General features: G+C 34.8%; 3 protein-coding genes and 1 long non-coding RNA gene across 7 annotated transcripts; 3 read left to right on the top strand and 1 right to left on the bottom strand.

The window, feature by feature from the left end:
- The first annotated feature begins 9647 nt into the window (after window positions 1–9647).
- On the top strand, window positions 9648–15801 carry LOC110007275 (leucine-rich repeat protein 1-like). 2 transcript variants are annotated; one of them, XM_088870536.1, is made up of 7 exons: window positions 9648–9795; window positions 9918–10050; window positions 10175–10246; window positions 13712–13855; window positions 15292–15372; window positions 15479–15531; window positions 15638–15801. In XM_088870536.1, exons 1-7 carry the CDS (start codon window positions 9729–9731, stop codon window positions 15673–15675), a joined length of 588 nt encoding a protein of 195 aa, XP_088726662.1. In that variant the 5' UTR covers window positions 9648–9728; the 3' UTR covers window positions 15676–15801. The 2 variants fall into 2 exon arrangements, with proteins under 2 accessions (XP_088726662.1, XP_088726663.1); XM_088870537.1 differs by lacking the exon at window positions 13712–13855.
- Window positions 15802–26858: 11057 nt separating this feature from the next.
- On the top strand, window positions 26859–30375 carry LOC18434425 (leucine-rich repeat protein 1). Its single transcript, XM_006844495.4, has 7 exons — window positions 26859–26952; window positions 27119–27251; window positions 27514–27585; window positions 29104–29247; window positions 29534–29605; window positions 29695–29766; window positions 30122–30375. The coding sequence occupies exons 1-7, from the start codon at window positions 26886–26888 to the stop codon at window positions 30192–30194; spliced, it is 633 nt and encodes a 210-aa protein (XP_006844558.1). The 5' UTR covers window positions 26859–26885; the 3' UTR covers window positions 30195–30375.
- A 2757-nt stretch (window positions 30376–33132) lies between these two features.
- LOC18434426 (meiosis chromosome segregation family protein) lies at window positions 33133–48735 on the bottom strand. 3 transcript variants are annotated; one of them, XM_011625238.3, is made up of 6 exons: window positions 48535–48735; window positions 45894–47620; window positions 45316–45567; window positions 39752–39832; window positions 36520–37197; window positions 33133–33414 (listed from the first exon to the last, which is right to left on the bottom strand). In XM_011625238.3, exons 2-6 carry the CDS (start codon window positions 47103–47105, stop codon window positions 33358–33360), a joined length of 2280 nt encoding a protein of 759 aa, XP_011623540.1. In that variant the 5' UTR covers window positions 47106–47620; window positions 48535–48735; the 3' UTR covers window positions 33133–33357. The 3 variants fall into 3 exon arrangements, 2 of the variants coding, with proteins under 2 accessions (XP_011623540.1, XP_088726661.1); XM_088870535.1 differs by lacking the exon at window positions 48535–48735 and having other exon boundaries at window positions 45185–45567; window positions 45894–46252; XR_016058348.1 differs by lacking the exons at window positions 33133–33414; window positions 36520–37197 and having other exon boundaries at window positions 45185–45567.
- A 5918-nt stretch (window positions 48736–54653) lies between these two features.
- LOC148781498 (uncharacterized) lies at window positions 54654–63430 on the top strand. Its single transcript, XR_016058347.1, has 2 exons — window positions 54654–55132; window positions 63218–63430. It is a non-coding gene; the product is annotated as an uncharacterized LOC148781498 (long non-coding RNA).
- Window positions 63431–71307: the final 7877 nt, after the last annotated feature.

Below are 71307 nucleotides of genomic sequence, written 5' to 3'. Positions count from 1 at the left end.
TTATCTTCTCCTCGCATCAAATAAACCCTTATTTGCATCTCTATGCATCAAACAAGCCCTTTTTTCAGTTAGATCCACATCAAATAACCGCTTTTTGGGTCACATTCAAAAATATCAAAGGGAATTTCACTAGTTTAGCAATGGATAGCACTTATTATGTTATATGGTTCACAAAGTAAGGCTACAGTGGCATGGGCTATTTGTCCATTTAGTAATTTATTTAGGTTATATCACGACAGCATGTGTAGCCTGCATTGATTATGTAAGCGGTTTAAAAACCTGAAATTTGGAGGTACTATTTAGAGCCTTTGAATTCTTTCATATGTATATTGCTCCTTTTTTTACACAATCAAATAGAAGAGATGACTTTGACAAATATCTCTTTAGAAGGTTGCTACCTTGTTTGTAGAATTAAGAGTGATTTACGTAAGGATTTTAAAATTTAGTTAAAATATGAAATACTCTATTGATAGGTAGGAACTATAAAGACAGTCGGTTAATCTATTTTTTTTGTAATTTCAACTTATAAACGGAGTATTTTATATTTTATTTAATTTAAAATCCATACATAAATCATTATAGAATTAAAATTACGATGCTCTATACTCATTCATTTTATTTGGATGATATAGATTTGACACACTTTTAAAAAAATATAAAAGACTTATGTCTTTTACGATAGTGTTAAATCTATAACATCCAAATAAAATAAAAAGTATAGTGTTATAACCTTACTTCTGCAAAAAATGATAATAGTGTAGAGTGATATAATCTTACTTCTACAAAGAATGATGCAACCTTATATAAATATTTTCCAATTTTGATATTTCCATTTTATTGGCATGAGATTCTCTATTGAAAAAACGTTATCAGAATATCCTTCCATGAACTCTGCTACTTTCAAGGTTGATTGAGGATGACTTTCGGGACTGTTTTTTTTAGTCCATTTACAAAGGAGCCACCTCTTAAAAATCTACTTTTGAGATGGATTTTTGGACTTAATTTTCAAAAAATATCCTTCTATGTACTATGCTACTTTCAAGGTTGATTGAGGATGATTTTCAAGAGACTGTTTCTTTGTGTCTTTGTAGAAACGAGTCCCCTCTTCAAAATCCACTTCTGAGATGGATTTTTGGATTTAATTTTTGAGGACATGTAATGTCTAACATGGAGATCATGAATATAAAAAATACATCAATTTTGAAAATTAGAAATAGTAATTTTACTAAAAAAACATTTGGACCGCCCATTTCAATTGTTTTTAGATAGACCATCTATTTGCAACCATATTTAATATGGAAGTTATATACCTCCGGGACCGCAAAGGTAGAAATGAAGTCCCCGCGCATGAAACAATTTTCATTTTTTTCAAAAAAATCTTGTTTTATCTCACCTTACAGGAGGGGATAAAAAAGGGCCACAAAAGACAACCAAATGTCAATGTCATAACATGTCCGTAGAAGAGTACAAACGGGTCAAAGTTTTGACTCTGTCACATCCTGGCGTATTTTTCTTATGGTTTTAAAGGAGGGAAAGCTTTCCGTGTGAACCCTACCACGTATAAATTATTTACGTGACCCCACTTCTCATAAGTAGTCGTTCGATTTAAATCGACAGTTGAGATTGTGATTCATTATATCACAATTCACCCCAAAATATAGTTTGATTTTTAATACCTTTTTACAAAAACCTTTTTGGTTGAAATTTTGGGATCCTTTCTCCTTTTTTTTTTGGAAGCATCTAAAAAAAAAATACTTTCTATTAAAATAAATGACCAAAATGCTTTTAAAAGTTTTAAAGGTGCTCCAGTAATTTTTTATCATAAAATATAGTATTATTATTATTATCATATGTACCCTTATCAAATGTATGCTTAGCCCAAAAAAAAATTTCAAAATGATTTATAGAATAAAAATTAAAAATTAAATAATCTGAACTGTTGGATCAAGATTTAATGCTCAAGAGCTAGCTTGTGACATTCTGACTCAAGCAATCTCAGCCATCTACACATATCTGATGGCTGAGATCAACATACACCATATATGTTGATGGGTAATATGGAAAGTTTTCCCTTTAAAAAAAATGTTGGTTCTAATCAGAATTGCCCCGCTCAAACTTCAAACTAGGATTCTTGGGGTGTGCAGTCTAGGTATGTGGCCTCAAATTGCCTGAGTTTCAATAATTTTTCTATTATAATCTTTTTCATATTCAAAAAATCTAGATCCCCATGTTTTTTTTATCTGGATTGGTTCACCAAAAGGCCTGTTAGACTCTCAATTTTTTCTTAAAAAAACTCTTTGTGCCCATTAATGTATAAATATACGAACTTGTCTATATAGATAAATATAAAATGATAAGAACAAAAAGAAATCATAGACACATGTACTATACCTCCCGTTATCATAAAATTACATGATTATGCACTTATGCTTTCTATATGCACTTATTATATTATGGGTGCGATTTGCACATAGCCTAGGCTCTAATCAATCAAATTAGAGCCTACCTTCAAATAGTATTGAGAAATGCGGTTTTAATATTGGAAATCTTTGTGATAGCCTTAAGTTATATTTTTTTTATTTATTTATAAGATTTAAAGCTTCAAAAATAGTGTAGATTGACATATCTATGAAAACTTTAAAATCTTAAAAATTGATGATCCAAAATTGTGTTATAAAATACACTATTTCCAAAACTTGAAATCTATATTTTTCTCATGTCCATGCATCTTGATGTCGAGATGGTCAATTTGAAGATATTTGAGCATCAAAACAAACTCTTCTAATGAAATTTTTGAGGTAGTCTAAAATTTGATTGTTTAGAGCCTCAGCTCTATATAAACTTTTCCCTTATATTATACACCTATAATTAACCCCGTAGACATATACACTTTCCTGCCCGATCCAAAATCCGATTCCGAGTTTCAGGACACTGATTTTTCATTTCCATCATATGAAATTGGATAAATATTAGAGAAAAAGTGGAACTAAACTAATGACAAAATGGACGCGATGTGGACTTGATGCTAATTGTCATCGACAATTTCCTTAGATTTTGTGAAAGTGGGCGAAATTGACCGATTCTTTTCTTTTGTTTCCATTGAAAAGGAGGTGCTCAATAAATTTCCTTGGAACCTTAGTCTAAGTATGTTCAAAGTTTTTAACATGTTTTTAACTTTATTCTGGACCTTAGTCTAAGGATGTTCAAAGTGTTTAACATGTTTTTAACTTTATTCTGGACAAGCAAAAATACAAATGTATATTATCTTTAACTTTTTACTTTTTGGGTGCGGTTTCTATAAGGTTGCAACCTTAAACAATCCAATTAAGGCTCACTTCCAAATTTTATCATAACATGTAATTTTGCTGTTAAAAATTCTTAGGATTATATTAAAATCTATTTTCATATTTAATTAGAAAAAATTAAAATACAAAAATGCTTAAAATCAAGTAGATCTATAATTATATGAAAATCTTGAAAATGGATGATCTAGATAATGTGTTGCAAGATGCACTATTTTTTATATTCAAAAACTTTTTTTTTTTCATATTCATACATCGTGATGTCGAGATAATTAATTAGAGGGTTTTTCAAAATTAAAACAACATTTCTGATAGATTTTTAAGGTGCATCTGTGCTTCTACATATTAAGGTTGCAACCTTATATAAACTTTTCCCTGTTTTTTTTTTACTTCATCTTTAAATACATCAATACGCACAGATATATCCAGCTGCTAGAATGCATTTCATTGCAGGCCTCCTCTTGTCATTACTCTATTCAAATTTTAAGGTTTCTGTGTGGGAATTTACCGGTGGGATATGAACCTTGCACAACTTGTGCTGCAGTCCTCCGTACTCTTAAGGGTCTAGTTGGTTTGTAGCAGCTCCCATCACTTTAAAGGGCCAATACGGGGCTAGGCTTGGACTAGCCCGGATCGGCCCGTGACCCAAGAGACTTTGTCTAGGCCGGCTCTAGCCTGACCTTCTCCAACCCAGGCTCAAGGAAATCCGGCCCAAGAAATTGGCCAGGTGCCTAGGCTTTGTTTGGCTTGGGCCAAGATTGGCCGGGCCTTTTAAAAATTAAAAATTTTAAAAAAGATAGTAAACAACAGACCTGGTCATTGCCCCTACCTAAGGCCCGGGCCCACTGCAAGGCTGATTTTGGGCTCAAGCCCGATGTCGAGCAACATGTAGTAGCCTGGGTCCTAAATATTTAGTTCAATCCCACTCATAAAAATAGCTTCAATCCCACTCATAAAAATAGCCGCCTTTGTGGTCGGGTTTACCATAAATGCTTCACCACCGACATTAATTATAGACAGGCAAAAACATTGTTTGCACTGCCGCAAATTAGGCATGTTAACGAGCCTGGGATGGTCCACGGACCTTTAGGCCGGACCGTTTTCATGCTAGGTTCAGGCCGTATGATGAGGGCGGCGGGCTAGACCTAGTAGAATGGAAATATCTTTTATCCAGGCGTGAAATTTAACTACGTATATTTATTTATTTTTTTCACATTTATATAGTTCTTGGACTAGCCTGACTCATTTTTCCACTAAGATGGGGATCGGGACAAGTTTGAGCCCGGCCCTACTTTGGTTCGAGTCAGGCCAAAACAGGCTCGACTCGTTAACAGCCCTGCTGCATATGTATTGAAACGTGCAAACACTCCCCCCGACCGCATTAATTTATGTTGGTGACTCAAAGGCGCTTGCTCTTTTTTGTGGGTGTGTTTGCAGTTGCATAAAACGCACTCTCTTTTTATGTGAGTGGAAGTAAATTGTAAACTCGCGAGTGAAAATAAATTGTAAAATTGAACCGAAATAGTTAAATGGACATGGTTTAGGTTTAACATGCTCAATCGGTAAATCAGGTGATTTAACCGTTTTAATTGGGCAAATCATAGGTGGTCAAAAAAATGTCAAAAAAATAAAAAAATAGACAAAAAAAAAAAAACTAAAAATGTGAAAAGCATATAAAAAATGATTAAAACAAAACACATTCAAATGAAGTTGAAAATTAATAAAAAATATATATATTTGAATGCATCGATTTGTGCCTAGGGGTATTTTAAAAAAAATTAAAAAAAAATAGAAAAAATATAAAAGTGAGTATTAATGATTAAAACAATTTTAATCTTTACCATAATATAAAGATTAAAGAATATTAAAAAACGTATTACAAACCAAATTCCTTAGATTTAGAAATTCATATTTATTTTTTTGATTTTTTTTTTTTCAAATACTTACTTAACACCAAAAAAGCTCAAAATCGAAAGTGGCCAGTTCCGATCTAATCAGGCAATTGGCGGTTTGCTCGCACGGTTTTTCTGGAACTTAGGTCTTTAAAATTTTATATAATATTGATTACGTCCATCTTACTTGAGAGTTGAGAAGTTACCTTCAAAGTTAAACGCCTTAAAAAACCTGAGAAAGAATCCCTATTCTTCACCGGGCTCCTACTTAGGAGCGCCGTTTGAATCCTATTTTAAAACATTCATAATAAGAATTATATATTTTTTTAATATTAAATACTATTGTTACACGTTAGAAAAAGCTTATATAGAGTGGTGAGATTACTATAAAGAAAATTGTTTTATGCGAGCTTGACCGCATTTCTACATATGCAGTCTAGAGAGTGTAAAGCATCCATCTTAAAGATGAATGCAAGTAGGTGTTCCATTTAAAAAAAATGGAAACTAACGGTCCAAACATTTTCTTACTAAAATTATTATTTCTAATTTTTAAAATTTATTTATTTTTTCATATTCATGATCTCCATGTTAGAGATTACATGTCCTTAAAATTTAAGCCTTAAAATCCATTTCAAAAATACATTTATTAAAAGGCATGCATTTCTACATATGTGAGCTTGCCAGTATAGAAACCCAGTCTTTACTATAACCCTTTAAGACATTTCACAAATCTGAAATCTCCCACATCACTGGACCAATTAACAATCCGAATCAGCTTTTCTGAATATCCTAAGGTCTTATACTACAATCAGATTGAACTTGAGTGTCGCTTCGGGAACAAGTTGAGCACTTGAAAGATTGACCAAATAAAAAATTAGACTATGAAATGGAGGCCCTTGTTTTTTTAGGGGAACTTTGAGGCTCTAAACAATCAAATTAGAGCTTACCTCAAAATTTTCAGTAGAAGAGGTTGTTTTGATGCTCAAATATCCTCAAATTGATTATCTCGACATAAGGATGCATGGACATGAGAAAAAAATATAGCGTCGCCAGTATAAAGTTAGAACTTTGGAGGGATACTCTAAAATCTAAAGCATTTAAAATTAGCTGGACTAAGAGACTGCAATTTTACTAATAGTAGGAGTAGAAATGAGGAAGTAGTTAAGATTGATGGCCAATAAATACAAAAGAGCGCATTTTTTATATGTTAAGGCAATAGCCATAGAAAATGGAGAGATTGAGAAAGATGTTGTACACAGAATTAGAACTGGGTGAGCGAAATAGAGATGTGCAACCAGAGTTTTATGTGATCACCACATACCAATGAAGTTAAAGGGCAAGTTCTATAAGACATTTGTCCAGCTTTGCTTTATGAGGCAAAATGTTGGGCAGTAAAAAAACAACATACCTATAAGATAAGTGTAATTGAGATGAGAATGTGGAGATGGATAAGTGACAAGAAGGGATAGAATTTAGAACCCAGATGTGGTTTCAATAGGCGATAAAATGAAATAAAATAGACTTAGGTGGGCTGGCCACTTGCAGCACAGACCCCATACAGCACCAGGTAGAAGGTATGAGTTAAATCAAGTGGAAGACTCCAAAAAATCTAGGGGTGGGCCCAAAAGGACATAGTTGAAAAGTAGTGATAAAAAAATATAGGAAATTATGGCTACACTTAAGGTATGGCCCTTAATAGAGCAAAGTGGTGTACTAAAATTCACGCAGTTGACCTTAAATAGTTGGGAAAAAAACTCTAATGATGAGTCTATAAGATATAAAGATTCTATCCCTAATTTTTTAGATCTAAGAAGTATCCTTAACATGTGCTTCCGCTGAGGGAGTAAATGAATATATACTCCTACAAGAGTAGGAAATCTTTTCACTTGTAATTTTCTTATGGGTGCGGTTTGTATAGAGTCTAGGCTCTAAACGATCAAATTAGAGCCTACCTTCAAATAGTATCAAGAAATGTGTTTTCAATATTGAAAATCTTTTCGATAGACTTGAAGTATATTTTTATCTGTATTTATAAAGTTTTAAGCTTACAAAATAGTGTAAATCAAAAGATATATGAAAACTTCAAAATCTTGAAAATTGACGGTCCAAAAATGCATTACAAAATACGCTATTTCCAAAACTTGAAATCCATTTTTTTCTCATGTCCATGCATCTTGATGTTGAGATGATGAATTTGAGGATATTTGGACATCAAAACAACCTCTTTTAGTGAAATTTTTGATGTAGGCTGGAATTTGATTGTTTAAAGCCTCTGCTCTATGTAAACTTTTCCCTTTTCTTTGTCACGCCCCAAGAATTTACAATACTGATATTCTTAAGATCTGACAGTCAAAACATATGTACATTTCTTTTTAGGACAAATTTACAATGGCGAAATCTTACAAAGTAATAAAAGAAAGTTTAAGCACAACTACAATATCTTTCAGAGTTGATCCTGACGAGCACTCAAAATGAAACCATAGTTATCCTGAAAAAAAATGTTTACTATAATTTGATGAGTTTGGCTACTCAGTAAGTGATCATCATAATCCTAAAAATAATCATGGTTGAAAGATATCAATATTTTCAAAAAGGAGATCTATTAACAGAAATGCGTTAACATTTTCACTTTAAAAAATACATAATTAAGTATAATCCGAATAATTGAAATGCATATAATATTTTAACGACTATGCATAATTCAAAGGATTTCACAAATTACCCTACTGGCTTCCCAAATAGGTCACCTATATACCCCATCAGCGTCCTGATGGGCAACTTAATCCTTATCGGCATCCCAGATATGTCCACTTATACCCCACCGACGTACTGGATGAGTCCACTTAATCCCTACCGACATACAGGATAAGTCCACTCATACCTCACCGGTGAACCGGATGAGTCCACTTGCATACTTAAAGTATTTCTAAATCTCTTTAAACATTCGAAAGTAGCAATATCATGTACTCAACATATCACTGAAATTATTAATATGGATTTTACTGAAACCATTAATAACAGTCACTTTCAATAACATTTAAAAAATAACAAGTCAAATATTTTGGGGTCAAATTCAGAAAGGTAGCAGTTCGTAAAGACATTCTAGCATAATTGCCAATCTAGTATGTATAGAAAAACTCTTATAGAAATCCAAGAATAAGGAATTATCACAATATATGATATGTCAATTCGCAAATAAACGTTTCACAGACAAGGTTATAATGAAATGCAAAAATGTCAGTTTTCAAATAATAAGGCAGTCATTTGCACATGAATTTTACAATGTCTAAATATTCAAAAACAGTAGAAAGAAATCTCACAATTTTACTAAAAGCAGAAATATTACATTTATTTCTAATAATTTTACAGTATCTAAAATTCTCTAACAATAGACAAGAAAAATAAATTTATTTCTAAGAATTTACAGCATTTAAAATTTCTAACATAGATAAAATATCACAATTTTATTAAAAAGATTATTTTTCAAAATAATAAAGTCATGTGCACATAAAATTTATCACACCTAAAATTCATGATAATAAGCAGAAGTAATTATTTCATTTTATTTTTAAAAAGAACAGATTATTTTTTAAAATAATAAATTTACTTACTTAAAATATTTGAAAAGAAGCTTTCGATAAAAATTTCAACTAGAGAGAGGAGCTCACTTTATAAAAAAAAAAACGAAAAAAGAGTCGCTAGGCTACCTCTTACCTTATGTCTTATTTAATTTATTTAAAACACTTTTACGTCATACATGAGGTCTAGCATTAACAGTAAACCTCTAATGTTTAGCAGCCACGCCCAGTAAAGCACGTGGTCAAGAAAGCGCGTGGTCAAGATAAGAAAAAGTAAAGGGTACGTGGTAAAGATAAGAAAAGTAAAGGGTAGGAAGATGTACAAGTAGTGATGGACCTTAAGGACCAATATATCTTTATGGACCATCATACTATAAAGAGTTTTTTATTTTTTTTGAAAGTTTAAGATTGTGACATCCTTATTGAAGGAAAAAGGACTAGAGATTCCTGCGCTATCGAAATAATGGAGAGAATTCGTATCACGTACCAATTGGGCTTTGGGCATATCTCAGGAACTCACACTTAGTAAATTAGGAAAATTATAGCACACACATAACTGTCGTATAGCATCTGTGAATGATCGAACGGCAGAGATTGACTTTAATTCGTACTCATCAACACTTACGCTCTTTCACGATTAATCTCCACCAACCATCATCGGAAAAAGACGGTGCATGCGCTGTTTTGTATCATACCCCCTACACCACCGGTGTATGGTATGCCTTTAACCTAAGGTCTGTGCCTAGGGGTGGAGGTCAACAGTTGACTATTCAACTTTGAAAAATCAATTGAGAATTTCCGTCTCCTTTCCTGATGATTTCCAAATCCATGTTGAAATTTCCATATAAATTCTCACTCTTCAAGTTTGTAGTTCCACCCAACAAAAAATCCATATTACTATTTTCTTTCTCTAGACTTTCTCTCTCTAGACTTCTACTTTCCTCACTGGTTCAATAATGGGTTATTGGGCTCTAATTGTACTCCTCGTCTCCCTCTTCGCAACATCAAATGCCAATTCAGAAGGTGAAACACACATAACCTCGTGGTTTTCCTTTTCCCCATGCATTTGCAAGGGAGTTTGCAGGACAAGAATTTAATCTCTCTCTCTCTCTCTCTCTCTCTCTCTCTCTCTCTCTCTCTAACAGGTGACGCCCTTCATACTCTTAGATCAAATCTGGTAGACCCAAACAACGTACTACAAAGCTGGGATCCAACGCTTGTGAATCCATGTCCTTGGCTCCATGTCACTTGTAACAACGAGAATAGCGTCACAAGAGTGTAATGTCTCTCTCTATCTAGACTTTAGCCTTTGAAGGTTTTCTTAGTTTTTGGATGCATTTTATTTGAACTGTAATTTTTGGATGGGTTTCTCTTTCCAATGATGGGGATTGTGATTCTACAGAGACCTTGGATCCGCAGGGCTCTCAGGAGCTTTGGTGCCAGAACTAGGGGTACTTGCGTCTCTTCAGTATCTGTAAGAATACCTTTGGCTTATTTTATTCTCTCTCTAGGCCTCACTTATTCATGGCGTGTTTGACAGTGTTGCTGATAATTATCAGATCTTGTAATCTACAATTTTAGAGTCAAAACAATTGTCTTTGAGACCTATGAACAGTCATATATATATATATATATATATATATATATATATATATATAGATAGAGGATATGCTTTCCTTTTTCTTAACTTCCTTTTCATTGAGATGGATTTTGGACCATTATTCGAAAAATCGAACCGGCCCCGAAAGCCGCCCATAGGCAGTGTACGAGTAATAGGTAGACCGGCTGGTTCAACCGGTCTAATTGAGCAGGTCCCAGCAAATCTAAAAAATATTTGAAATATTAAAAAATAATAAAAAAATATAAAAAGTATATTTAAAGCATGATTAAACAAAGCAAATCAAAATGTTGTTGAAAAATAGGGAAAAAATGGATTTTAAAAAAAACAATTTGTGTCTATAGGTATTTTCGAAGTTTTCTAAAAAGAGGAAATAAAAATAAATATTCATGGCTAAAACTCTCACCAATCTTTGCCGAAATAATAAAAAAAACATTGAAAAACATATTACAAATAAATATCTTTTTTTTTGAGATTTTATATATGTTTTTTGAATTTTTTTTAAAATGCTTGGCCGGACCACCAAAACCAAATTGACTGGTGCCCAGTTCCAATTTGACCGGCCAGTTCCTAATTGGACAGATTTGCTAACACAATTTTGGACCCAATATTTTAAGTATAAATATGCAAAAAAATATAAATTTTATATAACTAAATGAATTTTTTAGAAGGAATTTTTTTAGGGCTGATTTTGCCTTTATGAGAGATAACAACTCCATATCCATCTTTAAGATGGATGTGTGGTGCCTCGAGGATCAAATGCAGTTAATGCTTCCCCCGATGCATAAGGCACTCTTCCTTGATCATTTATCCTACTTGAAATTACTCTGTTAGTGGTTTATTATGTACTTTGTATTATGTGCTCTATATCTAATCACTTTTCGCTAAAAGCACATGCTTTTCTGCAAATTATTTTGAATAAAATAAAAATAATTTTAATAAAATAAAATTACATGTAAAAATGTGTATTAGTTTATCTCTGATAATTATATGATGAATAATGTCAAACTACAGATAATTCATCATCAAGATTAATTTATTGAAAAATTAAATTATTAATAATAACTGAGGACATCCAAATAGGCTGTTGTAGTATCCAGTTATCAGACATCCGCCGTCCATTCCTTTATAAGTGGTGGACTCGCCAGAGTCACAAAAAAATCTTTTTTTTTTTTTTTTAAGAAGATAATGATATTCCAAAGAGTTAGAAAAAAGCTGGAATTTCATGGTCCTTGTCGGCCTTTTTTGATGGACAGAGAATCCGAGTAAACTGGTGCAAGAGCCTTGCACCTGCAAGAGTTAACTTCCAACTTTATATGCTGTAAGTTGGACGTTGAGGGAAAGGGGCTGAATCATGTGGCAGCACCCCGTACCCTAGTTATTTCATTTCTCACCGATAATATCTCATTAATTATTTCAAAAAATTCGTTCTTAAATTATTTGAAAAAAAATGAGTAGGGACATGTCTTCTCTATTGAATTACTCAAAAAAATGACTTTGTAAAAAACTTACAAGGTTTATACGATATAGAATTTTTTCAAAAATCATATTTTAAATACATAAATTTCATTTATTTGTTCATGTTCATGATCATCTTAAACTAGATCATGAATCCTTAAAATTTTAGACTAAAAATCCATTTCTAAGATGGTTTAAGAGGGGACCCACATATGTATATTTGTTGTTACAAACAACAAAGTAAAAGAAAATAAGTCTGTAGGGGATGAGGTTTTTATAAGGCCTAGGCTTTATGGAAACAAAATAAATCCTCAACTCAAATCTTTTTCCGAAATGCACTTTCAACAAAGGAAATATACATGATGGCTCTAAAATCAATTTCCAACACCAACAATAAAATTTGAAACTAAAAAAATGGTGCACATCTTGTGGTTATGTGAACAACTATTTTCAGGGCGAAATGGACGGTCTAGATAATTTGTAACAATATACACTATCTTTAGAACTTGAAATCCCTTTGCTCAAGTGGAAATGATCGATGTAAAGGTTTTCCAATGCTTAAATTGTAATTTTGGATGAGTTATAACGTGAGGCTTTACTTACTTTGATAGGGCCTAACCCTATCAAACCATTTCCATTTGTAGGCAACAAGCCCAACAATACACTTTTAAAGAAAGCTTTATGTGTGGGGGTATGTATAACTACATTTGCGTGCCCCAAGGCATCTCATATTCATCTTAAAGATTGAGGTAGAGTGATGGTCCCTCCAAAAAAAAGATAGAATCAACGACCAGAAGTGTTTTTCAAAATTTGCTATGTTTAATTTTTAAAATTTATTTATTTTTACATATTAATGATCTCAATATTTATATATATATATTAAAAAAGATAAAATATATAAAGAAACCATTTGTGTTTTTTGTACCATGAGGTCATAATAACTTTTGTTTATTGGATTTTAAAATAGGCTGTTGTAAAAATGTCATTGAAATGACTGAAAGTTCAAAAAACCTTTCTCAAACTCCGTGACTAACCCCAAGCCACCCAGTTTGACATCTAGTAAGTATTAGCGAATATGACCTTCTTGTAATAAATTTAAGAGGAAATATCCTCATACTTTCTATTTTTTGTTTTTATATCTCAATAGACCCAAATATTTAAAATATATATTTTAACCCGCCGACTAATTTTATCCACTTTTAACTATTTTTTTAATCTTAACAAATATAAAAAAGACATGTTCATTCTAAACCTATCTTTTTTTTATGTAATATATTCTCTCCAAATTTCTCTCTCTAACATTTACTCTTTTTCTCTCTAACGGGGGAGAGAGAGTATGAAAAACACAGGGGGAGAGAGAGTGAGAGACAGGGGGGAAAGAGATTGAGAAAATAAGTAGGGAGAGATATAACTTTGTCTCTCTAACGGAGACATGAGGGGAAAGAGAGTGGGAAAATAGGTAGATAAATAGATTTAGGGAAAAATCACATGAAGAGAGAGAAATGATGGTGTATAGAAAAGATACGTTTTTTTTATATTTGTTTGGGACAAAAAAATATGTTTAGAGGCGATAAAGTTGGCTTAGAGAGTTAAAAGATATAAAACTTAAAATTTTTATGACCCAATATATGTTTTGAAACCTTGAGTCTATTGAGGAACAAAACTTAAAAATAAGGGATATGGAGATATTTTTTATGGTCTCATTATATACAATCCCTTAAAAAATTAAGTCCTAAATCATCCTCAAAAATAGATTGTGAAGAGCCAGCGCATTATCTACCGATGTGTCCTAGGACTCATAAAATGCCCTTCAAGTAAGTTTGCATTTCCTGTTGACTGTTATGTTACACTCAAATTTGGCAGGACGCTAAACAATAACAACATAACTGGGAGCATTCCTGCGGAGTTTGGCAAACTGAAAAGCCTTGTGAGCCTGGATCTCCAACAAAACAGATTGAATGGCCCCATTCCTCAGTCTCTTGCCAACTTAACATCTCTCAAGTATTTGTAAGTATCCAAACAACACAAGCTAAACTTCCCCTGTGTATTACATATAGTAAATCATGTCTTTCCTATGCGAAGTGTCTCAAAAATCTTTTGCATTCCATTCTTTGATTCATTTGAATAAGCTCACTGTAGAAAAATACATGACGCCGACAAAAAAAAAGGCAATTCTCCTTATGGAAAAGTATACAATGAGACCATTTATTTTTTGTACGAGGTTGTCACAGTTAATCTTAACCTTTGGATGTGAAATTGGCTGATTGTATTCATTTCATTGACCAAGCACAAAGTTCAACAGAATTTTTCTCAACCTTTGTGAACACTAAAACAATCAAATTTCACATTGAATCTTATAAGCAATTGTGATCTCTTTGTACAACAGGTATATGTATACAATCCCTTCTCTTATTGTGCACGTAAAAAGTAAGGAAAAAGTTTATTTAAGGTTGCAACGATAGCTCTACAGCTACGGATGCACCTCAAAAATCGATCGGAAAATATAGTTTTAATGTTAAAAAAACCCTTTGATTGATCATCTCGACATCGAGATGTATGACTATGAAAAATAAAAAGATTTTAAGTATCAGAAACAGTGCAGTTTACAACATACTTTCTACACCGTCTATTTTTAAGATTTTCATATGTTTACAGATTTAGTTGATTTTAACCATTTTTTAAATTTAAAATTTTGTAATTAGATATAAAATAGATTTTGAAATAATCCTAAGAAAATTTTACATCAAAATTATATACCATGATAAAATTTGAAAGGTGCACCTTACCGCTACAGTTACGGATGCATCCGTATGCCAACTGCACCCAAAAAGTAATTTATGAAACATTTGAATCATACTCCTCCTTCTTTCCACTATAAGCCACCCAGCTCAAGAAATTACTGGAACAATGTATAAGATTTACCATTAAATGATCCTCTTGGCACGCGATGTTCGAATCAAGATTGTACTAACATCTGCTTGTATGTCTAGGGTTGTACTGACATGCTAATCCAGATTTGAATTGAAACAGAGCCAGAAACACATGAAATTTTTATGTACCGGCTCCAAGCATATAAATTTGCGAAATCCTGATTGGTTCGAGGATATAAATCAATCCTCAACTACTGTCCAACTACTTACCTTTCCAATTGAGCAAGTTATCCTCCAAAATCAACCCATCGAACAGCAACTAGACCCCTGGTAGAAGAATCAACCAAACTTAAAAAATTACGATCTAGAGTCGGCTTAAGAAACTTTTATTGCAGACAAATTTAGATCCCAATCTTAGCAAAAATGTAACTCCCATAAGAGATCATAAGTATAATAAACAAAATCTGGCTTACTATTTTTGGAAAATGTAATCTTTTACAATTAATATTTGAGATGATTAACAGGAGCATCAAGATCTTTTTAAGATTGTTTATTCCTGTGTATTTTGTGCAGACGGTTGAACAATAATAAACTATCAGGTGTAATTCCGAAAGCCATCGTAGATTTGGCGATTGTTGGAAAACTCCGGCTATTGTAAGTCATGCTTCTTACTGACTGCAATTTCTCTTGAGAGCCAAGATTGATTTTCCCACAAAAGCACGTACCCTCTTTTGCTAATCAACAGAAGTTTCGATCACAGGAATGTCACAAACAATTTATTGGCGGGCACGAATAAAAACTATCCAAAAAGAGGTAAACTGGGAATTTTTATTTTTCATCCATTCTAGCAGTGTCACATTGTAAAAAGGAAACATGTTTGGATTGAATTACTTCTTTTTTTTCTCTTGATCTTCTGCAGCTACAATGATACTCCAAGATGGAAATGCCCCGTTTTGATGGATCTCCAAGAATGTGTCAACTATGGAAGAATGTAACTAATATTCATTACTAAGAAATAAATATTGATGCCATGTCAAGAGAGTTATTATTTATTAATGAATAAACTTAGTTATTGAGATACTCTATGACATCTCCCTTCATGCTAAGACCCTTTAAATCTATGACGAATATTATATTTTAGATCTTGCATTGTAAGTAATTGTGGCCTCCATATACCAAAGGTAAATAGTCTCATTGTATACAATCCCGATATGGAAAAGTATAGAATGAGACCATATACCTTTGATACAAGGTAGTTATAATTGATCTTTACTATTGGATGTGAAATTGGATGGCTCCATTTATTTTATTGACAAATGTTAAACTTCAAAATAAATTTTCTTGAACTTTGTGATACACCCAAGCTATTAGATTTTGGGTGTGATTTGTATAGAGCCAAGGCTCTAAACAATCGAAGTAAAGCTCACATTCAAATAGTTTGAGAAATATGGTTTCAATACTAAAAATCTTCATCATAGCCTTAAAATATATTTCCATCTTTAATTATAAAATTTAAAGCTTCAAAAATAATGTAGATCGAGCAGATCTATAAAAACTTGAAAATCTCGAAAATTGACGGTCCAAACATGCGTTACAATATGCACTTTTCCAAAACGTCAAATCCATTTTTTTTTATTTCCATGCATCTTCATGTCGAGATGATCAATTTGAGTATATTTGAGCATCAAAACAATCTCCTCTAGTGAAATTTTTGAGGTGGGCTCTAATTTGATTGTTCATAGCTTCGACTCTATATAAATTTTTCCCTTAGATTTTATATCAGATGTTTCTAAGTAATTGTGACCTCTTTATGAAAAAGGTAAATAGTCTCACTGTATAATATCCCAAAATATACTACTTTGTTAAGCTAAAGGCAAGTTTGATAAATTGGAGTTTCTGAAAGTGAGAGTTAAATGTCCCACTTCCATGTTTGATATTCTTGTGTAGAAGCTGTAAAGTAGAAGGTCGACCTTCCACGCTACTCTTTTTTGGTGTTAAAATAAGTTCATATTTGGAAGACCTCCCTTCCTTAAAAATAGATGGAAAAGCCATCTTCCATAATTTGTGGGAGAGTCCTTTCCACTCCCAAAAACTTCTTGTGTCAAACGCACCCTAAAATATTATTTTTTTTCAAAAGTGATGTTGCTATTCCTTATGTTTTGGAAAAAAACATCCGGTTATTCTGGTTTCATGACATGATTAACCATTGGACCCAACCCGCCGGGTCAAAAACATGAACCTGGACCCAGACCTAGTTGGGGTCGACCCAACATGATTGTGCCCCCTACTCATTGGACCCCACCCTCTATGCCTCTCTCTTCACTAAAATCCTCTCAAACTCCCCTTCCCCTTCCCCCACTACTCTATTGTAGAGACAAATTAACCATATGCTAATGTTTCCACCCCAAGTCTAATGTAAAGAGAGATTTGGGTTGCTAATGTTTCCAAATAGAAGATATCTTTCCACAAGCTAGATTTATTTAGATTCCTTTTAAAAGAGATAAAGTAAACCTATAGATAACTCTTTTAGCAATATTTGTTACCTTCTAATCAAAGTACCATGAACCGATTGTTATAAACCCTAAAATACGACCCTAAATGAAATCCATTGATTTGTCTGTAGGATGGTAAGATGAGATTTTTTTTTTTTTTGTCTTCCAAGAGGGGTTATAATTGGAGCATAATGTGTTTTGGGTACAAAAGTTCCAATGGAAATGCCTGCCTTTGAATGTAATTTGAACCATTGATTAACATAGTCGAAGTAACCAATTAGGTTTACAATTCCTGTATCAATATGAAATGCCTACCTTTGAGTGCATTGATTTATATGGTTGAAAGGAAACAATTACATTTGCAAAACCTAAAAATCGATCATCGATCCAATATGAGTGCCTCTAGAGGACAGACCTCAACACAAAATTGAATAGTAGTGGTTTCAATATAGTAACTCTAGGTGATGGACCTGGAAAAGAATGAATAGTAATAGCATTGTGTGATTATGTTCAATGGTTCATCACATAAAATAATTGATTCTAGAGATATGTTTGACCCGTTTGGTTCCTTGGAAATAGGATTGTTAGGGAAATGCGTATCCTGGGATCGGTTTCTCCTAGAATTGACATTTCTTGGAAGGTGGTTGTAGGTTGTTTCGATAGCATCTGGCATAGACTCCTATACAGTTTGGATTGTCTGGATGATGTATCTTTAGGAAATTCAAAATTTGTTATTGTATCTTTATTTTTAAAATAATAACCATTCTCAATATTACAATTATTGTACTTGAGAATCGTTTAGGTCCATCTTTTTAAGTGTTTGTCCAAGTGAGGGATAAATGGTGTCATTTCAAAATTATGGAGTCATGTCTTCTGATATCTAACAACAACCAAAATTTGAGGCAAACATTGAAGGTTTTATTTTTTCAACAACTTCAAATATAGCATATATACTTGCAAGTAAGATTCTTTCATTCCAACATTACATTTCACAAAACATTTGCTATCTAATACATTTGTATAATATAATATCATAATTATAATAATTATCATCATCATCATCCAAGTTTTATCCTAATTAATTGGGATCTGTTAAGTATAATAATTATATAAAAGTATAATATCTTGTATAATTATTAATATAATATTATAATATTAAAAAATCATAATATAATATAAATAGTATTGTAATAATATAATATAATATTATAATAAAAATATATTTCAATAATCACTATTTCAATACTAAGTTATTTAAATAATAATATTAATAATAACAATAATAATATTAGGGTCTATGCATTTAATTTTTAATTTCCAAAAAATGTCAATTCCACCTAGTTGGGTGGATTTAACATATCCTGAAATTTGGTTTAAAATGAGGATACATGATTTCCTACAAAAATATCAATTCGATTTTCAAAAAAAACCAAACAGGCAGTCTAGGTTGTTTCCATAGAAATAAAACTCGGAAGGGCCCCATTTATAGGAAACCAAACAGGTCCTTAAGCAATAGGGTTGTCTTCTCACTGATTGCCATATGTCCACCTTTTAACCGTGGCCTATATTCTTCCTAAATGATGCTTGTCTATATCTTAACTACTAATAAGCATCAGTTTGGTATTTCTGATATATACCCCTAACTCAATATTTTCGTTGAAATTTCGGTAAATTCTGGAAAAAGAGTTAGTTAACATGAAATTTCATTGATGTTTTGATTAATTAGTAGATTCAATTAATTAACTAAATATTTATGACTCTTCTGACCTGTTAAAACATATCAAAGTATCATGGCACTATCTACCGAGAAATTAATTAATTTTTTAATTTAATTAATTAGCAAAATATTTATGACTCTTCTAACCTGACAAAACTTATCAAAGTATCTTGGCCCTATCTTACAAACTGACCGAGAAATTGATTAGAAAAAAGAAAAATATTATAACTTCGAACTTTATGCATGATTTGTTCTTCCACTTACCACTAGCTCAGCCGATTGATTCGTCTTTTAAAGAAGCTTCCATTTCCATTCTTTAGTTATTACTTTTATCATTATTTTAATATAATTTATTACCACTAAGAAAACATGAGCTACATGGTTGCAGTTTGTATAGAGCTGATGCTCTAAACTATCAAAATAAAGTGCACCTTCAAATAATGTAGAGAAATGTGATTTCAATATTGAAAATCTTTGTGATAGCTTTAAAATATATATTTAGCTTTAATTGTAAAATTTGAAGCTTTAAAAATAGTGTAGATTGAGCTGATCTATGAAAACTTGAAATCTTGAAAACAGATGATCAAAAAATGCGTTACAAGATGCTCTATTTCCAAAACTTGAAATTCATTTTTTTTTCATGTCCATGCATCTTGATGTCGAGATGATCAATTTGAGGATATTTGAGCATCAAAACAACCTCTTTTAGTGAAATTTTTGAGGTGGGCTCTAATTTCATTGTTTAGAGCCTCGGCTCAATATGAACTTTTTCCTTTATATATTCCTACTTTTTAAGGTCTCCGAATTTTCATAATTCGAATTATTCCCTCTTTTGCCTTACCTTTAAAGGGTTATTCGCTCATAGTGCTGCACGGATCACGTGTGGGAAGACATAGGCAATCTCCACCGTCCATTCAGGATTAATCCGGATTCGTGTCCATGCTAGGGTTGACTTCTGTATTTTAGTAAATTAGATAGCCCAAATTTTGCAAAATTTGATGAAATTCTTGCCAAAGTTGAGAAAATCATTAATTTTAGTTCATTTGAGGAAACTTCTACAATTTTTAAGACATTAGGTAGAATGTCAAAGGAAATTGGAAAAAGTTTATATAAGTGCGAGGCTCTAAACAATCAAATAAAGGCGCACCTCAAAAATTTATTAAAAAAAGGTGTTTTATGCTAAATTCAATCATTTCAACCTCAAAATGTTTGGACATGAGAAAAAAAAAATTTTCAAATATTGAAAATAATGTATCTTGTAATGTATTATCTAGATCATCAATTTTCAATATTTTCAAGTGTTCATAGATCTTCTTGATCTACACTATTTTTTAACTTTAAATTTTATTATTAGAGACAAAAATAAATTTTCAGACTATCATAAAGATTTCTAATATTAAAACAACATATTTCGGCAGTATTTAAAGGTGTGCCCTATTTTGATTGTTTAGAGCCTCGGCCTTAAGCAAACTACACCCAAGGAAAATTGACTACTGCCAAAAAATTTGACATGCATTCATGAAAAAAAGAAAAACTGAATTTGGTGAAATTTCACCTTTCTCAATCTTATTTCCTCTGCAAAATTTAAGGATCCTAAAACTCAAAAGTAAATTTCAAAATTGAAATTGAAAAGTTAGTTGAAATTCTATATGGGTCAAGGCTTTTCCTTTGGAAAAAGGCTGAAGTGATGAAGCTCTCCTTTTAATAAAGAAGATGAAAGGTAGCAAAATGCAAACTGCATAGGCAAAACACTAGTGCACTTGATTAGCCTTTCCAAGTTGGAAGGCATAAGAAACACAGTCAAAATTTGGCAACAAGTACAATCTAACTTTCTAAGTGTGACTTATGAATTTAGAAGAGAAAGATAGGGCTGGCAAAGAGTCAGGCGGCCTTGACCAGTGCAGTCCTGTTTTAAAAAGTATGGTTTGGGCTACAAAATTGTGGCCCGAGAGTTGAGTTAGGATAAGTGTCAGCCCCCACATTTTCTTTTTCTTTTTTTGGCCCGGTCCTAATTTGGGCCTGGGTCGGCCCTATACAGATGAGGGCCGGGCTTGGGCCAAGGCTGGCCTGGCCCACTGCCACCCTCTGAGAGAGAAGGTTAGCAGGAATTAATGGACAAAATAAAAGGAAAAGAATATGAGATAGGAAACATGGTCAAAAGATGAAAGAAAGTGGGTTCACCTCAAAAGTCACGCCATGACCTGATGTGTTAGTCCACTATGCTTTCTTTTCCCCCTCGACAGTTTTCAAGCGACTGATGTTCATAAAGTATAAGCTTCTTTTTATTCATTCCGACGATTTTTCAGCCCTAATAGTGGTCCTTTTCAATGCTACATGAGTTGAACATCCGGGTGTACTGGAAGAGAGAGAAAGTGCTTGTGGTTTTGTAATTTTGGGTGTAAATGGGAAGGGATGGGTATGGGTCTTGGTCAGCCCCGATCTAGATTTGATCCGATAAAGTCAAGATTGGACCTAGATCCAACTTAGACTCCTAAGTCTAGAAGATGGACCCGAGTAGGGTCGACCTATTGGTTACCCAGATCGACCCAAACCGATTGAGAGCCATATTTGTAATAGATTCAGGGTAAGAGACAGAGAGGAAAGCAAATGCAGAGATAAGTACATTGCCTTGGCTTATAACTCATAATTTGATTGAGAAATCCAATTTATTATTTTTTCAAATCAATTTTTTCACTTTTGATTCAGAGAGGGAAAACACCAAGAATCTTGATCATCAACAAATAAGTTGAAATTGTTGTATTTTTTAATTTGGTTGGAATTGTATTTTTTGATGTTTCAGTCAAAATCTTCCTTGCTCAAACTTTTTGACCCAATTAATAAGGGAACATCTGGGTGTATTGGAGTTGAACAATTAATAAGGGAACTTCACCATTACTTGCCCATAACCGGACGAGAAAGGATGACGGATGTGTGAGGTTGGTAGTCAATAAAAAAAATTGTCACATTCTAATCATAAATTTTGATCCAAATGGCATAATACAAATAAGATTCGTGTAGCCAACTCCAAATATTGAGATCAAATGATGATGATTACCGATCAATAGGGTGTGTATGAGTATCATGGTTAAGTTTTCAACCACTCCCTTGTACTTTTGTACTTTTGAATACCATCCCTTCAACTACACACACTTGCTTCACTGGTTCAACATTAGATCGACGATGGAGTTTTATATCTATAAACAAACACATCAAATTGAACAAAAAAGCTTTTTAAGCTTTAGATAGAGAAAGCACCTTCGCAGTTTTGATAGCGATAAACTAAGAACCTAAGGTTTTTCAAAAACTTTCAACAATTTCTTCTGAAATTTCATCTTTGCACATCGAAATTGAATCTTTTTTAAAACCTACAGAAAGGAAAATTAGTTTTGCCCTATTTATTTTCCAAAGCAACTGATTTATTAAAAAAAAAAAAAGCAACACACCAGGTGCAACTCTAAAATTCATTATTATAATAAGTATTTCACTTAGTTTAGTTATATCCTAAAATTAACGACAGCATATCGTGCCTCATAATCTACAGTTGAAGCACATCAAAGGTGTTAGAATGTAGAGTACTTGAGGTTTTTTTGAGCTTTACAGAACACTTGGGTTTGATGTCTGCTCGTATCCAAAAAAAGGTCCAAGTTTTATTTCGCTATACTTTAAAAGGAACTCGACTCATCAGTCTTTAGGAAAAATGCATCCGTACCATAAATAAAAAAAGGAAATTATGTACAGATCCAATTTTTTGCAAATTTTATGTAACGGTCCATTATTTTTTTTCCTAAATTTTGCCCATGTATTGGATGTTTCAAACTAATACAAGTTACAAACATCATACTGCTTTTTAATTTTATTTTAAAAAAAAATTTAAAAGTACAGGGACTAATCCAAGGTCTGGATACGCGGACCGCTGGCTTCTGTGAAGATTGAGTAAGCCAAAGCAATCCTAGGTCTAGAACCTCGAAAAGGTTCTTGGACCGTGAATTTTAGCCCAGGGATCAATTTGAGGTTCAGGATATCGGACCTCGCAGCTTGCATGAATATTGTGCAAGCCAAGTGGTCCGTGGTTCTTTGGTATTTTGAGAAAATATAAATGCCACAAGATTTAGTGCTCTTCGGGAGCATATTATCTATTTACTTTTAGAATGTAACCTGTTAAACTTAGCGATTAATTCTAAGACAGAATTTTTCAAATTGCAAAATGTATATGTCTCAGGATTGGTTAGAGACAGTTCAACTTGTTGAGGGGGAGATCTAATAATTAAAGTCAAAATCCATTTTTGAAAAAACAATAATCTAGATGGATCCCAAAATTAGAACTAGAAGGTGGAACCCAAACTAGAATCGAAAAAATCATCCCAACTAATTGATTTAGGCAAGGGAGTACATGTCCAATATGATCCTTTGGAAGTATAGTATATGCACTCATAATCTCTTTCACGATATCCATCCCCAAATGTGGTATAAATTGGTGTTCATTACATTCACGTTTAGTTAGAACCAATGTTACTGGTCATTTAAAGGGTGAGTGGTTTGGTCCTGTCAAAATTGGTTCAATCATTAGTTGAACCAAATTTTAGAAAAAAGAAAAGAAAATTTAATATAATAGTTTATAAATAAAATATATATTTAAAAAAATTGCTTAACTTCATTTAGCTGGTCAAATTAGTTAAAATTGATTAATCCAACCAACCAAAACTTATCAAATATTGATTTTGATCGATTTTCAACCGAACCTGATTTTTATTTTGGACCGAATAGGCCAAGGCACCAATCATCAATCTAACCTATCGGACCATCGATTCATCTGGTCTTGATACCTATGGTTAGAACTTCCATCTCCCCCATTCATCTTAAAAATGGAGAGCATATAGCATACATAAGATTAGAGTTATACACAAGTTCCTCCAATAAACGCTTGAATTCAACAATTTCAAAAGGAAAATTGTTTCACACAGGCTGGACCGCATGACTACATATGCGGTCCAAAAAGTGTAAAGCATCCATCTTAAAGATGGATGCAAGGAAGTGTTCAATCTAAAAACAATGTAAACTAGCGGTCCAAATGTTTGCTTACTAGTATTATTATTTCTAGTTTTTAAAATTTATATATTTTTTCATATTCATGAACTCCATGTTATAGATTACATATCCTTAAAAATTAAGCCCAAAAATCCACCTCAAAAATAGATTTATTAAGAGGCCCGCATTTTTACATATACAGGCTTGGTCGCATAAAAACCGGGTCCATTTCAAAATATTTCATAAATATATACAATAATATTATTTACTGTTTTTACAAGGAGATCACAATCATTTTTTGTCTCTTAGATTTGAAATCAAAAAATTAAAAAAATTTCATTTAATAAGCTCGAAGTCGAAAAAAATATTCTCGAAACTTTGTAATATACATGATAATTAAAATTAGTTGTGACCACATTGTTCCAAAGATAAAGGGAACCGTGTTTTGCAACCACCATGCCAGTTAAAATGTGTCTTATGTCAAATCACTTAGAATACAAAGTTGATGTACATTTCAATCTTCATCGTCGGTACTCAAAAACGAACGGTCGAGGTTGACCCTGACATTATGACATCATTCCCTTGATTATATTCTTCCTGAAAAATTAAATAGATTACAAAGGAACCTGTTCCCTATAAGAGAACAGTCAAAAGCGTGCACCGAATTTTCACTTTTCTTCCCACTAAAACACTCCGAAAAATGACCAAGTAAAAGAGAACCCAGAAATTCAAAATAAAAGTTGAAAGTAACTCTTTTCTAAGAGGGTAGAACAGTAATTATATTCATGCCATAGGTACTCCGCTCAGAGGTTTAAAAAGCAGCTAGAATTACGGAATGTAATGGGGCTGCTTTTGCAAAGGAAAAATCGTTATTGAGGTGGGTTGGCATTTTTTAATGATATTTTATAATAAAAAAAAAGAAAAAATTGGAAAAATAAAAAATAAGAATAGTAAAAAGGAAAATAATTAGAAAATGAAATAAAAAGAATATCTAAAAATTATAGTATTTTTTAATTTTTCAAAAGAATGCCGTAGTTTCTCTTATAGAGAAAATAACAGCAATTTAAATTCATATTTGGCATTATTTTATGGAAATTTAGGCTAATGTCCTCCAAAATTAGTGTTATTAAATAAGAAAAAAGTATATAAAAGGTTGAGGCCCTAAACTATCAAATTAAGACACACATAAAAAATTCACTATAAGAGGTTGTTTCGACCCCCCAAAAAGCCTTGAATAAGTCATCTCGACCTCAACATATATAGACATGAGAAAAAACAGATTTTAAGTCTAGCAAATAGTGCATGTACTGTATTTTTGAACTGTCAGTTTTCAAGATTATCAAGCGTTCATAAATATTTTCAATCTAAACTATTTTTTAACCTTTAAATTTTATAATGACATATGAAAATAAATTTTCAAACCATCACGAAGATTTTCAATACTGAAATAATATCTTTAAATACTATTTAATTGTGCACCTTTCTTTCATGGTTTAAGGCTTGAGCCTTATACAAACCACAACCATTAACTAAAGAACTAAAGGGTGTAATTTTTATAAGGTTGCAACCTTAAGCAATCCAATTAAGGCGCACCTCCAAATTTTATCATAACATGTAATTTTGATGTAAATTATTAGTATTCTCTCAAAATCTATTTTCATATCTAATTATAAAATTTTAAACTTCAAAAATGGTTAAAATCAAGTAGATCTATAAATATATGAAAATCTTGAAAATGAATGGTCTAGATAGTGTGTTGCAAGATGTATTATTTCTGATACTCAAAACCTTGTTTTTTTCATATTCATACATCTCGACGTCGAGATGGTCAATAAGAAGGTTATTCAATATTAAAATAACATTTTCTTATGGATTTTTGAGATGCAATTTTAATTCTACATTTTAGGGTTGCAACTTTATATAAACTTTTTCCCAAACTAAATTCTCCCAATTTTCTTTTTACATGTGTCCAAAATTAGTATAAGGGCTGTTATGTTCTTCATGACCCTATTTTAACCAGGCTCCTCTTCCTCTTATTGTTTTCTTTTGGACAATTACATATGTAATAATTTTGTATTTTTGGTATTAAGATGTAATCCAATTTTTCGCATAATTTATGAATGGGTTATTTTTTTTTTTCGTTATTTTTTTTATAGTTTTTCTCCAATCTAATATTTGCAACATCGAATTACTTTTTTATTTTGATTTTTTTATTGATACGATTGGTATTCAAACTTCAAAAAATTTGAAGCCTGGTGTGGTCCAATATTGAACAATGCTAAAGTGACCTTAATATATAAATTTACGGTGGTCAGATGTTAGAAATATCAGTCCACTCTTAATAGACCTCCAAACCATCAAACACCGGTGATTATAGATGATGATGATAATAATAATAATAATGATAATTTTAATAATAATTATAAAAATAATAAAATAAATAAATAAAATAAAAACAAAACAGATGTTTTAATATTGGATTAGAGGTAAAATTAAAAAATAAAAAATAGCCCGCGAAAAGTTGGACCATACCGTAAAAGTTACGGTATGTTGCCCAATTTTTTCTTGTCTTTTTGAAGCAGAAAATGATTTGCAACATTGAAAATGGTGAATTGTACGAATTTACCATTTTGTCTTGTTTCTTAGTTGCCCTGAGATCTCCACTAAATATCAAGATAATCTCAATTAAATATGGGCTTTTCAAAACGGAATTTTTTGGGTTCTGTTGGGTCCACTGATTCCATTTATTAAATTTACTGGTTGCAGGGAATGAGTCCATGAAACAGACCTGTCTGTTCCAAAGCTCTCAATTATCTCCCTTTTCTCTCTCTCTAGAAATCTGCTGGTGTTGGTCCACTTTGGCCTTTCTCTCTCTATAAATTGGCCAGTTTTCTGTGGACTTGCCTGTCAAAGGAGTCTTCCTAAGCTTAGCAATGGCTTTGAGTGTCCTCTTCTTCCTCTTTTGTGCTATCTTTTCATTTGTGAATGCCAATACTGAAGGTAACTGTAATTCTTTCAAGCTTTTCCCATGAATGTTTGTTTTTAACCAGAGGGCATGGAGGTTTTTGGCTTAATCAGAGGTTTTAGAACAGTTGGTTTCATGAACAAGATGGGTCTTTTCTCTCTTCTGATTTCTTTATTTGTTTCCTTTCTCTCTCTCTTGTAGGTGATGCTCTCTATGCACTAAGGAGAACGCTTCATGACCCTGCAAATGTGCTTCAAAGCTGGGACCCCACTTTAGTGAACCCTTGCACCTGGTTTCATGTCACTTGCAACAATGATAACAGAGTTACTAGACTGTAAATCTCTCTCTCTCTCTCATGACTCATGAGTATTGATTTCTCTTTCTTGGGGTTTCTAGTTTCTGGTTTCAGTTTTTCAAATTCTCTCTCTCTCTCTCTCTCTCTATATATATATATATATATATCTAACTTTAACCATGAGGCCTGTCTTATACGTTTTCAGTTTTTCTTTTCTTTGGGGGTTAGTATTTCAAATTCTCTCTCTTCAAAGTACAAACAACAATGGGCTTCTCGTGACCATGGTTATTTGGTGTTGCAGGGACCTTGGAAATGCACGACTGATTGGTACATTAGTACCTGAACTTGGCAGATTAGAGAGTCTGCAGTATTTGTAAGTTCACTCCATTAAATTTCATTTCCTTGGCCTTTTCTTTCTTTCATTCTGGCCTGCTCCGCTTCTTTCAGTTTTGTTTCTTGTCACACTTCATTTTATTCAAGCTTGACAATTATTTGTATTAATGAAGTATTTTTATAGTCCTCAAAATAGGACAGCACAAGCCCTTACAGGGGTGTCCTTAACTCTAAAAATGAATGAGTCTTTCAAAAGTCCCAGGCCTTAAAGGGGTGTCCTTAACTCTAAAAATGAGTAGGGGCTGTGCTGAGCAGGGTTCAAAAAGTTGGCCGAGTCGTTTCGAGTTCTTTGGCCTCCGCCTGGGGATTTTAAAAAAATTAAATATAGATATGGGAAACATGTTTATTTGTGTTTTCTATCACTTTGGTAATTAATACTTATTTTTATATTTTTTAATATTTTTTTTTAGAAAATTTCAAAACTACCCCCAGTCACATAATCATTTTTAAAAAAGCTTTCCTATATTTTTAACCACGATTAATTAATATTTGGAAAAAGTTTATATACAAGGTTGCAACCTTAAAATGTGGAACTACGGATGCACCTCAAAAATCCATCGGAAAAAGATTATTTTAATGTTGAAAAACCTTGTGATTGATCATCTCGACATCGAGATGTATGTCTATGAAAATAAAAAGATTTTGACTCTCAAAAATAGTGTATCTTACAACATATTATCTACACCGTCCATTTTCAAGATTTTCATATGTTTATAGATCTACTTGATTTTAACCAATTTTGGAATTTAAAATTTTATAATTAAATATAAAAATAGATTTTGAGATAATCCTAAGAACATTTTACATCAAAATTATATATTATGATAAAATTTGAAGGCTCACCTTAGTTGGATTGTTGAAGGTTGCAACCTTATGGAAACCACACCAATTATGTTACGTTAAATTTTACTTTGAATATGTTTTTTGGGAACTCTTTTTGTATTTTTTATTTTTTAATAGTTTTCAACTGCTGCATTACTCGGGCGGAGTTACTCGGACTTAGGAAAGTACTCCGCTGGGGCATGGACCAAGTAGTCGACCCAAGTCGACTTTTTTAACATTGGTGGTGAGTGCCTCCAACCTATAATGGGGAACCTTTCAAATATTCACCTTAAAGATGGATTTTGACCCAAAAAATTACACAGTAATAATCTGGACCACCACAAAGATTAATTGCTTTTGAACTGTTTGACACCATTTATTGAAAGGAAAATTTATCAAATTACCTATAAGAGATGAATTATTTGACATTGTAGTATTTCACCTTTTTGTAATTTTTTTCTTATCATGATCATGTGTCTTTTGTTAGATATTTTGAAATTAAATCAAAAGACATGAGTGCTGTCTTTTATATATGAATGTTCTTCGAGAGCCTTTCATCAACAAAAGAAATTCACCAAAATTATCTAGTTTAAAAATTTGAGCGCTTCATTTGCTTCTTTGTTATGAAAAGCCAAGATGATTTGTAAGAAATTAATGAAAATTTCCATCTTTACAGGGAGCTATACAAGAACAACTTGGTGGGGGAAATTCCAAAGGAGCTTGGACACTTGAGAAATCTGATCAGTTTGGATCTCTACCAAAACAACCTCACAGGCTCAATTCCTCCTTCTCTCAGCAAACTCCAATCTCTCAGATTCTTGTAAGAAATTTACGAAGCAATAATTTTTCTCAGGAACCCATTTCTTCTTTTCCTGTCGTGATCCACGGATTTTCCATATAATAGACACAGCAAAAAAAATAAAAAAAATAAAAATAAAAATAAAAAAAAAAAAAAAATATATATATATATATATATATATATATATATAATCAACATCGTATAGTCACCAACAACATAGCAAGTTCTGTTTGGACAATTACTACTACTATGAATGATGGATTCTCTTTCATGTTTATGATCAATGTCATGTTTGTATGCGTCATAGGCGGCTCAGTGGAAACAAACTTACAGGGAAGATACCAAAGGAACTAACCCAACTTGGCAATCTAAAGAGCTTGTAAGATCATGGCCTCCCGCATATTTATCCGAAAACTGGGTATTTACATTATTTGTGTGTTTTATGTATCGTGAACTCGATATCTACAGGGATTTATCACATAACAACTTATGTGGAACCATTCCAACTTCAGGCTCTTTCTCCAAGCTCTCATTGAAGAGGTACAAGGATTATATGCTTCATCTTAACCTGGTGACTCGACTTTCCAGAAATCTGTTTTAATGGAAATCATCTATCTTCATTTAATGTTTTAAGGATAAAATTCATCCAAAATTGAGTAGATATTCAAACATCCAATAGAAAAGGCAGAATTTTGGCAAAGTCGAATTCGACATATCTGCAGTTGAAACTTCTGTGACACAATAAATTGCAGTCTCTCTGGAACCAAAGCCGAGAAATTTCTTCTTTTTATTCTTGGCTTCAAATATATTAGCTGCAATTTTCAAATTCCTGTTATAGTTTCATTTTGTATCCTCGGTCATATGGTTACGCAACCTTTTCTTTATGGTTTTTCAGCTTTGAGAACAACCCGAGACTGCAAGGACCAGAGCTGATGGGATCAGTGGGTTATGACATGGGATGCAACTGAAACTAAAATGAGATGCAACCCGATCACATTGTATTTACAAATTATTGTGTATGGTTTGGGGTGTTTTATCTGTATAAGGGTATATCATTTGGCAGTCTTTGAATTATAACAATTCATGGTTTGGTGAGTTTGGCTTCCTTTGCTGTTGAAATATATAAAATAGAGGAGGTTACGAGTTGCACATTGTAGTCTCTTAACTCTTTCTTTGGATAGTTCAGTGGTCGGAATCGAACTTGAGATGTCGCATTGTTAATGTCAACTGCCTTAACTGAACTAGTTAACGGCTCATCTCATAAATTTGGAAGAGCGAACTTCCTAAAGCTCAATGCCATTGAACTGTATATGTCTCCTTTTTTTTGGCACTTCAGCTCATATCAGCAATGTGTAAAAGCCTATACCAAAAAGTTGCTATTGATTTGGTTTTTGGTCCAATAAAACCTAGCCAAAAATGGAGGAAAAAGAAGATACAGTGCCAAAATATCATTTCAAAACAGGTATTTAGTTCAGATTTGACCGAAGCAAACAAGGTTAACAAAACAAATGTACGAGTGTTTGCATGGGTAGGGGGAAAACCAGTTATACAAATTATAAACTCCTCAGAGAAACAGAGAATTTCAAATTATCAATTCACAATGTAAGCAACATTAATAGCCAATATCACAATGAGCGATGACTAGTTTGACAAAAACAAAAAAATAAAACAAATGTAAGGCAATTTCTAAAACTCCCTTTTAACAGTTTATTTAAAAAATGATAAACTATGAGTAATTCTTCACCTTCTTCAAGAAAATGAATTTTTTAATGTTATCTTAGAAAGATAATGCTTTTTTAAGTAATAATTCTTGAAGTTAAAAAAAAATTGCGTTTGTAACAATATTCAGTGCAAATATTATTACACCATCTCATGGTAAAACACACACACACTCTCTCTCTCTCTCTCTCTCTCTCTCTCTCTCTCTCTCTCTCTCTCTCTCTCCTGCTAAATTAACAAGACCTCTATCACTATCTTTATAATGGGAAAAACTACAAATTCAGATTTGAATCATCCGAACCAGACTGGATTCAATAGCAAACTGCTTTGGATTTTTTACAAAATTGGGAATCAGCCCGAAAGGTTATATCAGAGAACCAGGCGATCTTTTTTTTCTTTTTCCTTTTTCTTTTTTTCCAAGTTTTTTTTTATTGCCTTATGAGGCCCACGTCACAAAAATCTATGTTTTTTGGCCTCTCTCCGATCTATACGACAATTTTTCAATCAAAACTAAGAAATATATGTTTATACTCATCAATTTAAACTCTGAGCTCGACAGTACCTATCAACTTGTGGTTTTTATGAGGAAATTTCAATGTTTGTATTTTAATTTGGATTTTTTTAATTTATCATTTTTTTAAAAGTTCTTAGTGTTTTCATGCTTATCCATGGTTTTTGTTGAATTCATTATTATTTATAAGAAATTATTTTTTCATGATATATTTACTCGACATTCAATGCTTTTTAAATTTTGTCTCTCATATTTTCTTGTGTTATTTTTTGTCTAAATTATTCAATAATTTTTACTTATTTTTTTGTGATTTTCGGTAAATATTGCTGAATTTGCATGCTTAAAAAGGCTCTGTAGTTGAATTGCTATAGTTTTTTGTTATATTTCTATGTCCAAGATTTTTTTTTTTTTGATAATTACTGTATGTCCAAGTTCACCATGCTGCATCATAAAGAAAATCATGCATGGCATGGCAGTATGTATGTAATTATTGCAAAAAGACAATCAATGACAGAATAAATTGGTTTAAACCACACTTGACAAGGGCAACGGGAACTGGAGTCGTGGTGGTAGCACCCCCGCATCCTTGTAACAAATTGTGGTTTTCATTCTCACCACCAACACCACCCTACTAACACCTTTAAAAAAAAACTAACTTCTAATTTACTTAAAAAAGCCACTAACACTTTCAAAAAAGCTAACTCCCAATTTACTTTAAAAAGCTAACTCCTGATTTACTTTAAAAAACAAGTAAGGGCTGTCTTCCCTTAAAAAAAATAAATAAATAAAACCTGACAATGGCTTTAGGGTGTGATTACACCATGCGAGCATAAACCTCCAACACAAGGTAGCAAATGTTGACTATCATTTCAGCCGACAAGGTAAAACAGTGCTAGAGGATTAGAGAAGGTGATTGTCCGCCTGGGCAGGGATTGTCAGCCTATACAGCTAGTGAGAGTACATGATCAGCAAATATGTAAGTGAAAGGCTCGAAAAACAGAATAGACTAGACCCAAAAAGATATTGTTATAAGTTGTGAAACAAGATATAAGCACTTTTAACCTCGTAAAAGCATGACCCTTAATAAAGCAGAAAGCACCCACATAAAATGGAAGTTGGTAGCATACAAATAGTATGTATGCAATTTCAATTGTCCTTGCCCGATGGTTTGAGATGTATCATACTACCGCTCAAGTTGCAGAAACATCTCATCCATCCATCAGTGGGTACACACAGTTATGGTTTGAGATGTACCATACTACCGCTCGAGCTGCAGAAACATCTCATCCATCCATCAGTGGGTACACACGGTTGTGAGTGTATGCAATACATTTATTATAATATGAAAAAGTATACAATGAGGCTATTTACCTATTGTACAAAGTGGTCACAATTAATCTTGACCATTGGAAGTGAAATTGAGTGGCTGCATTTATTCCATTGATCAAGCTCAAAGTCCAAAGGAAATTTTCTTGAACAATATGACGTACTTCAGCTATCAAATTTCAAAATTTCAAATCAGACGGTTATAAGTAATTGTGACCTCTTGTACATCGTACAGGATCCCTTATAAAATATTTCATCTGTGTCGCAAATTTCCCAGACATACCTTGCAGAGCAAAAGATAACAAGACAAAAAACAAAACAAAAAACAAAAACATGGGGTAAGCAGACAATTGGATAGAAGATGATGGGATTGTGACTTTAATTTACGAAGATACAATGGCCACAGCAGAGTTGCCTCCAATGGGAAGTGCTTTGCTTGCCCATGAATGGAGGGTTATAATCACTAAATTTCCAATGGACTCAATTTACAGGGGAAGTGAGATGCCCTTTCCAAGCAAGATAAGCCATCTCTATGTACAATCAACTTTCATCAGGTATTCGAGCTGAGCTCGCCATCAATTACTGATGTCGAAGTACTTTGGGTCTGCTGGAAAATGGTGTTCCACATGTAACTGCCACAAAGGCCAACAATATCTCAGAAAACCCAACCAGGAAAATTGCAAAATGAGCACCATGTCCGATTTCACATTATAATGGTAAAAGAGAGAACAAGGGGGACAGATTTGCATAATTATCAACATGATGTGAAAGATGTTCAAGAATGAGCTCAATTAGTTCACTCAACACGTAGCTTCTCTAGAAAACAATAAATGAATTCTAAAGTCAACCAGATATAGAACCAAACACTTTTCCATCGTTAATGCCACCAGTGTCATAAGTTTCTATTGCAGATGTTGCTAGCAAGTAGTCAGATCACAATACCTTATGCAAAGGGTGTATTTCTTAACTGGATAAGACCATCCCATACGTTGTTACTCTTCATTCTAAATCCATTATATAGCTTGCAGACTACTATATCTCGTATGACAACAAATTATCAATTCATCGTTATACTCACGTTCTCCAAAAAAAAAAAAATCATCGTTATATTTATTCATTTAGTACAACAGGAGACTTTAAACAGGATATGGATTGAACCCCTCATCAAAGAATTCATCAACAATATATTGCAAATCTTACATTCTCCTTAGTGGCACCATATTATTCTCTACTTGAGCACATAAACTATGATCCCTCTGGACCATAGTTACTTCTACTCACTTGGTCAGAAGACCTAATGGGGAGAATTTTTTCAATCTGCAATTTTGGGAAACACTTAAGAATTAATAGATGATTATTCTCAAAAAAAAATAAAATTTGAGTTTTCTAACCCTTATATCTCACCATCTAAAAATTGGATGGTCTCTATTCAATCTCAAGAGATTATTTTTTTAAGTGTATAGAGGGTACAATTAAGAAAAAAAAATATATTGAGGTTAACCTATGGATTGAAGAGGTTATATCCCCAAAATTTGGGGCCCTAAAATTAATTCTAGGTGGGGTTTTACATAAGGGAGTAAATGGGAATTGTACTCCCGAGGGAGCAGAATATCTTTTGGCTTTCTTCTTAGTGGCACTAAGGAAATGGTAGTTCCGTTTTCAGTACTTGAGAAAACCTAGTAATCTATAGAATAAAGAAATTATAGAAGTCTCTAAACTAGATCACGAGAAATGATCACGATATGTAGTCTGAACATCAATGGGGAATATCTGAATAGCGGTAGTGCATAGGGCAGCCTTCTGAAATGTGGAGTAGTGTGCCCTGCTTTCTGCATATCGTCAAATGTATAAGCCAATCTGATCTCCACATCAAAATGTCTAGAAAACGTTATCCAAAACTTGGCTGGTTACATAGGAGAGGAAAATCTCTAGATCATATACTCGGTACTCTGATTAAAGTTTCACGGCCCAATATTCATGTGGATCTATTCTATCACCAGTTAATGAGACACAAAACAGTGGGTGCAAAAGATAAGAGCAAACTAATAACATTCTTTCTGAATAGCCTATCAGAGCTTGCTCAAAACTGAACATTTAATAATGCTGCAAAAATTAGGGGTCAGTCAAGGGTATGGGTCTAAGAGCATGGGCAATTATGATGAAATTATGATACTTTGTCATGTTCATCCAGGTGATGGCATATGCCTTTACTTAAGCAAGGACTGAAGATCAAAAAATACATTTTTTTCATCCCATATTGCAAATGAAAGCAATGGATCAAATGTTGTCAAATTGATGATCAAAGAGCTGTCGACTTTCCTTGTAAGCTTTCTGCTATTTCTAGTGAAAATCTAGATTTGATTGGCTCCTCCATGCTATTCCTGTGAAGTTATTCATTGAGGAACTATGTACAGTTTTCCTAGTACAGTTAATGCCATTCCGGTCAGATTTTTTTCCTAGTACAGTTTTCCTGTCAGGTTCATGGCAGACCTAGTGAACTGATAAAATTTCTGCCCAACGCGTACATGGCCACATGTGCACATTGAATCTTCAAACCCACTGGTACATGATAGAACAAGACAAACATGGAGGAACCAATCAAATCCAGATTTTTTTCCTAGCACAGTTTTTTTTTCTTTTTCTTTTTTTTTATTGGTAACAAACAGCATTCATTCATAAACTGGAATATGGAAAAATAAGAAACATCAAGCTAGCATGCAGAAAGACTATAAAGCTTGGCTAGAGGAAAGGAATCACCAATAAAGAGTGAGTATCAAAGCTCTCTTTTAGCAAGTGTGTGTGGAACTGTATTTGCATGTCAAAAGACACAAGTAATGGTTATAAAGTGGCAGAGGCATAACATGATGTATAACTGTGGAGCTTGAAAGAAAAGGAAAGAGCAGCCCAGCTCGCAATGATATCCAATCCCCTAATGCCCCAAAACTCTTTCTTGGTAGTGTTCCACGAGGCAACCATGTCTCGAACTGAATCCTTGACGCCAAATATACAAGCTTTCCTAATGAATATGCAGAGCTTGCATTCATTGTAGATGCACCAGAGCGCAGCATGAACAACCAATTCCAAGGTGTACACTCGTTAAGAAAACAAGTATGAAAGAAGCTCTCAATGTGAATGCACCTTGGCCTAGTCAACATTGAAAGGCACCAACAGGAAAGACCAAACCTCACCAACAAAGTGACAGTGGAGAAGAAGATGACTAGCAGATTTTGACACCATCCCGAACATCATTCAGACAAACAGAAATCAACAAATCAAGGTGGATGGATCCACCGTTAGAGACTTATCTAAGCATGAGTTACATATCAATTAAAAGAAAGAAAGCCCTACATCCAATATGATTATTTCTTCTGAATAAATTGACTATCAATGGAATCTTTCTTGCTCAACCAATCACACTTTCAATCACTACCATACAATCTTCACCTTTTGGTGAATTATTTTAATCAAATCCTTTCTTCTAAACAAATTGAATATCAATGGAACATTTCTTGCTCAACGTATTACACTTCAATTACTACCAGTCTTCACCTCTCAGTGAATTATTTTAGACAGAACCCCGTGTGCAGTTTTGAGGATTATTTTCAGAAACTCAAATTATGAACAATTTTAATATGCACCAAGCCACAAACTGGTGTAAGAAAGACATTCACTATATATTTTTCTTTTCTAGAAAAGTTATTCAATTAAATAATATATATATATATATAACAGCATACCTTGCCCTCATCAGCATCCGAATGACGCTGAGGAAACACAACCCTCAAATCGTTGTACAAGTAGAACCTCCGTTCAACTTCACTATCCAAACCATTTATAAGGGGCTCAGATGAGAAAGGACTGGGCTTGCATCTCTGCACTGATCTCAAACACTTTTTCATCTTAGGGCAAAGGAAACGAAGATGGAGGGCATATCGAAGAACACCAGACACAGTAGTATTATCATTGACCCTTGAGGAACTATGTACAATTCTCCTGTCAGGTTCATGGCATATGTCCATTTGAGTATCACCCTTTATTGGGGGTTTACTATTTACATTTTCCGCAACCGCAGAGGGACCAAATCCATTTAGCCCCTCCATACCATTGCTCGGTATATGGAGTACTGGGTTTGCATCTCTTTTACTTTCTGCCAGGTCAGTAATGTCAAATTGTGGAGCATCAGCTGAATATAAAGACCCGCTGAAATTAGAGTTTTCATTCCCCACACGTTGACAACTCTGGTGCACATGAACACTGTTCGAATTGCTGATTCCCCTGCCAGGTTCTATAGGGGAACTCACTGGAGCTGAAGAAGCCATTGCAATGTTTTTACCATCCATACTCCGATTCCGTTCTTTAACCATCAACGAGGGTGAACTTGTTGAGGCAATTGTGCCCTTTTGACGCATAAATGTCTGTTTTCATTCAATGCACAAGACAGAGATAAGTAATGACCTTTTCTGGTACTATATAGAATGAGAAAATATATCATACTAGCAGTTTAGAAAATAAGGGTGTAGCATACGCATCCAATATGGTAAGTTCTCAAGACAGACAGTACAAATGAACAGTAGCTCCTGATGCACCTCATCTTAGGAAAGATGGTTCATTTCTACTGTCAATCATTGGCAACTGATGTGCACTTTCTAGACTGCATGTGGTATTATCATAACCAATATGTGCATGATGTAGTTTCTCCACACATAGATTACTTATGTGGCAATACAATATTTCCATAGGCCATAGCAAAAGAGAGAATGAAATAGGCTTTGATAATCTTATCAAGATTCATTAAGAAACAACCACCAAGGCATGAAATCAGTTATACTCTAAATGAGACGTTATAACTTGGCTTTGTTCATTCATTGACCTACAATTAGATTGGCACAAGACACTTCAAGATAAATGGAAACTCCTCCTGGTAATTAAGATCTAAATAAAATGATGCATGGAAGTACAAAACTTGAATTGTTTGCTACATGAGAACCCATTCATGCTTATTGAATAACCCAGAGGATGCTGCAACAAATTACAGGCTACATATGGGCATGGATGAAGGTGAAGAGTGTCCTTTTTTCTATGAGATGAAAGTGTCATGCGCGGAACATAATAACGCTCATCAATCATAGGACTTGAATGAACAACAATTGATACTCTTATTATTCACAGAGTGCAAGTTGTACAAGTTAATTTTTGGGTAACTCCACTTTTTTCTCTAATGAGGCAAGTCCACTCAGACCCACCCAAATCACTTCAGCATAGTACCCAGTACAGGCCAGAACCATCTTCCACACCCCCCTACCATCCCCACCAAAAGAAAAAAAAAACTCACGACAGGGGCTAGTACACACTTGCTCGCCCGAGGTACCATAGTAACCCAGGCAAGTCATCAGAGACTACACTACTTTCTCACAGGATCCCCGAGCCTGTCAAGATTAACCGAGTCCAACAAAATTTTCAATGTAAAATGGGGGCGGGAAACCAAACCCCCTTTTTGCTAACTTCTACGCTGACCAATTATCATATTGAACTCAGGTTCAATGTTTAGAGTCATTATTGCATGATCTATGAATTGAATAGATCAAATTCAAGATAAATAAATAAATTTCTTGGATTTGAGAGATTGAAATTTTCAAATTAGGATTTGTCTGAAGGTCGAAAACTTATGATTTCTTCACAGCCGTACTCTTCACAACCGTACCTTGAATCTTGGTTGAAATCTGTTACCTAAGCCTATTTTGGAGTTCTTTTTTGAATCATTCGATTATTTATCACCAAAAAAATACTCAAAATCTTGGATTTGTGAGATTTTGAAATCAAAACACTAGTTTCCAAAAAACTTTATCCTTTTTTTATAATGAAATACTATGTAAGTCAATCATATCAACCTTTATCACTTTCCATTTTGTATATATGTCCTATGATTTTTTTCTTTTTCTTTTTCTTTTTTTAATTCTTTCTGGTTTTTCCAAAAAATTTGGGATCTTATGGCAACTCTCCCATTTCAGTCTAAGAAGGGTGAGGACCTTAAACTTTCCTTTAACCCATCTCAAGCCCAGGTAAAAGAGGTGAGTTGTGTTAGATAGGTAGCCAACGTAAAACTTTGCCAAAACATTCTACGAATCCTGAATTTACTTATCTTCTTATGCTAGGGTGTTCCCCATAAGAAATGCGTTGAAAAAAGACATGTGGACTTACGGCCTCATTGAGGGTATAATCCTTTAATGGTGAACCAGGATTCATGTAGCCGACCCCAAATAATTGGAAACGGCTATGACGATGATGATGGCAACTGTCCCATTCCTAACAGTTACATTCTTGCTATAAGCGATTTTCTTGTCTTCTAAATAGACCACTAAATATCCCTTACAAAAATATATTTTCTCAGTCTATTTTGAGAAATCGGAACATTAAGTTTTGCTTTCCTCTGTATTCACATTCACAAGGCACAAAACAAACAATATATAAATAAATAAATACGGTAAGAGAACACTCAAGAAGCCTGTAGTGTATGGCGTAAAAACAAGATGATGCACCAACTTGATACTTTGGCATTATAAATCACAAATCACAAAGAAGAGATTCCGATTTTGGTTCCTTGTATTTTTTAGGGAAGATTGAATTAAGTAGCTAAAAAGTTTCAAATCACATTCACCGAACATATGACATTGATAGACTATCATCATCATTCGAGCCTTATCCCAATTACATAGATAACACAAATCTATAATATATCATTTACCCTAAGCAATTGTACCAGTCCCAATGTTTTGCTCCCTTCTGTTAAGTGCAGTGCCACAGTTTGCACCTCAGTCACTAGTTCCAACAAATTTTTAGTCTTGTTGTTGTCAACTTTCTTATTGCTAGCTAGACCTCTATATATCTTTTTTTTCTTTTTTCGAAAATATATCCTTTGGAATAATATAGTTTCTTAGTTAATTATGAAAATCAAGTTCAGTTTAGGAATACCTTGGTACCGGCTGGCATGTCACTCAAATCATAGTTACAGAAAAAGGTGTGGAGAGGAGTCATTTCTGGATTGCTAAGGACCTGCAAATATCATTAAAGCATGTCAAAAATGTCATCATGGCAATTAGATGAGGTATAAGGTCAAGCATCATATTCACCTCATCCATTAGGTTGAAAAGGGAATCCCCAACTTATCTTGAAACGAAAAAGAAAAAAGCAAAAAGTTGTCTCTATGATATTCCTTACATGGTCCAAGTTGAACCTCAAGTGGATGTTAGTGGTAAGTTGCAGAACCAAGATTTGATGCAACTACATAAATACATCGCACTCAAATAAAATCTCAAAAAATGATCACGTGTAATGTTTTCGTAGACCATAAAACCAATATGTAACTGAATTTGCCTACATGTACAAATGAAAAAAAATTCAAGTCACAGTCCCAAAGAAACCACAATTTTTTATGTGAATATACATAGAAGGAATGTCATGATTAAAGCATTGTTTTAAAATGCAGCTGCATCACCGTGTTATGTGTATGCGCCAGGAGGCGCATCACAAAACAGCGCATATGTGCTTTAGTAAGATGCACCCGCATATGCCGCAGCCCACCGCATATGCCCCGCATCAGCGTGAGGAAAAAAAATCCAAATAAGGGGGTATTTAGTTAATTCTCCCCCTAAAAAGGAAGAGGGGGGGCAGGGGGGGGGGGGGGGATGAAACCCCCCAAAACAGTAACAACAGCCATTTTCGTGGCTTTTCCTTCATCAAATCGATTAAAAAAATTAATGGTAGAAATCTTTTGATATTGAACTAGCTGCAGGGGCTAATGAAGAAGTACGACCTAACACTAGAACATAAAACAGTAAAAGCTCAGTTCAGTCGCATGTTAGTTCTAGAGGTCGAGGAGGAGGAAACCAAGGAAGAAGAAGAATATGTAGAGGCCACCGAGGATGATATTGATGATGATGATCCACATCAATGTTTCAAAAAACACTAGGCAGCCCTTAGGTGGCTGGCTTGGCACCCAGGCAAACGCGCAGAACCTCAGGCGCCCTGTGGTACAAAATTTTTAGATATATACATATATGTGCTGTCCAAACGCACATATATGCTATATGTGTCAACTTTGTAATTTATTGCATTTGAAAATATTGTAACACACTTTTTTATATACAACCATATGACATATCACATCTTGAGAATAAACTTGTTCAAATTTTCAAAATTCAAACCATACAAAATTTAAAAAAATTTAAAAGGCTAATAGGCTATGTCTTAATAATAGTCTCCAACTCTCCATAATCCATAATAACATGGACTCCAAGTCTCCAACTCTTCAACATACTTACAAAAGTATAAAACCAAATAACAAAATATAGTCCAAAAAGGCAGAAAGTCCAACATCCAAATGTCTAAGAGATTGAGGGCCCAAGGAAGTGTTCTTTTAACTTTAGGGGGGTGAAAATAACCCACATAACCTAGTTAAACCTTTGAGGACGTTAAAATTACCACTTTGCCCTTTTGGGCATCTTTAAAAATCGAAAAAAAGCCACGTTCCTGAGCACCCGCCTAGGTGCCCGCCTGGCCCCACCTAAGAGCCCGCCCAGAATAGGGTGCCCAGGTCTAGGCATGCAGTCAGAGGTGTCTTGGGCACCTAGGCGCCGGGCGAACCTTTTTTGAAACCTTGATGCACATGGAGAGTCTCTAGATAACTTGCCTAATAAATATTTGAGATTTAGACTTGAGAACTTGAGAAATGATGATGATTTGTCTTGACTTTAAACTCTTTTTTTGTTTTTTAAAAAGTACTTTTAAACTCTTCAATCTTCATATAAATTTTAGTTTGTAACTTTAAAGTTTGCAATTGCAATATGCTTTTTTAATGTTTATGAATTATGATAATATGATGTCTTCTAAGTTCTATTGTTTTCTATAAAGTTAGTTTTAAGTTTCTCGTTTCTACTTTCTAACGTCTTCTATGATCTATCAGGGGATAGTCGGTACAGAATCTCTGACAACTGATACTTTTGGAGTTAATAAATAAACTAAATACCTACTATCACATAAATCATCTCCATATGTTTTTTCTATACATTAAACTATTTTTTGAGATGTTTAGAATTTTTTATATTTATTGATCGCATCGGGATGATGCACCCACATCGAGCCGCATCGCCCCGCCCCCCGATCGCATTCCGCACTTTAAAACACTGGATTAAAGTACCAAATGCAATGGACATGAAAGGAGCCCATTGGCCCTTGTGAGCTTCATTATTCCACTCAGTTCACATATGCATGTGTCTCATATTCTGTGAGGATTTTTGTTTTTTTTTGGGAAACTGGTTACATTAATATTCTGTGAGAATGTTTGTTGTCAATTACAGAATTCATCAGCATTTGGACACCAAAGTTAGCGAAAGCATTGGCACTGAAGTCAGCCACTGATATAACTTGGTCAGAGACCCGCACTAGTAAGCTACCCCAAGATTCTGTTATATGTTTGTTCTCATCTAAAAATACATGGTCTACCTATACTTCTTCATGGTCAGGAATATAACAAAGTAAGAACATTACTCGAGTTTGAACGTAAAAGGCCCTTTGGCCTTATTTCATGATTAATGGGATGCAGCATGCATGATCTAACATAAGTATAATAACACCATGGGTAATAGACAGAAAGCACACAATACATCTAACTCAACATAGATACCACAGACAACATGGATAAGTCATTAGGACCTAGGAAATGCAACCAATCAAAAAATGAAAAAATAAATGAATAAATGCTAGACATTGGGTCTAGATTCTTAATATGGACATGGACAATGAGACTTCCAGTTGTACACATCAATTGTACAGCATTGGTTTAAATACACAAATTGAAACCTAAGCAAAAGAATAAATCAAATACAAAAGTGCGACATAAGGCTCCCAGATTCATGACACATAATCAAAAGATGACAAATTATTGCGATATGCAATTTCAAGTGCCATAAAGAAGCATGGTATCAAATGTGCACACTGACTGGCTGTAGTTTCAACTTTCTGAATTACAAGAGAACATATCTAAATGGACAAGCTATAAAAATAATTAAATAAGTCATTGGGCCTACATATAAACCTAATTTTATACTGTTGGTACTTGGTGCAAATCTAAAAAGTGATTTAGGTTATGTGAGATCACTCCCAAATGATCTCTAAAATAAATGTGAAGGAATCATCTACCACATTTTATACAAAGAAGCAATGTTGATCTTCTACCAGAAATCAAATGAGCTTCTAAAAGCTCCATACTATCATGTACTGGAAGAACACAGAAGTTTTCTGATACAAACCATAACAAAGGAGGAGTTTTGAAAGGTTAAGATTCAGTATACTTAGGTGCCTTTTCTCTAATGCCAAAATCCATAATCAAAGTACCTAAGTCAGTTTGTATTTTGGTGTCGCACCATATTACTGCCACCACCAAATCATACCTCACAAGTGGAAAATGCACAAGACACTATAAAGATTCAAATCTGGGCATTCTTTTCAGATCAAAAGAGCCAAGAAGATAAATGATCCAATGGTCAACGGATTGTTTCCAAGTGAGGAATATTTGGTTCAAGAACACGAAGTTCTTCACCAGTAACTGCCAGAAGACTCAGCTGTCAGTACTAACCCAGAGTAGGACAAAGTAAAAAAACTGCCCAAAAGCTCAAAACTAAAGTTTGTTGACATTTACTTCATGTTAACGACCACTATATCGCTAATCAAAAACAAAAGCGGATTCTTGGTGGAAAATTAGGGGTGCAATTGCAAGAGTCCCTTCACATAAGAGGTTTCTTTCTACGGCATCAGTGCACCATTGCCCCTCTCAATCAAACATCAAGATACCCTACCTTCCCATAGTTAATTGAGTCTGACCCATTATCATGGATCTAAAAACCAGTAGATCCCTTATATATTGAATGAAAACAATGCTTCAAAAATCCGTTTTAGAAACAAAAATTTCAATAGAAGTCAAAGCTAAAGGAGATAATATCTTTGGCGGCAGCACACAAGTTGGGATTATTACAATGTACCTTGTTACCTTGTTTTATAACAATCTAAAGAAATAACTACCATAGTCGGTCCTTGGAGGCACAGGATGGGTGTTAACCTAAGAGCAATAGTTTGTTTCCTAATATCTCCAGATATGGTGTACACCAAGAAAAGGTATGACAATGCAAGTAATCAATGACTCAGGCAAAGAAAAGGCATGATATTGAAAGCAACTAGCCAAAAAGACAGGCAAATACTTACATAGACAACGACACAGGTTCATGGATCAGTTACTGGTATACTGGCAATCCAATCTCCAAGAAACATTATTTGTAGTTTTCCTTAGTCAATATCCAATTCAAATCCAGCATTTCCTATAGGTGTTGGGTGTCTGTGATGCTTTGGAGGCTGAAGCATATGCATTAGGCCCGCTGTTTCTTTTCTGGTATGCTGGACGTCACAGGTGACACATCTAATGTCATTAGATGGGCAAGCCAAGCGGCTATATTCATAGAGGTATCATAGTTGTGCCTATCTCACTCCGTTACCTTCTGGCATGCTCTCCAAGATGTAAACAATATTGTGAACACTCTAGCAAGAGGAATTATGATCCTCACCTTGTATAAGCAACTCCTTTCTGCTTATTCGGCTTTATGTTATTATGTATGTTAGCTATTAATATAGCATCAACAATGTTCTCTAAAACTGTTTTATGACTAATGAATGAATGCTGTTGGCAATCCACAAGGAATTCCAATTCCAAGTAGAATGATGTGTATTTGTTAATATGGTTCCAGCCACCTCTTCTTTGTTAAAACTATGACCTGCAATCTTTTCTCTTTTTTTTAATTCTTTTTTAGGTAAGTAAAAGGTGCATTAATATAATAAATTATTTACAAAGTAAAACAGACATGATAGAGGCAGTAAATCTACAAAAAGAAAAGAACAAATCCAGATCAACATGGAAATGTTTGAAGAAAAATGAGTTGATGACATGATCTATGATTTATATGTAATTGATAAAAGAAATTGTGATTTACATGATAATGAAGTTGTACTACTCATCAGGATTGCTTAAGTGATGATAAAGGTTTGACAAGAACCTCATGCCAATGAAAAGCAAGGAAAACAAAATTTGAAAGACATGCAAACTTTGGCAACATATATAGATGATAGTGTGCCCCAGGTTAGAAGATATCCTGATCATGATTCAGAAGTTCTCTTTGTTTTCCCTTGACAAGATGGAGAAATACTCTAGAAAGTAGAAAAGCATGTCTCCAATGGACTCCAATTTTGTCAAGTGTTAACTAATAACAAGAAGAGGGGATTCACTAAGAAAAAACACCTATTTAGAATGAGATGAAAAAATAACCTCAAAATGGGTTAGAAGAGTTTTAAGAAGGGAAATACCAATCCTGTCAGAAAAACATGCCAAATTAATTGAACAATCTGCTCCATATGTTGCAAATATCCTTAAGAACAAGCTAATGGCCTAACTCTCTTCATGGTCTCTCATATTTAGAGCTTAAGAAACCCAGTACCAGCTGTATTCGCCCTTTCATGGGAATTCGCAAATGACTCTTGTTTGATCTAGAATCTTCATTGCTAAGACTTCTCTTCAGCTTTGGGCCTCTACAGTTGTTTGCTGAAAGATTCCCTGCAAGGTCTATCGATGCATAATATAACAAGTAGCTGTCACCATCCACGCTAGTCACTGAAAATGGAAGCTTCTGAGATGGGGGAGAAAAGCTCCCTCCAGTTACATTCAGAATCGCAAGAAACCCATCTATTCTCTGCATATATGAACAAATCAGCATGAAAAGGATGAGAAGAATAACATAGTACGCCAAAAGGAGAAGTATAGCATAAACATGTGGACAATGGGAAAATCATAACCATTAGGTGCCCAACATCCATTATTCCAATGGACAGTGATGGCAACCAACAGAACATGACATGAACGTCACCGTCGCTCCCTCCCTCCCTCCCCAATGGCCAATGACTTACCATAATTCATAGGACTATAGTATACTGTTTGCATATCTGAAATAAGCAGTATATATCATGCAGATGACAAGAATAATAGATGGAAATGATTTTCTGAGAAATAAAGACTAACCTGACGAGCTTTACTGGAAGAGAATCGACCAGACAAGAGAGATTCCTCGAAGGAACCAACCAAAGACCTCCGAACAGGAAGCACACTGAAACTCCTACCCAATTTTCCACATGTTTGAGGTGAAGACTCAGATTCATGGCCCCAATGCCTGCTAACCCGAGCACAATTTTCAGGAGTAGGACATGAATCCTTCTGCAATATGCCAAATTCCTGAAATGATTTTCTTGTAACCCCAAACTCATCATCAGGGATAAATAAACTGTCCAAGAGCCTTCCATCGACTGAACCATCAAGGCTCTTTGACGTTAGATAATCATCCTCTATTACATCAGCAACATCTTTATAAACCTGGCCTGCAATTTTCAGTCTCTCAGACCATTTAGGACCAAGAGGAGATAGAGAGAGAGGAGGCGAGGCAGCCTGGCTGCAAGATATAGCCATTGCCCCATTCCTTGAACTTACCTTGATTTCCTCCTGATAATTAGAGATTGTGACACTCTTAGTTTCAAGCAAAGGACCATCAGTGAAGAGAAGTGAGGATCTACTTGTATTGTTATCGCATGTGAGGTTCCATTTGTGATCTCTAAGTGTTGACCAAAGTGGGGTGTTGGGATGGTTAACTCCATTGCTAAGATTGGCCTTCTTACAATCCTGGCTCAAGCTACTGATGAACTTCCTATCAGGTGTTTTTAATGTTTCCGCTCCAATAATGTCTAACTTATCACCCTCAAAAGTATCCGGACTTGATAACATAGCATTGAGAGGGGACAACATTCGTTTCCTGACTTGTGAACCAAATAAATTGGATAAATTATCTGAGTTCCCATTTGCCGAAGAGCAATTTGTTTTATTGAGGAAGCTTCTGTCTGATCCCCTATTGTCAAAACCCACGATTCTTGAAGCGGGCAATTGGATACTTTGCTTCCCTTTAAGTCCCACTTTCCTCCCAACCATGTGGGGAGCACCAATAAAAGAGCTCTTGGATACAGCAAACCCGTCTGTTCCTTTTGGTAATTCTAAAGTGGGTTTTCTTGGAAAGTCTCCAAATGAAGAGCAGGGAAAACCTTGACTTTGCCCAAATAACCCCACCATCCTATCATCATTATGTCTTTGATTCAATCCATCCAAATCGCAGGTACTTATACCTCCATACTGTGATGGTATCACAACTTCATCAGATTTTTCATCAGAACATGCTCTAGGCAAGCCCATCTTTTAGAAACTCCCTTACGCTAATTTCTTTCCTTATGTATAATATGCTTATGGGAGTGAGATGATCAATATAAATCTTAAATCAGTATATTGGGACTATTATGATTGTCACATTGCATATTACCAAATAAATGATGCCATAAAGCAGGAAACTTTCTCACCCCAATCCCATTTCAAGTAAATAAAAAGATAGAATTACTTAAGATCTGAGACTAACTAATGCAAAACGAATAAAGCTTAACAAGACAAATGCAAGTAAACCATCGAAGAAATTCCTCAAATGATCAGGCCTGATCAATAATTAAACATTATTTGGGTACCATCACGACATGGGAATGCTTCCATTCACTCTATCCCTTAATCGCCCAGGTGTGAAACCTCTCATGGCCAAGGAAAAACCAAACATTGACACAAGACTTCCAGAGGAAAGCTTCTTATTGGCAAACCAGGAAGAGGGGAGGCACGAATGCTGCATATTAGGCTAAAGATCCTTCTTCAGTGGCTTGATTTCAGTTCTGTTTAGAAGGGCCAATCAACAAAAATTAATCAACCATGAAAGAGATCCAGAAGAGCAATTCTAAGAAAAATATATATATAAATTCTATCCCAAAGCTTACATCAGTCAACTGCAAAACTTGTATAGATAAACAAATGATGGAAAAAAAAATTAAAATTGAGAAAAACCCAAAAAAGCTTCCCCCACAACCCACCCCCCACCCCCCCCCCCTTCCCAAAATAATATATATTGTCCCTACAGAATCAAAATGGATTTTAACTTTGAACATATGTCTTATTTAAGAACGCCAATCACATTTTTTTATCAACATAAAAAGGGGTGGCCGGGGCCATTCATGAAGTAAATAAACCAACCAGCTTCATATGCAAAATGCTTATACAGAAATGCAACTAAATTATTCACATGCCGACAGATTATTGAAATTCAAAATAAATAGGTAAAAAAGTATATCAATTGAAATTTAGAAAAACCCATCGCATAAAGACAGACAATTAACAGAAGATTTAAAGGCATGCTTTTGACCAGATTGCATAAGGTTTACCAAAACTGAACAAGAGAATCAAATCAATTATAGAGCGCCCAACAAGGTCATTGGATCAATGAGCACAACGATCGCCAAAACAACCACTGTGAAATAAAATTTCAAAAAAAAAAGGCACATTTTTAAACCAAAAGTGCCAAACCAAACGAAAAAGGAAAACGCTTTCTTCTAACGCACACATTCATTGATTTCCAACTAATCATCCCATTTCCTTACCAACCATGGAAACCAAGCAACCTCACGACAAGAGTTACACAAAATGAAACAAAAAAAATCTCAAAAAATGTAAGATACAAGGCAAAAATGAACCAAAATTAATTAGCTATTTGAATATGACCCCTGAAATTTCTGATAAAAGATATGAAAAATACCAGAAACAGATCGGAAAATGCTTCACCAGAGGATCAACCATGAACGTTATGGCGATCAACAGGCGCTAATAAGCCCTAATACCCTCTTCTTGTTCTTCTTCTCCTTCAAAGAAGAGGATAATGGCTATATATTCCCTTACAGTCAATTTTTTATATGTACCCTTATTTTATTTTATATATTTCTGCCCGCTTTTTAATCACGCCCGTAATCGCCTAACATGCCAGTTGCTGGTTTGAGAGAGAGAGTCATGCACCCGTTCTAAATTAGAGAGAGAGATTCACGCACCCGGTTTGAATTACAGACAGAGACAGAGAGTCCTATGCATTCGGTTTGGAGAGAGACTTTTGCACTCGGTTTAAACGTAAAAAGGAAAAAAAACAGGAAAACGGGTATTTCAGAAACCACTGCGAATCGACTAGAGTGAACTGGCTTTTTTCCTATGGGAAAAGCTGCAAATATGTGCCACTCGTCTTTCATGAATTTACAATAATACCCCAAAGGAAGTGTTCGATGAATCGTCTTACGGAAAAAGTTTATATAAAGATGCTGGAAAAAGTTTATATAAAGATGCTAGAACTACGGATGCTCTCTCAAAAATCCATTGGAAAAGGTAGTTTTAATATTGAAAAGACCTTTTGATTGATCATCAAAACATCTCGATGTATGACTATGAAAAATAAAAAGATTTTAAATCTCAAAAATGGTATATTTTACAACATATTACCTACACCGTCCATTTTCATATATTTATAAATCTACTTGATTTTAATCATTTTTAAAATTTAAAATTTTATAATTTAATATAAAAATTGATTTTGAAATAATCCTAAAAATATTTTACATCAAAATTATATACCATCATAATATTTGAAAGTGCACCTTACCTCTAAACTGCATCCGAATGTCAACTGCACCCTTTCTTTATTTAACACTATATTTCGTTAAGGAGTTATGTTTGGGGGCTCTCACTCTATAGTATTTTATAATGGACCCGGTTTCTATGTGGCCAAGCTTACCAAACTAGCATATATATAAATGTGGGCTCCATAATAAATCTATTTTAGAGATAGATTTTAGGATTTGATTTTTAAGGGTATGTAATCTCTAACATGGAGATCATGAACATGAAAAAATAAATACCTTTATAAAAGCTAAAAATAATAATTTTAGTAAACAAATATTTGAAACGTTAGTTTCTATTGTTTTTAGATGGAACACCTTAGTTTCTATTGTTTTTAGATGGAACACCTACTTGCATCTATCTTTAAGATAGATACTTAACACTTTCTGGACCGTATATTCAGAAATGAGGTGCCACCCGTATGAAACAATTTTCCTTTCATTAATACCCTTCATATTTTACTCTCGTTTGAATTGAAATTTGAGAGTGTTTTAGAAGCTACATGACCGATTAATTATTGGCCCCCCTCTCAGGATGCGTTGGATAGGCTTCAATGTTAATCTCCCTTGACCTAATTCACCTTTCTCTATTAACGGTTATGTCAAATAAATAGGTGAGTTTGGCTATGGATCAAAATCCCTCAGATCACCTAGCCAACACTTTCTTTTTTTTTTAATTTTTATTTTTAAATTTAAATTATAATATAATTTTTTAAAAAAGAGAGATGGGATTTATGCTGGGTCGATGTTGAAGAAAGAGCAAAAAGACACAACAAATCACGAAAGAAAAAAAAAGAAAAAAGAAAACGGGATTTACGTAGAGAGTGTTGAGTTTGACAACTTTGAATCATCACTCTTTAGCAATGTTTTAAAACTTGTCGATTACTAATCCAGATTGTCGATTTAAATGGCAATTAGTCCAAACCGAATCGGCTCCATAATGATATCGATCCCAACATGGTTCCTGTAAAATCCCATTAGATATAATTTTTTTTTTTTTTTAAGCTTATTAATATTTTATTATATCTTCTATACATCCTAACCTTATAAATCATATTTAAATTTTCTTTATTTTAAATTTTTTTAGATCACCGATTTAGACTCAATCAGAATGACAACCTAACCATCCGTCATGAGTCGTGGACGAACGGTCAGCCCCGCTTACACGGGTTTTGAAACGCTAATCTCTATTGTTCTCAAAAAAAATAAAAAATAATAAAAAATAATAGTAAATCTCACTCCCCCGATGGCAAGGCTGTAAATTCCCTCATTACCAGTGGCGTTTTCATAAAATAAAATGACCTCCACTTTGTTTACCCTTTTTTCGATATTTGTAAATATGTTTTCCATCGATAAAGAGTAGGGCCGCCAGTTCCTCGTTCGCCTGCCACAAGAAGGAAGCCGACAGCGCAATTTCCGCCCGACACGTGTCACGTGTCCCCACCCTCTTCGCCGCTGGCGATAGGAATAGAATAGCGTGCGGTCTCTTCAGACGCCTACTATCACATGCAATCAAATCGCCACTGTATGCACGTGTCGCGTACAAGGAGCCACACGATACGTCGCGTCATCACTATTTGGTGCAGAGATCGGTTGCTGATTGTCCGTTTCCATAATGGACGGTTTCGAGAAGAAGAGAAGGCAGACGGTTCACGTGTACGATGCACGCGATGTGTATAGCATTACAACTCGTTGCGTACGCTTTTCCGCCGCTCTTCGAGAGAGCCCAGGGCGTGGCCCCACGGTCGGGCCCTGTTGTGGGGCCCACCACCCATACCATCGGTTGTACTGTTTGTGTTTTTTTTCTCGACTTCTCATTCATTGAAAGGTTGGGTATTCCACTATTTTCTCTTTCCACCTAACCAAAAACAAATTAAAAAATAATAATAAATAAAAACCAAACTTTTCTCGAAGTAATGAGAGAAGGGCAGGCTTGCTATCCTTCCCCTGCTATATAAAATGGACCCGACTTTTATGCCGCCAAACCCACATATGCAGTAATGCAGGTCTCTCAATAAGTGTATTTTTTATATGAATTTTAAGATTTAATTTTGAATAATCTCCAACATGGAGATCATAAATATGAATAAATAAATAAACTTTAAAAACTAAAAATAATAATTCTAGTAAGAAAATATTTGAACGGTTAGTTTTCATTGTTTTTAGATGAAACACCTACTTATACCCAACTTTAAGACGAATGCTTTACACTTTCTGGACCACATATGTAGAAATACGGTCTAACCCGCATGAAACAATTTTTTATATAAAATTTATATACTTCTCCTATCTAGCCGTCCATTTTGCATGGACGGTTGAGATGGCTTCAATCACAATGTCACATCTCTATACTATTTCATTTTTAATTTTTTACAAAATATTTCGACATCGAATTTTGGACTCCACTCCTCTCTTAAACTAGCACCTGTCAAAAATATAAAAAAAATTTCAATAAAATAAAATGATCAAAATACCCCTAAAAGTTTTAAGGGGTATTTTGGTTATTATATTTTATCAAAAAATTCTTTTTAGCATTTTTTTTAAGTGCGCCATATTGAGATGATGGCACATATCAAATTTCATATTTGTATAATTTTTTTAAAAAATTACTGAGCATTGGATCTAGATCAAATAGTCAATAGCTCACTTGAACTAAATTGAATGGCTGAATGGGGTGAAGTACGTATCTTCTATGCAATAGGAAAAATATAGACATATTTTCCTCCCTCATGGGAGAAAGATGGAAGATAAATTTATGTGTATATCCCTTTAATTATACTCTCTTTTCTTTAAAATTTGAATATTGTATTCTTACTCACTATTTTCCTATTAAATGAAGTTTCTATAAGGTCTAGGCTTTTAATAAAACAAAAATAAAGCCTCATCTCAAATCCTCATCCAGAAAGCACTTTTAGCAACATCAATCTTCATGATGGATCTAAAATCAAATTCCAAACAAATAATTTTGAAACTCGAAAAATGTACAAATCTTGAGGATCTATGAACACTTGTTTTTTGGATAAAATGGATAGTCTACATAATTTGTTACAATATACATTATTTTTAGAGCTTAAAATCCTAAATGTTTTTCACAACCATAATATTCAAGCATAGATGATCGATGTAAAGGTTTTCCAATACTTGACTTGTAATTTTGGATGAGTTATGAGATGAGGTTTTACTTATTTTGATAGAGTTGCAGGCCTATCAAATCACTTTCCTTATTTATTTATTGTTTTTCGAATTCAAAGTTCTCTTCTCCATAGCATGTGGGAAGCTTACATACTTGTCGTATGCACAAAGAATTTCAAATTTTCAAAATAAAAATTCTTTTTATAAGTTCTCCCTGGCCTCCAGGAAGCCTCTACCGTAGAGAATTTTGGAACTTTAAGATTTAAAAAACTTTTATTGCCTTAGTTGAGGTCCAACTTTTTTGTAGGTACATTTTGGTTATGCAAGATAGAGTTGACACCTTGTATAAGCTGCTTCATTTATCTAAGAATGCGGTTTGTATAAAGTTGAGGATCTAAACAATCATAGTAAAACACACATTCAAATAGTGTCGAACAATACGGTTTCAATATTGAAAATATTTGTAATAACCTTAAAATATATTTTCATCTCTAGTTATAAAATTTAAAGCTTTTAAAAATAGCGTAGATCGAGTCGATCTATGAAAGCATGAAAATCTTAAAAAATTGATAGTAAAAAATGCATTACAAGATGCACTATTTCTAAAATTTGAAATCTACTTTTTCCTCGTATCCATGCATTTTGAAGTCGAGATGATCATGCATTTTGAGGTCGAGATGATCAATTCGATGATATTTGAGCATCAAAATTACCTCTTCTAATGAAACTTTTGATGTGTACCATAATTTGATTGTTTAGAGCCTTGCATTTATATTATTTTTCAATACTTTCTTTTTTTCGAATTTTTCAATACTTTTTTTTATTTTTTTGGTTAATGCAGTGGGGAAGACAGACCCCTACCTATTTTTTCAATAGATTAGACAGTTACATTTTGACGGTGTTAATTAGAGGTAGGAATGGATAGGATGATGTGGTAACCACCATGACCCAGCGCCTTTCCTAAACTTTATGCTTTTAACTGATGAATCTCTCACCCAATGCGGTGGCCTCGCATTTATCTTTTTCTAGCCCGGCATCTTCCTGAACTCTCTTTCTCTCTCATTTATTTATATTTAATATTGTATCTTCCCGAACTATCACTCGCTCTGTCTCTCTCTTATAGTGTATAGGAACAGCAAGCAATACATTCCCTTTTTATTAGTTGTGTAAATACCATTACCTTTTATAAATGAAAAACTTCAAATGTCGTAATGATGTTCATCTTTTGCCTTTGATATTCAAGTACTCTGGGGGCATATCCACTAAAATAGTACTTTGTTTTCTTTGACAGTTTTAACTATTGATTTAAAGAACGAATTGGTAACTCTGACCAAGCACCTAAAAAATCGGTCTAAATTGGTGAATTGATAGTCCATATCCCCATTTTATTGTGTAGAAAAAATAATGAACTTGTAAAAAAATGCATGAAAAATAGTGAATTGGTCCAGATCGGTGAATCGACAGTCCGAATCATCGTTTTGCCATCGAGAATAGTCATTTTACTATGCAAAACTGCCGATTTCCTTCTAAACTCAGTCATTTTTTGATACTAACCCGATGTTTTTTAAATCACTTAACTCTTAGACTAAATTCTAAAGCAACGATTATTTGTGAGGGAGGGTTTTGGGGTCTATGACGAAAGACATGTGAGCAAACCCCACTTTGTATCGAGCTCACGTTATCGCCTTCTGTAGAAAACAAAGGAGCATATAGTCTCCTTTTTTTTGTTTGTTTGTCGATGTAAATCTGAGATTGGGAATATGGGGAAGCGATTCATGTTATAGGAAACAATGACAGTTATCGAATTCAAGGAAAATCATATATAGTGCTAGAAAAGGAAGTTCAATTTTTCATTTTCCCCAATCAGATAATGAAGTCAAGCATGTGGTTTTCCACAAAAGAAAGCATCTCTCTCTCTGTCTAGGAAAATAATATAAAAGTGTTAGAAAAGGAAAGGAAATAAGTTCGATTTTTCAATTTCCCAATGAGATAATGAAGTTATGCCCGTAGTTTTCAACAAAGAAAGTATCTCTCTCTCTATCTCGATAGTTTCACACAATAATGGATATAGTGCGGATGCCAGAGCAGTTGAATTCTTATGCATAGGAAAATGTGTTTTAAAGAGAGAGAATATTACGATTGAGAGAGAATGTGGAAGAGAGAGAGTACTGTAATAGGAAGAGAACTAAGTATTGCCTTGGGAAGAGAGAGGAAGTATTGCATTAGGAAGGAGATAGAGTGAAAATTGGTCACAGAGAGAGTCAAATACAGAGGAAGAGACGAGGGCGATGAGAGTCTTTCTTTGGCGTTTGATATGGGTTTCTATGTGGTTTGTAGATCAGGAGTTGTGCTACGATGGTGTTAAGCTCATTAAGAATTGTGTGGTAGGGTCTTTTTCACCTCTTTCTAATGACGTTTTCGAGCTTAGTGATTGGGCAAAGAGATGATGATCGCTAAATTATTGCCTGGAAGTGAAGGTTATTGTCGTCAACAAAGTGGCTTTTATTTTTCGATCTGAGGTGGAAGTTAACATAGTGCTGTGTTTCAGATTTCTTAGAGTCCGAGGTAGGCTTCTTTTCTTAGATCTTTGGAAGCAATCAAACCATTCTTCCTTTTTTCCAAAGGGTATGCTCATCGTGCTACTTTCGGGTATCCCCTTGCATACTTGGAAGTTGTCAGTTATAAAGCACATTGCTAATAGTTATGGTGAATATTGTGATTTAGATTGGACATCCTTTCGAGGTGTTGATCGATGTTCTGTCAAGGTGAAAGTATGGTTCCTGTTGGGCCAAGTTCCTCCCTAAGGGTGTGGCTAATGAATATTTTTTAATAAGAGTCTTGGTTGAGGGCAGGAGTCTACCACCATTTATTGGAAAGGATGATAGGGGTTTACGGGCTGTGGTGGATGTCGTGGCCGGGAAGCTGTACCAATAAAATGTAAGCCATGCATTTTATTGGTGTAAGCCATGGATGTAGTTTTTATAAGGTTGCAACCTCACCACCAAATTTTATCATAACATGTAATTTTGGTGTAAAAAATTATTAGGGTTATTTGAAAATCTATTTTCATATCTAATTATAAAATTTCAAATTTCAAAAATAGTAAAAAACAAGTAGATCCATAAACCTTTGGAAATCTTGAAACTGGACGGTCTAGATAATATGTTGCAAGATGCACTATTTCTAAGACTCAAAATCGTTTTTTTTTCCATATTCATAAATCTCAATGTCGAGATGATCATTTAGAGAATTTTTCAACATTAAAACAACCTTTTCCGATGGATTTTTTAAGTGCATCTCTAATTCTACATTTTAATGTTGCAGTCTTATGTAAACTTTTTCTTTCAATAAATCCCCATAAAAAATCGCATATTTTCTAAAGTAATAGTAGTTGCTGCCCTCAATGGTTGAGTGTCGTTGAGTGATCTCAGCCGTCCGATCCCATTGCCGTTTGTTGGAGTGGTGGTGGAAGAAACACAGAGAAAAGATAAAATTCCCAACATCATTTCATCAGCTCTTTTGTGTTTTGTGTATGGTTGGCTTTTTCCTATAAAGGGAAAGGTCACGTATCCTATTCTAGGATTGATTGGCTCTCCCATTCCAAATTTTGTTGGATAAGATAGAATGCAAAAATCTATTGTTGTGTATGGGTTTTTGTAAGATTACGGCCCGAAGTTAAACGCTCATTTCGTGTGCGTGAAAAAAAAAAAATTGAAAGTATTTTCACATGAAAGAACTCTTTAGTGTGATTAGTTTTAAGAGTTTTTTTCACATCAATTATAGAAATTTTTTCACATCAATTGGTGTGAAAAATACACTGAGATCAATTGGTGCAAAAAAAACTTCCACAACTGATCACTTAGAGGAGTTCTTTCATATGAAACGTGGCTGAATACGTATGCACTACTAAAGGAAAAAGTTTATAATAAGATGTCAATTTAATATTTTAAATGTAAAGCGCACTTCAAAAATTCACTAAAAAGGTTATCCCAAGGCTAGAAAATTCTCAATTTGATTATCTTAACATCGAGAGATATATATATGTGGAAAAAAAAAAAATTCAAGCCTTAAAAGTAGTGTATTTTGCGATGCATTATCTGGGATGTCTATTTTTTAAATTTTCAAGTGTTTATGAATATGCTCGATCTGTACCAATTTCGGAGTTTTAATTTCTCATAATTAAAGACACAAATAGATTTTTGGGTTATTATAAGGTTTTTTGGTATCAAAACTGTGTCTTTCGACAAGATTTAGAGGTACGCCTTACTTATTGTTTCATGTTGATATCTTACATAAGGGTTCGGTTTGTATAGAGCCTAGGCTCTAAACAATCAAATTAGAGTCTACCCTCAAATAGTATCGAGAAACGTAGTTTCAATACTGGAAATCTTTGATAGCATTAAAATATATTTTCATCTTTATTTATAAAGTTTAAAGTTTCAAAAATAGTGTAGATCGATAGATCTATGAAAACTTGAAAACCTTGAAAATTGTCGGTCCAAAAATGCACTACAAATACACTATTTCGAAAACTTGAAATCCATTTTTTTCTCATGTCTATGCATCTTGATGTTGAGATGATCAATTTGAGGATATTTGGGCATCAAAGCAACCTCTTCAAGTGAATTTTTTGAGGTCGGTTCAAATTTGATTGTTTATAGCCTCAACTCTATATAAACTTTTCCCCTTACATAAATCACACCTTTAATCAAATGGAATAACTGATCAATTATTTCATTTCATTTGATTAAGGGTTTGGCAATTTTTGAATAACTGATTAAAAGTTTAAAACAGTAGTACTTGGAGACTTCTTCATAATATTCTGCACTTAGGTGTTGGTTACATGTTGGTTTCTTTTTGCTAAACATAAGTGTCCCAATATCAGTAGTATTTAAGGGATTAGAGCATGTGCTTGCATTATTTGTCTGATATTCTTTGAATTGCTTCATTATTAAGATTGGTGTTGAATGATAACTATTATGGGTATACATATTTTTTATGCATTTAGGAACCATGATTATCCCTAAAATGAAGGTACATCTTACTAAATGGCCATGCCTAAGTTGTTGTTTGTTTGATTTATCATCTAAGCAATCCATTTAAAGTAGATTGGCATGCTTAATAATAACTAGATTGAGAATGCTTAGCTGTTTGATATAATTAAAATTAAGGTACTAAGCCCCACCTTACCTACCTTTGGCATAATGAGCAACATTCTTTGCCCTCACAAAAGAGCAGAGGTTGGAAAATGTCGCTCATCATGGACGAGTTTCTTAGAAATTTTCATGGTAAAAATATAAAACTTCATTTAAGGGACCGAGTAATGCGAGAAAATAAGCCAAACGACAAAGCAGTGAGAGAAAATAAGTTAGACCCTGACTATTTCTATTTAATGAGGATTACAATGGCAGACCAAAATTCATCTAGCTGAGTCCAAATAATTGGAAAAAGACTTTCAAAAAAATAAAAGAGAAAGAGAGAGAGTCAGTTGGGGCCTTAGGAGGATGATATGTTAGAAAGTTCAAATAACTTTGCACATATAGGTTTTCTTTAGACGTGGATTAGTCCAGTCCACCTTATAGTGCTCTTCTTACTTTGTTCAAGAATGAGCGGCCACCTAACAAATACACAAATGTCTAAAATTTTCTTTCACATTTAACAAGAGGCTCACCTACTACAAAAAGTCTTATTTGCTCAAATCAAATAAATAAATACTTTAGAAACTATTCAGAAATAATTTGAGTGCTATTTTTATTACCAAAAAACGAATGTTAAAGAAAGGCTTCACATGCTATATTTTGTACCAGTCCTGTAATTGGGAATTCTCAATTCTCAACCAACCTCCATTATTTATACTTTTATGAGATTTTTCCTACTAAAGTTAAGCCACACTCATCACCCATTGACTAAATATACATAGACGGTGAATATTAGATTTAAGTACCTTGTTTCACGGTTGTACTTAATGTGAAATATTTTTGTTTTTAATGAAAAAATATACAATAAGACCATTTACCTTTGATACAAGGTGGTCACAATTGATATTGACCATTGAATGTGAAATTGGATGGTTATATTTACTTTATTAACGAAGCTCAAAGTTCAAAAGATATTTTTTTGGACCTTGTGACAAACCCAATCTATCAGATTTCATATCAAATGGCTATAAGTAATTGTGACCTCTTTGTATCAAAAGAAAATGGTCTCATGTATATAATCCCTTCAAAATTTTGGGAGAAGTCTCTCTCTCTCCTTCTCTCTCTTGGCAAAAGATGAAGAGAAATGATAATAGAGATAATGCAACTTAAGTGGTCACATTCCATTTAGATACCTTTTTGGGCCTAGTGTATTTTCTTGCACATGATTTCAGTATAATTATGTAATTATTGTGTTGGGTGAAACAAAGTTAGATAATTTAGATAAAAGATTGTCTAGAATGAGACTATTTATTTTTTGTATATAGAGGTCATGATCATTTTCGTCTCTTAAATTTCAAAATAGGTGGTTGTAAGAGTGTCATTGAATAGACATAAAGTTTCAAAAAAAATTTCTCAGACTTCGTTACTCACCTCAAACTATCCAATTTGACATCTAATGAGTGAGAATGATTGTGACATCCATGTACAAAAGATAAATGATCTCTTTGTAGACTTTCCTTTTAGATAATAAAGACACGTAAAAAATAAGAAATAGAAGGCGGATATTTTTGTTTTTAGGTATGCAAAGATGCTGTCTCAAGTATATATTTGCCCCCCTAATGATCAAAATCAGTGCACAAAAGGATATACCATACAAAAAAGTCATCAGGATACCTAAAAATAGAAGATCCCTACATATAGTCATCGGGATACCTAAAAATAGAAGATCCCTACATGGATTCGCCTATTTTAATGCAGTGAAATTGCAACTCCTAAATGAACCAAAATTTTCCTTTAATTGCAACTAGGTAGAGTGAAACATTTATAACTACCTAAAAGTCACTAACTGCCAGAAAACCAACTGTAATTGCCCAACAGCCATAAACCTATTCAAAATATTGAATATGTTTTGAGTCATTTGGGAGGGGGCATGAGAAAAGACCCATACACGCCCTTATTCTGATCTGGAGTCAATTCTGGGTATCGGGCCCATAGGCATAGCATAACCAAGTATTTCTTTCTCTTTATTCTATTTTATCGTTTCATTTCATTTTACTGTTGTGCATGCTAGCATAACCTTTTCAAACTCAAAGTGATTTCAAACTTTTTATTAGTTTTGGTGAAAGAGGTCCTTAGTGGCCTACATACTGTAGTTTGATGAAAAACATCCTTTATTGATTCCATTTGATTTGGCTTATGCATAAAATAGAGGCTGAGGAAGTGCTATCTTTCTTGCTTTTGCCGATCTCAAGTATAAACAAAGAGGATTTGAGTTAGTACAAAGGTAAATCATCATCATCAACCTTTTTTCAACTATTTGAAGTCGGCTACATGAATCTTGGTCCACCATTTTACTATATTAAGCACCATGCCTTCAGTGAGGCCTTCAGTCTCTATAACTTTTCTCACTGCTTCCAATCCGATACAACTCATCACTTACAGGGAATACCCTTGCATAAAATATAACATAAATTTTGTTTTCATAGAAAGTTTTGACAAAGTTTTACATTGGCTGCTTTCTTAATACAATCTACCTCCTTTTTCTTGGACTTGGGAAAAGGTCCTCACTCTTCTTATGGCCCACTATAAGTTTCTTGTAGAAGGGTACCGTTGAAGGGTTGCCTCAAAGTAAGCTATCGTGGGTAGAATCGTCATACCTTCATTAATGATTTCGTTTTCCTCATCAAGAGCAAAGAAGCTCTTTGTAGGACTGGAACAATGAGGAACTTTAGGGAATTTCTTCTTTAGAGAAGTTGGAGTCCTTACTTTCATTAGGGGAATATACTGAAAAAGAGGATGATCTTCAATAAGATCAATGCAGACCTTCAATAAGATCAATGAAGAGAACTAGTTTATAAGCTTCTTCTCACATTGTTGCTATGGATGGAGCTTCCTCATTGATTCAATTGCTTGTCTAAAAGAGATCTAGCAGGTTTGTGAGAGTTTGTTATGGTTTTTGTTGGATTTGGTGCTATCCCAAATCACTCACATAAGAAAATCCCATATTTTGTGGGATTGATTGAGATTGATCCATATTATGTGGGATTGAGATATTATCATATTATGTGAGATTGATATTGATAAGTTTTCCAAGGGAAATAGAAATCCAAAAAAAATTAGGACTCTTGGATATATCTCTTAGTCTTTTGATATATATATAACATCAATAGGAGGTTTCCTATTTAGTCTGGACTCCTAATCTATATATATGGGATGAAAGTACAGAGAATTTGTGTGCCTTATTTGGTCACCATATGAGAGAGAGAGAGAGAGAAATAGAACCTCCTGTGCATAAGATGCAATTTTCTCTTAGAGAGAAGAGAACTTCCTATGAAGAGAAATAATGATGATGCTTCCTGAAAACTCCTGCAGAGTGATATGTTAGTTTCTTGTAAAGAAGCGGTTCCTATAGAGATTTTCAGTTGTTTCCCCTTTTAGTGAGATAAGTCACATTTGCTCTCAAAGTTGTTATCTTCCAAGACAATGGTCTATTTATGGAATAGATATGAGAGAATCGGCATGGTACCGTTTGGGAGAGTAGGTTTAAAAAGAGTTTGCACGACTGTATTTTTGTCGAGGTTTCTTCCAAAATATTTGATGTAACTTTCATTGGTGTAGTGGATTTGTATTTGTCGTGCCCGTGGATATAGCCCTATTGGGTGAACCACGTAATCTTTGTGTATTTCATATTTTATTTATCGTACTTTATTTGTCAAAAATCAACCCATCGGGTTTAGAGCATCCGTGCATAACAAGTGGTATCAGAGCACAACAAGTGATACAAAGCCCTGGTTTTGGGTTGTCGGTAAGACAGTAAAGGTTTCGAATGCAAAATTCTAAGTGGAGAAATTTGATGGTAAAACTATTTTTTCTGCAAGAATGATGAAAAAATTTATTTGGCGAAGGTTGAATGATTTGTGAAGCAATTCAATGGATATTGGCATGATGAGCAAGTGATTTTGATATCAAGGTAGAGATTGTTGAATTTGGTGCTATACAAAATCACCCATATAAAAAAATCCCATATTTTGTGGGATTGGTTGAGATTGATCTATATTATGTGGGATTAAGATATTCCCATATTATGTAGGATTGAGATTGATATTAATAAGTTTTCTAAGGGAAATAGAAATCCAAAAAGGATTAAGACTCTTGGATATATCTCTTAGTCTTTTGATATATATGTAACGTCAATAAGAGGTTCCTTATTTAGTTTGGACTCTTAATCTTATATATATGAGATGAAAGTATAAAGAATTTGTACGTCATATTTGGGTCACTATATGGGAATGATGGTTCCTCTAGAGAGAGAGGGAGATAGAGCCTCCAGTGCATAAGGTACAATTTCCTCTTATAGAGAAGATAGCTTCCTATGAAGAGAAACATTGATGATGACTTCTGAAGACTCCAATAGAGTGAGATGTTGGTTTCTTGTAGAAAAGCGGTTCCCATAGAGATTTTGGGCTTTTTCCTCTTTTAGTGAGATAAAGTCTTATTTGCTCTCAAAGTTGTTCTCTTTCAAGATAGTGGTCTAGTTATGGAATAGAGATGAGAGAATCGACATGGTGTCGTTTGGGAAAGCAGGTTTAAAAAGGGTTTGCTCGACTGTATTTTTGTCAAAGTTTGTTCCGAAATCATTGATGTAACTTTCATTATTATAGTGGATTTCAGTTTGCCGTGCTCGTGCTCGCGGTAAGACCCTCACCGATAGTAGATTCTTTTATGATATCGTGATGAATGGCCATGACTCTTATTGCTATTGACCACTACGCAATGGGACACTCACCGATAGTAGATACTGTTATGATATCGTGACGAATGACCACAACTTATATTGATATTGACCACTACAAGGTGGGACACTCACCGGTAGTGGATATTGTTATAATATCGCCTGCTACGCTATGAGACACTCATCGCTAGTAAGGAAAGTGATGTCGGCATATCCCCTAACATATATAATAATAGGAACGGGTTAAGAGAGAGGATAGAGGGTCGCACCCTAGATTCAAAAAACAAATGAAATGATTGATGCCTTATAATGTAAGGGCCTATCGAACCCCCAATGCGCACTAGGGACTGTGTACGTGTGTTGAGGGTATTACGAAGTGGATTCACCCACTTGGCATTACCCTCCCTCCTGAGAGATGGTAGAGGTTCTAAGCAATGAGATTGGCTTAGCCCGATGGATGGGGCCTCTACTACACGAGTAGGTGATTTAGGGAGTGAGTGGGTAATAAGTGAGTTTCTAAATAAGGAATGTCCAGGATTGCACTGATTGAATGATTTCATTGATCGAATGCTCATGATCACACTGATTTAATGATAACTGTCGTTTGAATATAATGTTCATACTCGCTGCCTTGACATGATATTCCTATATGCTAAACTATGACTTTATATAGATGGATTGAATTGTTATCACATATGGGTAGAATTACTATACATGCATAACACTAGACCTACTTATTGGGCTGTATAGCTCATTCCATGATTTTTCCTCTCCTTGTAGATTGATAGCAGCAGGTTGAGGGCATGGAGTCTGTGTTTTGTAGCAAGAAGTTGAAGCTAGATTTCTCGAAGAATGTGCTTAGATCTTGTTTGTGTTTGGGTGGCTTGACCCTAGGTTTTTGCTCTTTGTTGATATATGTAATATTGGGCCTAAATACCCTGAACTAAATGTAACATTTTGGAAGAAATTTGTATATAATGAATTTTTGGTGTTTGGGTTTGTCTTAGTTCACCTACTAGTTGGTTTGCTTGATTTCCGAAAATAAAAGCATTGAGTCCACTCCTTCTTGAGTGACAAATATGACATTGGATCACGAGTTCGATCGCCTGTCGCTGTGTAAGGAACTGTGGTCAGGGGCTCGGTCGTGACAGATATGGTATCAGAGCAGCCAGGATATGATTTTTGGCCTAGGGAGGTTAGGAGAGTCCTTATATTAGTTTGGGGGTAGACAAGTGACTGGGTGTTCTTGTGATTAGGTTAAAAGATGCCGAGAGCCAGTACCCATAACGCGAGTTCCAGTAATGACAATATCAAGGCACTCGACGGGTTTTATAAAACTCAGAGGGCTATGACTCAAATGATGAAGGAATTGATGCTAACCCAGTCTACCCCAACACCAGAGCAGAATGACAGTAGCCTCATGGAGAGGTTCAGGGGAATGACACCCCCAATGTTTTTGAGGCATGGAGGACTGGAGAAGGCTGAGAGGTGGAAGAAACAATTGGAGAAGATTTTAGAGGTGTTACACTGCTCGGATGAGCAAAAAGTCAGGCTAGGGGCCTTTATGCTCAAAGGGGAAGCAGACTACTTGTGGGACTCGGTGAAGCAGACTTGGAGGAGTCAGGGACCGAGGTCACCTGCGAAAACTTCTTGACAACATTTGACGAGAAGTACTTCCCCGATTCAGTCAAGGAAAGGAAGGAAGTAGAATTTATTGAACTCTAGCCAGGGAGTATGACTGTTGATGTCACACCCCAAGAATTTACAATACTGTTATTCCTGAGATGTGACAGATTAAAACATATATACATCTCTTGATAGGACAAATTTATAGTGGCGAGGTCTTACAAAGTAAATAAAAAAAGCTAGCACAACAACAATATCTTCCAAGGTTGATATTGACTAGCACTCAAAATGAATCCGCAGTTATCCTGAAAAAATGTTTACCATAATTTGATGAGTTTGACTACTCAGTAAGTGATCATCATAATCCTAAAAATAATCATGGTTGAAAGATATCAATATTTTCAAAAAAGAGATCTATTAACATAAATGCATCAACAGTTTCACTTTCAATAAATGCCTAATTAAGCATAATCCGAATAATTGAAATGCATATAACACTTTAACGGCAGTGCATAATTCAAAGGATTTCACAAAATACCCTACTGGCATCCCAAGTAGGTCACCTATATACCCTATCAGCGTCCTGATAGGTCCACTTAATCTCTATCAGCATCCCAGATAGGTCCACTTAATCCCTGCAGGTCCACTTATACCTCACCAACGTACCGGATGAGTCCACTTATACCTCACCAACGTACCGGATGAGTCCACTTAATCCCTACCGGCGTCCCGGATAGGTCCACTTATACCTCACCGGCGAACTGGATGAGTCCACTTGCATACTTAAATTTTTTCTAAATCTCTTTAAACATTCGAAAGCAGCAAATATCATGTACTCAACATATCACTGAAATCAGTAATATGAATCTCACTGACACCATTAATAACAGTCACTTTCAATAACATTTCAACCAATCAAATATTTTGGGCTCAAATTTAGAAAGGTAGTAGTTCGTAAAGACATTCTAGCATAATTGCCAATCTAATATGTATAGAAAAACTCTTATAGAAATTCAAGAATACGGAATTATCACAATTTATGGGATGTTAATTTGCAAATAAACATTTCACAACAATGCTATAATCAAATGCAAAAATATTATTTTTCAGATAATAAGGCAGTCATTTGCACATGAAATTCACAATGTCTAAATATTTAAAAATAGTAGAAAGAAATCTCACAATTTTACTAAAAGCAGAAATATCACATTTATTTCTAATAATTTGATAGTATCTAAAATTTTCTAACAATAGACAAGAAAAATAAATAAATTTATTTTTCTAAGAATTTACAGCATTTAAAATTTCTAACATAGATAAAATATCACAATTTTTAGTAAAATATTATTTTTCAAGATAATGAGGTCGTGTGCGCATAAAATTTATCGCGTCTAAAATTCATGATAATAAGTAGAAATAATTATTTCATTTTATTTTTAAAAAGAATGGATTATTTTTCGAGACAATGAGGTCACTTACACACAAAACTTATAAAATAAAGATCCTGGACGGAAATATCACTATTTATTAAAAACAGACTATTTTTCAGGAAGACGATGTCACTTACACACAAATATTTGAGAGGGAGCTTCCGATAAAAATTCGGCTCGAGAGAGGAGTTCACTGTGTTTCGACCAGAGAGAGAGAGATCTCAAAATTTTTTAGGGTGGGAGTCCTCACCTCCCCTACTTAAATTCTTATAACATATTATTATATTATTTTATTAGGCTCCACCTCATACCTGAGGTGTCGCGTTAAAAGTCCGTTTTTAACATATGAAAACCACGTCCACTAAAGGACGTGGCAAAGCAGCAAGCAACAGCTTAAACCAGGTAAAAAATTTTGAAAATAGTGATGGTCCCTAAGGACCATCATGCTCATACGAACCATCACCTATTTAAAAATATCTTTTCTTCTTTTTTTCTTTTTTTTTTCTTTTTTTTTAAAAATTTTTTTTTTGTTTTAGGATTGTTATAGTTGAACAATACGCCTCCCGGTTTGCAGAGCTCTCTAGGTATGCACCCCACATCATAAATATCGAGGCATGAAAAACGGCTAAATTGAAAGGGGCTTGCTGCCAGATATCAAGAGTAGGGTGATGTCGGCCAATATAAAGTCGTACGTCTCGATGGTAGACCATGCCCTGAAGATGGAAAACGACTGCGAGGATCGCAGCTTAGGGAAGGAAAGAAATAAGAAAGCAATGCCGTCGAGAAAGTTTGGGAAGACACCCCAACAGTTTTCAAGGAGAAATGCCATAGGGAATCCATACCCACCTAACCCGAGGATCCCGACGAGTATTCCAGGCAATATGGACACTAACCGATGCCCGATTTGTACGTATTGTGGGAGAAGCAACCACACTGCTACGGAATGCTACCGAAAGAATAATGTATGTCTGAAATGCGGCAAGCTTGGTCACTGGGCGAGGGACTGCCCTATGATGAAGGCCGAGGATAGCCCGAAGACCTAGGGAAGAGTGTTCGCGCTCACTGAACAAGAGGCCAAGGGATCCACCTCGGTGATCAGAGGTATGCTATCAATTTGCGTTGTTAATGCTAAAGTCTTAATTGACCCTGGATCCTCTCACTTATTTGTTGCACCCCATTTTGCCTGTTACATGAATGTTGCACCTGCATGTCTCAATTTTACTTTAGTAGTATGCACGCATGTGGGAAGCTCTATAGAAACTGATAGAATATATAGGCAGTGTAAGCTTACGATTGATAGGTGTGACCTACCTGTGGATCTAATCCACCTAGATATTCAAGACTTTGATGTGATTCTAGGCATGGATTGGTTGTTTACACACCATGCCATAGTCAACTGCCATGAAAAGACGGTAACCTTTAAATGTCCCAATCAAGAAAAAATACACTTCAAGAGCATTAGGGACAATTCCCCACTGCACCTCATCTCTGCCCTCTGAGCCTCTTGCCTTCTCGCTAAGAAGTGTGAAGGGTACCTAGCTTCTATGGTTGAGAATCTAGGTGTTCAAACTCAGTTCGAAGGGATACCATTAGTAAAAGAATACCCGGAGGTGTTTCCAGAGGAATTGTCATCCCTACCTCCAGAAAGAGAAATTGAATTTGAGATAGTACCGGAGACTGCTCCCATCTCCAAAGCCCCATATAGAATGGCTCCAGTGGAATTGAAATAGTTAAAAGAGCAGTTGCGGGAATTATTGGATAAGGGTTTTATCCGACCTAGTGTGTCACCTTGAGGTGCACCGGTTTTGTTTGTGAAGAAAAAGGATGGGTCCTTGAGATTATGCATTGACTATAGGCAGTTGAATCAAGTGACGGTGAAAAGTAAGTACCCTATGCCTAGAATTGACGACCTTTATGACCAGCTCCAAGGTGACCAAGTGCTTTCGAAGATTGACCTCTGATCGGGTGATCATCAATTGTGGGTCAAGGAGGGAGGCATCCCAAATACCGCTTTCAGGACTCGATACGGCCACTATTAGTTTTTTGTGATGCCGTTCGGGTTAACCAATGTCCCCCGCTGTGTTCATAGATTTGATGAATAGGGTGTTTAGACACTTCCTATATGACTTTGTAGTGGTTTTTATGGATAATATCGTGGTATATTCTAAGAGTCAGGAATTGCATGAACAACATCTAAGAATTGTCTTGCAAACTTTGAAGTTGGAAAGATTGTATGCTAAGTTGAGCAAGAGCGAGTTTTGGCTCCCCTATGTGGCCTTCCTTAGGCACATTATTTCTAAGGATGGAATTACGGTCGACCCCTCTAAGATCGAAGTCGTACTTAAGTGGGAAAGGTCAACAAATGTGACCGAGGTTCGTAGCTTTCTGGGATTGACAAGGTACTACAGGCGCTTTGTAGAAGGATTCTCAAAGATAACGCTTCCTCTAACTTGATTGACCCAGAAGAATACAAAAGTTATATAGTCAGAGGAGTGTGAGAGGAGTTTCCAAGAATTTAAGAAGAGACTAGTCACAGCCCCAATACTGGCCTTGCCCGAGGGGAATGAAAACTTTGTGGTTTACACCGATGCATCTCATGAAGGACTCAGATGTGTACTCATGCAGAGGGGTAAAGTTATTGCTTATTCCTCTAGACAACTAAAGTCGTATGAGTAGAACTATCCAACTCACGACTTGAAGCTCGTGACACTAGTGTTCGCGTTGAAAATCTTGAGGCACTACCTCTATGGGGCCTAGTTTAAGGTGTTCATGGACCATAAGAGCCTCAAGTACCTATTTTCCTAGAAAGAGTTGAATATGAGGCCAAGAAGATGGATGGACTTATTAAATGATTATGACTGTACAATTGATTACCAACTAGGCAAGATTAATGTTGTAGCCGATGCTACCTTAGTCGAAAAGTTGTGGTCTCTGTGACACATTTGATGATTCGAGAAGCTATTAGAGGATGTGGTGGAGTGACTCCCATCTCAGCCCTGTAGTAAGAGAGAAGGAATGTTGTCATGTCTAAGGATGGAACCCCAACTCCTTCAACGAATCCGAGTGGCCCAAAAGTGAGATCCCCATCTAATAAACATCCTTGAAAAACTAGAAATATAGGGAAAGGAAGATTTCTTTATAAGCAGTGATGACTTGTTAAGGTTAAAAGATTGAGTGTGTGTTCCCAATGACGAGAAAATAAAAAGGGATGTCCTATAGGAAGCACACCACTCCCGCTACGTGGGACACCCAGGGAGTACAAAGATGTACCAGGATTTGAAAAAGACCTTTTGGTGGAACAACATGAAGCAAGATGTGACACAGATTGTTGCTAAGTGTTTGACGTGCCAGTGAGTTAAATCAGAACATCAGAAACCTAATGGACTATTGCGGCCCGTGCCCATACCAGAGTGGAAATGGGAACACATCACAATGGACTTTGTTTCTGGATTACCAAAATCAAATGCAGGGCATGATAGTATATGGGTCGTGGCGGACCGACTAACCAAAGCTGCTCATTTTTTACCGGTTTGCATGACCCATACTCTAGATAAGCTGGCCCGGTTGTACATCAAAGAAATTGTGAGATTGCACGGGGTGCCCATCAGCATTATGTCAGATAGGGACACCAGATTCACCTCCAGATTTTGGGCAAGTCTGTAATCAGCTTTGAGGACCAGACGTACTTTAACATCGCCTTTCACCCCCAAACAGATGGACAATCAAATAGAACCATTCAGACATTGGAGGACATGTTAAGGGTGTGTGTCGCTGACTTTAAGGGAAGCTGGGAGGACCACCTACCTTTGATAGAATTTGCTTACAACAACAGTTTCCAAGCCAGTATTCAGATGGCACCTTATGAAGCCCTGTATGGAAGAAAATGTAGGTCGCCCATCTGTTGGGATGAAGTGGGCGAAAGAAGATTATTAGGGCCCAAAATAGTTCAGGTGACTTCTGAGAAGATTGCCAAAATCGGAGAGCGGCTCAAGACAACTCAAAGTTGGAAAAAGAGTTACGTTAATAATCGCCGGAGAGATCTCGAGTTTGAAGTAGGGGATCGAGTCTTCTTGAAGGTATCATCAACCAAGGGTGTTATGAGATTTGGTAAAAAGGGGAAATTGAACCCACGATGTCTTCCACATATCATTGTTGAGGAAATATCAACCTGACATGTCCCATGTCTTGGAGTACGCACCAATTCAGCTCAGAGAAGATTTGACCTATGTGGAACATCCAATTAGGATATTAGACAAGAGAGTACAAGTGTTGCGCAATAAAGAAATTCCTCTGGTTTGAGTGCAATGGCAATATCATTCAAGGGAAGAATCGACATGGGAACGAGAAGATGAAATTAGAGAGAAATACCCCCACATTTTTTGTTAATGTTAATATGATTTTGAGGACAAAATCCTTTTTAAGGGAGGTGATGTAAGGACCACAATTTTCCCACAGTCTAGTGACGCGCACAACAAAGGAGGGTGAGACAGAGGCCTAACACCACTTGGAGCATCGTCACGTGTGCCAGGAAGATGCTGCATCGGCTGTGTAAGGGAGACACAATGTCGTTGTGTAAGGAAGACGCGACACCAGTGAGTAAGGGAGACACATCGCCGGCTGTGTAAGAGAGACACAACGTCAGCCGTATAAGGAAGAGGCAGTGCCGGCTGAGTAAGGAAGACACAGCGCCGGCTATGTAAGAGAGAGGTAGCACCGACTGTGTAGAGAGGCCCATTGCCGTCTGTGAATTCAATGCCTAGTGCCAGCCGTGACCCAACGCCGTCTGTAAAATGAGAGCAAGACAGTGCAACGCTGTGCATGAACAAAGAGCAGCGCCAAATGTGTCTCGGTCAACATACTTCTCCACCACTCCGTATGTGTTAGAGTCGCATGTGATTGCGTCAACTACAATGCTTTCGAACCACCCTCTCTTTTAAAAGCATTTTCCTCCCTTGGGTAGCATCGTCTCTCCCATTTTTTTTTCCTCTCAACTTTTTCTCTCTCTCTTGAAGTTCACTGCTGCCCCTTGAGGACAGCCCACTGGTGGAGCTAAAGAAAGCCCTTGAAGGTCGTGAGTGGAGATTTGAGTCACCGTGAGAGTCAAGGTAAGGGGGGTTTAGCTTCTATGCATCCATGGTTTTTGTAAAGATTAAATATGGAAAATGGGTAGACGATAGAATGAAAAATGTAAAGTATGAACGAGATGATATGAGGTTAAAATTTCATATTTGTGCTTCTAAATGCCATGGCTGTTTTAAAACCACATATGTTATTATTATTCATGGAACTCTTGAAATTGCTCACTGTGAGACTTGTTAACATGAATAAGGTTCCACGCCCAAAGTGTACCTTAGCCATGAATACTAAGTGTTCCTTAAAAGCGTGTTAACTTGAGAATAATATTTCCAAAACTGTGACTGTTCTTGCATCTAAATGTTCGATAGCCAAATGGCATCCAAATGAGACCAAATCAGTCCCAAATGAAAGGCATATATGTCTATTCCAAGTTTGCTTTCTATGTCATGATAAAAATTACACATGCATTAAAAGATATGGGCTAAGATGTTAAGACATGACACTGCTCACAGCCGCTGCTATTTCCAGCAACTGTGGCCCTCTTTGGGCCGTGCTTTTGACCTAGCAAACGGTGTCCACCTTAAAATTTCCACCATTGGAAAGGTCTATGAATGTACTCTAAGTTGCATGTCTTGAGTTTTTGAAACCCCCTACGGATTTTGAATTATGCCCCAAAATGCCCGAAAATGTTACCGCCTATTATTGCAGGGAAATTTCCAGCAACTATTGGTCACTTTT

The sequence above is a fragment of the Amborella trichopoda genome, chromosome 6 (genome assembly GCF_054954075.1).
Source record: "Amborella trichopoda isolate Santa Cruz 75 chromosome 6, AtrichopodaSantaCruz75HAP2 v2.0, whole genome shotgun sequence".
In the NCBI taxonomy this organism is placed as follows: Eukaryota; Viridiplantae; Streptophyta; class Magnoliopsida; order Amborellales; family Amborellaceae; genus Amborella; species Amborella trichopoda.
This window is presented reverse-complemented; position numbering and strand designations above follow the sequence as displayed.

Excerpts from the sequence above, each read along its gene's own strand:
- LOC110007275 (XM_088870536.1), top strand. The coding sequence starts at position 9,729 with ATGGGTTATTGGGCTCTAATTGTACTCCTCGTCTCCCTCTTCGCAACA. Across the intron at positions 10,247-13,711 it reads CTTGCGTCTCTTCAGTATCT|GACGCTAAACAATAACAACA; the intron begins GTAAGAATACCT and ends CAAATTTGGCAG. Across the intron at positions 15,532-15,637 it reads TAAAAACTATCCAAAAAGAG|CTACAATGATACTCCAAGAT; the intron begins GTAAACTGGGAA and ends GATCTTCTGCAG.
- LOC18434425 (XM_006844495.4), top strand. The coding sequence starts at position 26,886 with ATGGCTTTGAGTGTCCTCTTCTTCCTCTTTTGTGCTATCTTTTCATTT. Across the intron at positions 29,606-29,694 it reads CTTGGCAATCTAAAGAGCTT|GGATTTATCACATAACAACT; the intron begins GTAAGATCATGG and ends CGATATCTACAG. Across the intron at positions 29,767-30,121 it reads TCCAAGCTCTCATTGAAGAG|CTTTGAGAACAACCCGAGAC; the intron begins GTACAAGGATTA and ends ATGGTTTTTCAG.
- LOC18434426 (XM_011625238.3), bottom strand. The coding sequence starts at position 47,105 with ATGGGCTTGCCTAGAGCATGTTCTGATGAAAAATCTGATGAAGTTGTG. Across the intron at positions 39,833-45,315 it reads TGAAAGGGCGAATACAGCTG|GTCCTTAGCAATCCAGAAAT; the intron begins GTACTGGGTTTC and ends TGATATTTGCAG. Across the intron at positions 37,198-39,751 it reads ACATGCCAGCCGGTACCAAG|ACATTTATGCGTCAAAAGGG; the intron begins GTATTCCTAAAC and ends GAATGAAAACAG.